The following is a 72,089-nucleotide window of genomic DNA, read 5'->3' on the forward strand; positions in this document are numbered from 1 at the left end:
AGCTAGATGCTGTCATGTGTACACTTATCTACATGTTTCTATTTACACGATCTATGCATTGTTTTCCATCAGTATCCTATACAATATGTACATTACATGTCTAATTTACATTTCCCAGTTCATGAAATCTTTTACAGTATTGTATATTGCTTGCAGATGGTAGCCATATTAATACACCTCAAACTTCACATGGCTAATAGGACCAACTAGTAGGACTAGATAATAATTGGGCTTTTGGGAATTGAATAAAACGTTATCCCCTATAGACTTTAAATGTGACTTACTATCGGTATATGTTAATACCTTAGTATTGAGAGCAACCGGCTTCCGCTTGGTATGTGTAGTTTTACTTTTGTGCGAAGGCCGAGGATCCTGGTCTGTGTGTCTAAATGGAACCGAGATAGTCTTTTTAATTTGCCATTTTAAGCGCTATATGGTAATACTTATTTTGCGCTAATAAATTACCTTATCTGGTGTTTATATAATGTTGGATATCTCCGTCTACCACTCTTGTATGCAGTGCTGCAGGGTGAATTCCATAATATTTGCTGGGTTAAGCGGGGGTGGTTAAAATCACCTACTGTGTGAGATACAAAGAGATGGATTTTAATTTATGTTCTGCTCGTAGCTTCGTGCTGTGTGATTCATGCGCAAGCGAGGTGTAATGTACCTTCACGATGTTCGGGGACTTCACCATAATTATTGCCTCATTCTGTTTCAAGGACTTGCTATCCGGTTCTGGCTATTTTCGGACCTATATTGGGAAAAGGGGGGGGACACTTATAGTTTCTATTTCTGTCATTAAAGTGAGAATAGGCTTCTTCACGCTTCCTTAAGGCGCTTACCTAAAGCTGGTCTACCGGTTCTTCCGTGCTCTGCCGCGTAATTTACTTGGTGTGTTTAACTTTTCAGGGTGCTCTGGCTCTGGATACTGCACGTTAAATGTTCTACTTTAGACAGCAAGCAGAGAGGCAAAAAGGGTGATTTTTTAGTGGGCCGGCATTATATAAGTAATAGGTAAAGAAAGGTAGCGAGTATATTTCTATCTAAACCAGATTCCGTGACGTACCTGATATGCGAGCGTGTCGCTCTCAAAATATGCCGTCCTCCTTGTGTCTCGATTGTCCCGCTGGCAGCTATCTTTCTGTCGGGGCATTTAAATAACTAAGAGTTTGGCGCCATGGATCTGAGGGTGGAGCGTAATCTCGCGAGATTACCGGTAGCTGAGATGGAACACTTCCTGTTTGAGTGTGAAGTGTTTGTGAATGGCGTCGCCATCTTGTCCTAGTTCCTGTGGCCTGGGGACTCTTTGTTGATAATTATAACAAGTTTACCTAACTAGACTGATTTAGGGACCTGGAGGTGGACGTAGTGGGTGGAATAGTTGAGTTCTTAGGTTAATTAATTTGGAATATAAACCCCTTCATATTGTTATTCGGACGATAAACGGTAAACAATATGATGTACTTTGAGTTCACCTGCTGCCATCTGCATACAATGTTGACAAATAAACAGGTATATACAACAACTTATAGGTAGTTTTATAGGTCTAAATACAACAATGGCATAGATTATAAACAGTTTAAAAATAGTTGCTGTTCGCTCCCCTTCTCCTTGTCACAACCTTTTATTGTCTTTCATATAGTTCACAATTATTATAGGATAGCTTGATCCCATGGGATTTCTGCATTGAGTCCTGTGGTGGCTGTCCCCAAGATATATATCCAATATACTTCCCTCATTTTTCGTATTTTCTCTTGGTCATATCCTGCCCTAGGATGTATTTTCTCTAGGATGTACCAAGTTATATCCTCAGATGTGTGTCCTTCTTCCAAAAAATGGCTAACCATAGGTGCAGTCTCTTTCCTCGTTCTTATGGCTGACCTGTGCTCAGTCAGTCTGACATTGAATGCTCTTCCTGTTTGTCCTACGTAGCCCTTGCCACAAGGGCAAATGATAAGATAGACTACGTTAGCGCTTCTACAATTATTGAGATTTTTTGGTTCAATTGTTTGTTTGTTGTAGGTCAGACTAGTACCCTCTATGGCTGTTGCACAGGATTTACAAGTGGAGCATTTGTAATTACCTACTACAGGGCTCAGGTTTGTGATTGATTGCTGTCTGGGTTCACCTTTGTTTGCCATTCTCGATCTTACTATGTGGTCCTTTAAGGTCTTGTTTCTTTTATACGCAAAGATGGGCTTGGGTAGTCTGTCTTCTTTGGGGATGTTTACATTTAGTATGTGCCAATTGGCACTTACTGTTTGCCTAATCCTTTCGTTGATGCTGGAGTGCTTGGTGACAAACACCAGCTGGGGGCTATTTTTCTCAGTTTTTGGTTGTAACAGTACTTGTCTATCAAAGAAACGTGCTCTCTTGAAAGAGTCTCTTATTAACTTTCTGGGATACCCTCTGGCTAGAAATTTTTCTTTCATAGATATGGCTCTGGTGTCATAGTCCTGTATTTGTGTGCAGTTGCGCCTTAACCTTAGGAACTCCCCAAATGGTACGCTATTCTTTTGGATTGTCGGATGAAAGCTATCATAGTGAAGCAACGTGTTTTTAGAGGTGGGCTTAACAAACAGGTCTACTATTAGTGCCTGATCTTGATGTTTTATCTCCACATCTAGATAGGTTACTTTTTCTCTGCTAGAGTGGCTCTTGAATTTGATATTTTCATCACATAAATTTATCCATTGTAAATATTCTTCTAGCGTATCTTCATTGTCAAGCCAAATGAAGAACACGTCGTCTATATATCTAGCCCAATTACATACAGACTCGAAAAAGGGTGTTACCTCATTGAAAACAAATTGTGCCTCAAAATGGGCCATATAAATGTTGGCAATTGTAGGGGCGCAAGACGCCCCCATACTGACTCCTTGTTGCTGTTTGAATAGCTTACCATTGAATTCGAACACATTATCATTAAGTACAATATTCAGGAACTCTAATATGAAGACACTGGGGCACTGTATTTGATACTTTTGTATGAACCAATGTGTGGCTGTTAACGCTCCCGCTATAGGTATGTTACTGTATAGAGCTACAATGTCCATTGTTACCAGAATGTTAGCCGTATTACAAAATGGTACGTGTTCTACAAGATTAATGATTTGTTTCGTGTCTTTCACATGTCCTGGAATGTTTGCTACATGTGGGCACAGAATGGTATCTATATATTTTGCCAGGGGTTCGGTTGCTGAGCCTATCGTAGTTACAATAGGTCTTAGGGGCGGGTCTCGTATGTCTTTGTGCACCTTGGGGATGCCGTAGATGCTAGCTAGTCTTGGTTTATCAACATTAAGGTATTGACGTTCTTTGTCACATATTTCACCATTCCTTAGAGCCTGTTGAGTTACTCTTTTGATTTTTTTCTTAGTCTCACTCGTGGGATCTCTAGTGATAGGTGTATAGTATTGTTGATCGCTCAACATCTGCTCCATTTTTGCTATGTATCTTGGTGTTTCATAGACAACAATTCCTCCCCCTTTATCACAAGCTTTCACAGTAATATTTTGGTCTTTTTTAATCATATTCATAGCTTCATATTGGGTTTTGGTAAGATTAAATAGTGGTCTTGGGGCATAATTGGCGATATCTGTGAACTTTTCGTTCATGATCTGCTCAAAAATTGCTACCTGTGGAGGCACTTGTTCCAAGGTTGGGGTGAAGATGGACTTAGGTTTAAGACCTGACAAATTGGATGGTTCTATGTCTAGGTCTTTGTTTAAGAAAAAGAATTTTAATCTTATTTTTCTCAGAAATGTTTGTAGGTCTCTGAATAAATCAAATGTATTCAGTCCTGAATGAGGCGCAAAGGAGAGACCTTTAGAGAGTACTGCGATGACATTAGAAGGGAGAGCTTGGGATGTGAGATTGAAGATGGGTAATTGATCTAATTTCTCCAATATCTGTTGTTCCTTGTTTCCAAGTATTGGTCGTATTCCATCTCCTGATGTGCTGGGTATTGATATTGTTGTGGTGGGGGATTCTGAAATGTCTGACGATATTGTGGTCTCCAGTTCGAGCGCCTCGATGGGCGCTGTCCTAAAAAAGGTCGTCTACCTTGGGATCTGGAATTTGATCTACCCCTTTGGAATCCTCCTTCATATGAAGCTCCATCACTATCTGTGCCAGAGGACTCAGAAAATGTGTTCACTCTTTTTCCATATCTGTTTTGTCTATAACCCCAATTCTCAGCTTCATTATCTTTGTTGGAGTAGAAGCCATCTGATAAATAGGGATACACTGTTTCTTTCTTAAAGGTACATCCTAGAGAAAATACATCCTAGAGAAAATACATCCTAGGGCAGGATATGACCAAGAGAAAATACGAAAAATGAGGGAAGTATATTGGATATATATCTTGGGGACAGCCACCACAGGACTCAATGCAGAAATCCCATGGGATCAAGCTATCCTATAATAATTGTGAACTATATGAAAGACAATAAAAGGTTGTGACAAGGAGAAGGGGAGCGAACAGCAACTATTTTTAAACTGTTTATAATCTATGCCATTGTTGTATTTAGACCTATAAAACTACCTATAAGTTGTTGTATATACCTGTTTATTTGTCAACATTGTATGCAGATGGCAGCAGGTGAACTCAAAGTACATCATATTGTTTACCGTTTATCGTCCGAATAACAATATGAAGGGGTTTATATTCCAAATTAATTAACCTAAGAACTCAACTATTCCACCCACTACGTCCACCTCCAGGTCCCTAAATCAGTCTAGTTAGGTAAACTTGTTATAATTATCAACAAAGAGTCCCCGGGCCACAGGAACTAGGACAAGATGGCGACGCCATTCACAAACACTTCACACTCAAACAGGAAGTGTTCCATCTCAGCTACCGGTAATCTCGCGAGATTACGCTCCACCCTCTGATCCATGGAGCCAAACTCTTAGTTATTTAAATGCCCCGACAGAAAGATAGCTGCCAGCGGGACAATCGAGACACAAGGAGGACGGCATATTTTGAGAGCGACACGCTCGCATATCAGGTACGTCACGGAATCTGGTTTAGATAGAAATATACTCGCTACCTTTCTTTACCTATTACTTATATAATGCCGGCCCACTAAAAATTCACCCTTTTTGCCTCTCTGCTTGCTGTCTAAAGTAAAACATTTAACGTGCAGTATCCAGAGCCAGAGCACCCTGAAAAGTTAAACACACCAAGTAAATTACGCGGCAGAGCACGGAAGAACCGGTAGACCAGCTTTAGGTAAGCGCCTTAAGGAAGCGTGAAGAAGCCTATTCTCACTTTAATGACAGAAATAGAAACTATAAGTGTCCCCCCCCTTTTCCCAATATAGGTCCGAAAATAGCCAGAACCGGATAGCAAGTCCTTGAAACAGAATGAGGCAATAATTATGGTGAAGTCCCCGAACATCGTGAAGGTACATTACACCTCGCTTGCGCATGAATCACACAGCATGAGGCTACGAGCAGAACATAAATTAAAATCCATCTCTTTGTATCTCACACAGTAGGTGATTTTAACCACCCTTGCTTAACCCAGCAAATATTATGGAATTCACCCTGCAGCACTGCATACAAGAGTGGTAGACGGAGATATCCAACATTATATAAACACCAGATAAGGTAATTTATTAGCGCAAAATAAGTATTACCATATAGCGCTTAAAATGGCAAATTAAAAAGACTATCTCGGTTCCATTTAGACACACAGACCAGGATCCTCGGCCTTCGCACAAAAGTAAAACTACACATACCAAGCGGAAGCCGGTTGCTCTCAATACTAAGGTATTAACATATACCGATAGTAAGTCACATTTAAAGTCTATAGGGGATAACGTTTTAGTCAATTCCCAAAAGCCCAATTATTATCTAGTCCTAATAGTTGGTCCTATTAGCCATGTGAAGTTTGAGGTGTATTAATATGGCTACCATCTGCAAGCAATATAAAATACTGTAAAAGATTTCATGAACTGGGAAATGTAAATTAGACATGTAATGTACATATTGTATAGGATACTGATGGAAAACAATGCATAGATCGTGTAAATAGAAACATGTAGATAAGTGTACACATGACAGCATCTAGCTTTAGATGGCCTACAGCGAACTTGGGGGTTTGCGTAATTGAAATAGATAGAAAAAACACAACAGCGTGTAAAGTTAAAACAAGATGAAGTAAGCATTTAGACATGTGTATATATATCTGTATATAAAAGAGATACTAAAGTATATTTTCTTCATCATTTTTTTAGCCACGCTAACCATAGTACAGAACAAGGCAGATTTCCTGAGGAAGGCGACAGCCGAAACGCGTTGAAGGAATTATATCTGCACTTACATTAAGTTTCTTACGATGATCATGTGGTTATTTTAAAATAAGCAACTATTTATATAAAAAAAATTTTTGTATGTTTTGTATATGATAATGTTTTGGACAAACAAAAAAAGTATATAGATGAGCAAAGGTATAACAATTTTAAAAAAAAGATAGAAAAATAGAAACCTAAAATACTTTAAAATCAAAAAAATAAATAACATCAACCACAACTATATGGGTGAAGAATTATTTGTTGCTAACACACATGTCTAAATCACTCTCAGAATTCAATTGTTCATCCTGGTGGAATGAACCATCAATCAGGTTTGTAGACTGCGGCTAATCACACGTGAGGGGCTGCTGATCCGTCTGGGTGTGGAGAACCAGACGAAGAGTCGGGTCTTAAGGTACATCCTGAACTGTGTCAATGACGTGTATTGCCTGAGGTGGAGGGGCAGGTTGATCCAGGTCTTGCGGTGAAGTAGGAGAAGGATCTACCTTCGGATTTGGTCTTGTGGATCTGTGGGACGGAGGCCAGTGTGAGTTGGGCAGAGTGGAGTTTTCTGGCGGGTGTGTGGAAGGCGAGGCGGTGGTTTGGATATTCTGGCCCTGCGTCATGGTGAGCTTTGTAGGCATATGTAAGGAACTTGAAAGTGAATTATTTATGTAACTTTTGGCTCCGGTGCCACCATAAGTACCCCTACGCCTGGCAAGGTAACAAATGGTTGGGCAACCTTCAAACATGACAACTCTGACCCCCAAAAATTCATGGTAACCGATCTAGAACGCTTTCGCTTAGTCACCCCTGCTCTCAGAGAGATATACAAGGAATACACAAAGGTGTGTTTTCAATAATTATTGAACCATTGCTATTTTTGTATAAAATATATGTGCTGCAATGATTAATAGAAGTAGACAGATGTGATTACCAATATTAGGACAGTGAAAAGAATGAATGATTCCACCATTGTGCTAAATTAGTGTTTTAAAGCTGGCATATAAGTGCTGTGTATAGTGTATTCCCCCAAAAATAAAAAGTAAATCCGTATTTGTAAAGTGCTAACTACTCACCCTTATGGGTCTCAAGGCGCTGGGGGCCATCATGGAAAGTAAGTGAGCTAATGCCAGAGACACATGGTGCTGAGCTGAGCTGCTGCCGGAGCTGGGGTTCGAACCGTGTACCTTGCGTACCGAAGTCAGCTGCCCTGGCCGCTGCACCACACCTCTCCATTCCTACTTCTGTATTCCCTAGCCTGGGTACCCAGGATGGGTGTTCTGACATTAATCTCTTACTGGATGGTCTAAATCCCCATTACCTGAAGGCAAGGTATGTAGGTCCCTGTTGTGGTCATTGGACGCGGTGTGTAAACAGTAATCAGCTGTGCTCAAAAGCTGACGATAGCGATGACCTCGCAATGACAGAAGAGTCCTCCTCTAATTAGAGTACAGAAATACATGTGTATTTTTAACAACAGTATTCATGCTTCCGTGTCATGGCTTCAGCCAAGTTGGCACTGTTAATTGTCTTTGTGTTAGTGCCATTGCCTTAAGGACTAATCAAAAAATAACAACATTTGCACAATGTATGCTATGGCTTTGTACCAAATGTCCAAGGTTTCGTTATCGTGTACTCACGAAGTGGAATTGTAAGCAATGTGGATTTTAGAGAAACGAATCCTGCACTGTCATGCAAGCAAATTTATTTCAAAAGTCAACGTCTGGAAAAACTTTAGAAACGCGTACATGTAAAATGGCAGTGTTTAATCCTGGGCCTAACCTAGCCACGTGTCACCCACTCGGCGGACAGAAGTCGACAAAAATCTATCTCATTATTAGAAAGCTATCCATAGCACTGATACAGTATGTTAAAAAAATAAGTGCTCAAAGTCTTAAATATATTTGAAAAAAGCAATCATGCAAATTGAAAAACAAAGCATACAGAAAGTCAGTGTTCAAACTATAAAATTGTATATAAAGGACCCAATTTTTCTTTAAAAGGAGTTTAATATGTAAAAAAAAAACAGGCCGAATCAAAATGCTGCCACCAAACTGGAGAAGCCAATTATTTTTGTTTCGAGTGTTAGACAACATTTCTTCCCAGCAGCTGCCGATGATGATACCAGAGTCACACCTCTGAGCAGATTTATGGAGGAAAAGTGTTCCCATCCAACCCCAAGGCATCCACTGATAGAATGACCACAGCCAGTGAAAAGTCCACAGAGCCAAGATCCAATTCACCCGGAGCAGAAGCATCCCAGGAAGGCTCATAAAATGTGTTCAGAAGCAATGGAATATGCAGAGAACAGTGATACAAAATGGGCCTTTAAGGGCCCCCCCAGTATGTTTATTTCCAGAGACTGAACTGACTGTGTTCCTAGGTACAAATCCATGGCACACTCGAAAATGCACAGCAGAATCAATCAAACAATCATTTGCAAAGCGCACTACATACCAGCGAGGGTCTCAAGGCGCTGGGGGGGGGAGGGGTGTTGTACTGAAGGTCAGCAGGTCTTGGGTCTGTCGTAGGCTCAGTGGGAGGGTGTTCCATATTTTGGTGGCGAGGTGGGAGAAGGATCTCCCACTGGTGGTTGTTCTTCGGATGCGCAGGACGGTGGCGAGTGAGAGGTCAGCGTAGCGTAGCTGGCGGTTGGGGATGTAGAAGGAGAGCTGTCTGTTGAGGTAGGCTGGGTCGGTCTTGTGGGGTGCACAGCAGAATATGGGCTGCACGCAGTAAAGCGACACAGGCCGAAACTATAAGAACCAATGCTCACTCAATTCCTGATGCAAGGGTGCGCTGAAACTATGTAACATGCGTTCATAGCACAGGAGCATATGTGGTGGTGCCAGCTCCCCTTGGGGCGTCCATTGCGGAGAAAGAAAATTAAATCATGATCTTGATAATCAGGAACGGGAACAGCGGAAGACCTCCAAAAATGCTTCCAAGCATGGAGTGAATAGATGTGCGAATGACTCCGGAAACTGCCTGGAAAGTGCAGAGCCTAAACTCTTAAAGTGCTCTGCCCCGCGTTATTAATCCGGTTAAAAATGCGGTGGGAAATTGGTGTGGAGTAGTGGCTGTATCTCAGAAGGCGATCAAAAGTCTCCTTTGCAGATGCATCGTTCTGAAACAATAATGATTTCAGTTTGTTCAAGGCATAAATAATGGGCATTTGAAAGCTTAATCGAATGCCACAGTGGCATATCCCTAACTGTATGGGTAGGTGGATACAGTACTTGTGTACAAGTGATCACGGAAGAAACCGTGACAAGATAGGCAATGCTTGGTCGCATCCCACAGCAACCTTGAACGTTCATCAAATAACTCCCATTCAAGAGTAATCAGAAAGCTGGACGCATCATGGCTGCTTGGGAATCTTTCATGTAGCAAGCATTGCAAGCCCTGTGGAGCGTAACCCCCTTGCACACTAAAGAACCACTACAATCATTCTTGCAGCCGTAACCACTGAGAAAGACTTAGGTTTCCTCATTCCAACACCAGTATCTGAAAGGTAACTCCCAATACTCATGTACATACCCCTCCCCTAATGCTTCATATCTTCTCATTTGATGGTGTTCTAAGCAGTGTTGAAATAAAAGGTCGAAATCAACAGAGTAATAAACCAGTGTATTATCCAATCCGTCTAAGGTGTTTCAGCAATGGTGAACGGTAGCTTCTCTAACTTTTCTATGCGTAACATAGTGTCTTGCATCTTTGCGTGCCATGGGTATTTGCTGTTTCGTCAGATGGGAAGGTGAAAACAGGCTGTGGCATTGATATGTCGCCATGGTACGCGACCAGAGTCTGAAGCATCCAACTCAAAAGCATTATGGTTCCAAGTTGCTATTGCCCATGTTGTAATGTGGACATCAATCAATCAACGGTTGATAATGATGCTACTTCCATCGTGGGCGTGCTTGTGTGCGTTGGGTTTTGTGAAGGAGTAGCGGATGCAGTGGTGATCCTTCTAGAGGAGTTCCATGGTGTGGCTGTAGGAGATGCTGTTTCCTCCGGTGACGAGAGGGTCGAGTGTGTGTGTGTGGGGGCGGTGACTAGTTGTTTCAATCCTATGTTGGCCTGGTTCTCTAGGAGGGAGGCGGTGTTTGAGCTGCCGTGGTTGTCCAGGTAGAGGTTTAGGTCTCAAAGTAGGATGTAGTCTGTGAATACGAGGGCATAGGGATCGATGAGGTCGGTGATGGCATCTGTAAAGGGAGCTTGGGGCTGGGCATCCTGTAGTTGAGGGTTCAGCAGAGAGTTGTTTTGGTGTTGGTCTGGATCTGGAAGTGGAGGTGCTCTATGAGGGTCATTGTATCATCTGGGTGGGTGGTCATGTGGAAGGTGTTTTTGCCGAAGTTACGATGCCTCCTCCTGGCCTGATGGAGCTGTCCTTGAGCAAGATCTTGTATCCATCAGGAATGGCGGTGGCAAAGCCGGATGCAGAGTTGGCGTTGGAACAGGTTTCCCCCAGGACGGTAACGTCGGGTGAGTCGGTATTGAGGGGATTTCAGATTTCCATGGCATGTTTGTGTAGGGTAAGTACGTTGAGGGAGATGCTGCTGGGGTAAGGAGGTGGGTGATGGTGCGGTGGCAGTGTGTACAGAAGAGGGGGCCATGGGTGTCGAGAGCTGGCAGTTGTTGCATCTGGGGTTGAGATTGTGGAGGGTGCTGGAGTTGTAGTGAGTCAGAGGGCCAGGGTCTCTGGCGCTGATCATGGTCGGGTCGCGGGCGGGTGCAGATGGGTTTGGCTTTGGTTCACCGGCAGCACACGTTCTGCGTGCAGCTGCTGCCATTAAGTAGGGTTCAAGGGGAGGGTGGGTCAGCAGGGAGGCGGGAGAGGGAAGGACACACTGGAGTGTGGCGGGGTAGCGGTGGGGAAAAAACGAGGGAAAAACAAAAGAAAAATTGAGAAGAGTGAAAAACGAAAAAGAGAAAAGTGACAGAAGAGCAACAAAGTAAGGAGAAAGAAAGGAAAGGAAAGAGAAAAAGAGGGCACAAAAGGAAAGAGGCAGAGTCAGAGCAGCAGAAGAGCAGAGTGCTCTCCCACTGGACCACCAGGGAGGAGGCACTGGCAGGAGCCTGCAGGTGGAGGATGGCCTTCCCTAAGTATAATTCTACTATAAGTTGCTTGAGCCCACCAGCACATTACAGTTCATTCCCCTTTACACGGCCCAACCGCACACCGCTGTTACCTGCAGCTGTTATTGGGTAACTGAAAATAATAGTGTGTTGTTTTAGGCTAATAAAAAACTAAACAAGAACATATGAGATTTAACCTAACAAATGCAAAGATAGACCAGAATAGTTGATATCTGTTATTATGTAATACATGTTGACGTTAGCATGTGCTGAGGAAACCAATTTTTTGCATCCACAAAATTCACAGTTTGGTGTGGGTGCATTAGTTAAATCAATAAGGAGCTTAGTGAAGTTTTCTCAAGCTAACCTGGGGTACCGTTCTGGCATTTATTATTACCAAAGTATTGGGATTCTTTATATGCCCGGGCGTGGGCATTTTATGAGCACCCTCAGCGATCAGGCTGCGCCATCTACACGCGCTGAACTGATCTATATATCATGTTTAACATGTCAGAGTGCAGAGAAGCTGCAGGAGGAATGTTCAAAAATAAAAACCCTGCTGTCTCCCAACCACCTCCGAAAACCACCAAGGAGGTTGGTAATACACTAATGAATCAATACCTGAAATTAGAGAAACTCTATGAAAGAGAATTACGGAAATGGCGGGAGGGTACCTCTTTACAGGGATATATTGAAGTCCAAAGAGTCCCTGCGGGACTACGCATTTTTACAATTCCAGCATACGAGAATCCAGATCCCTTACCGCTGGAAGCATGGGCCGCACATATAGCCTAGTCATGTAAAGGAATGCTAGAAATCCTTGTGCAGTTTGCATGGAGTGACCGGGACAAGGCGGTGAAAGAGATTGAAGCCATGGAAGAGGAATTATTAAAAAACTCAGATAAAGACCAGCAAGAGGCTCTACGTACAGCAATGAAAAAGAGGCTTGAGAAGTACGAGATGAAAATCAAAATGAGAAAACAAGAAAAGTTTGACCGCGATGAAAAGGACTATGCTATGGGCCGAGTACTAACCTTTGCCAAAAGATACGATCAAACACGCAAAGAATTGGCCAAAAGAAGCCTGACCCCCATACCTACAACGCAGTCCAGAGTGGAAACCTTGGAGTCAGAGGTAAGCGAGGGAGAGATCTCAGGGGACGAGGTGGCAGGACCATCAGGTGTACCAATTAAAACCCCTTTTCAGCAGGAGTTCAACCTCATAAGACAAAACTGGTTGAGGGGTGGAAAAAACAAACCCCCGAGGGAAACGAAAAACCAGAAGAGGCGGCTGGAAGGGGAAGGGGAAGAGCAAAACCAAATGCAGCCACAAGAACAACGAGGAGCAAAAGAGGAGCCAGGTGGTAGGACAACGAGACTCTTTGACGATCGTAAATTTGTCTCACAGAACCCTAACATCCTGTGACGAGTCCGTTCTAAAACTGGGACTGACTTTCTGCCCAAATGTCTGTATGGAATATACACAGACACGAATAGACCTTTTCAAATTTATCAGAAAAATCAAACTACACAAATACTATAATGTCAAACCAACACCTAAAGAAATAAAACTTCTCAGAATGTGCCAAAGGGAGACTGATTTACTCAGTGTCAATGATTTGACAGCATGTGAACTCTTGGAGAATCTCCGACAAGAGAATCCCATGGATAACAGTGAGACAATTACACTAACTCAGAGACTAGACAATGTTGGGATAGAGCAAGATGCACCGAGTAGTGGTTTAAAATTTACTTCTAAATTTTTACCACCAAGCGCAGCTGATGCAATTGATACTTTCTCGGATGCTGTCATCAGGGACCTGATGGCGATGCGGGTGGAACAAAACCCCCAAAAACAGTTCTATAATATCACTAAATCCCAACGACAAGCCGTGAAAGCCCTGGCTGAGAACACATCCATTGTGTGTAGGCCCTCGGACAAAGGATGCAACATTGTTATACAGTCTCAGGAAAACTATATAGACGAAGCAATGCGCCAACTTGGGGATAAGAACTGTTATGAACTAACAACTAAGAAAGTGTATCAAGAGAGTATTGATAAATTACATAATCTGCTGAAAAAATGGCATGATAAACAAATGCTGGACTTGGAGGAATATTTGTTTTTGAAAACTACTAATCCAATACTGCCAACGTTCTATCACTTACCCAAAGTGCACAAGGACATGGAACATCCACCGGGGAGACCAATTATCTCTTCGATTGGGGGGCTCACTGAAAATCTTTCTAAATTTTTGGACTACTTTTTGTTCGAGTTTGTTCTCTCATTGAAATCGTATATTAGGAACTCCACGGACTTCATTGAAAAAATTGAGAACATACACTGGCTACCAACATACAGCCTTATAACACTTGATATTACCAGCCTTTATACATGCATTGAGCATGCAGAAGGTTTGCATGCTGTTGAATATTTCCTGAATAAGAGGCCATTACAAATGGCAATGCATAACAGAATGTTGCTGGAGTTTATTGACTTCTGTTTAGGGAATAACATATCTCTCTTTCAGGATAACATCTTCAGACAGGTGTCTGGTACGGCGATGGGCTCTTGCTTCGCCCCCAGCTACGCGAATCTTTTAGTTGGCTGGTGGGAGGAGCAGGTAGCCTGGGCCCCAGGGAACGTACTATGGACGAATAAGGTTGTAGCCTGGTTTAGGTACAAAAACGACCTGTTTCTGGTTTGGGATGGTGCCATAGAAGAGGCTGAAAGCTATATCAAGTTGCTTGATACTAACAACTGTAATTTACGGTTCACTGGCCAGGCGAGCAAAGAAACAGTCAACTACCTAGATCTGAAAGTTGAGGTTAGTGGAGGGAAACTAAAAACTTCACTTTATCGGAAAGCAACCGCAGGCAACAGTGTCTTGCATGCGTCCAGTAGTCACCCACGTAGGTTGATCAATAGCATTCCTTACGGGGAGTTTTTAAGGCTGAGACGTAACTGTTTGCTTGACAGTGATTTTGAAAAGGCAGCCAATGAGAGTGTGGGGAGATTCCTAGAAAGAGGATATAAAGATAATCTTCTGCAAGAAGCATTGAATCGAGTGAAAAAACAATCTGGACTGTCACTTTTTGCCAAGAAAAATCGATCCAGTGAGGGGGAGGGGGGAAAATTCAGATTGATCACCCCTTACTCCACGAACTCGAACAGACTGAGGGCCATTTTGAAGAAACACTGGCATGTCTTGAAGACAGATAACATCATTGGTCCAGACATGCCAGTTGCTCCACTGATATCCTATAAAAAGGCAAGATCATTACGAGACCAATTAGTCAACAGCCATCTTGACCAACTGGTCAAGAAGACTAGGACTTTAAAAGATGCAAAAGGTGTCTTCCCGTGCGGGCGGTGCAAAGCTTGCGCCTCCAGCAAACGCACCCTGACATATGAGGTTAAAGGTTGCAGAAGAGGTTGGAGGATTGACAAGTTTATGTCCTGCCACACTAGTCATGCCGTATATTGCCTACGCTGTCCGTGCAATTTGAAATATATTGGAAGCACTATCAACCCAGTCAAGCTTAGAATCCTTGAACACATGAGAGCTATTGTGAACAAGGACTTCTCCTACCCTGTCGCCCGACACTTCGCTATTAAGCATAATAGCGATAGGAACCTTCTACAATATTTTGCTTGGATTATGTGCCAGACAATATAAGGGGAGGTAACAAATTACAAAAACTAAGGAGACTAGAGTCACGCTACATAGTGGACCTAGAAACGAAGGCGCCAGTGGGTCTGAATATCAGAGAAGAAATGTCAGCTCATTTGGGCTGAAGATATATTGAAACTGAATAGAAACTTTTTATGTACAGACAGTAGACCTATATGAATTATTGATATCCGAGGTGTGGCTGGCAACTTTCAAGTATTGTTGATTATTTCCTGAATGAGGTGTCTTATCGCCAAATATGTGATTTTCTAGGTATTGATGAAAAGTTAGTAATCTTGAATATTGTAATGCCAAGCACAGAGATTGGGAGAGAGGTGGTGGTGTGATTTAATTCATCTTCATAACAGAACCGGAAGTTGATTGTTGGGATCACTGTTTGCCTTTTTAAACCCAATGAAATGTGTTCACTAAAACTGAATGAGAGAGTGAGGAGCCATATTTAGGCTGCAATTGCCGATCCGCGGCTTAGATTGAGAAAAGTAGCATATGATATGCTTTAGGAAATGAATTTAGATTATAATTCTATATACGTGACCAAAAGCAGGAAACGTTTAGCCCTCATTAATGTGGACACGTGGGCATGGGTAGACGAATCCAATAGCACATCATTCTGCGTGGTGATATTTTGTAAATAAGAGGGGGTGCAATCCTCGTTGGGGATTGCAAGTGCCGATACAAGGCAAGATTATGATGTACACATGTAAATTAAGTGTAAGACAATGTTGCTTTGATAACAATATGCTAGCATTGTGCGCAAAGACAGATTTAAAGATGGCGCTTATGGTAATACGCGCAGCATAGTCCCTCGCCTATGTTTATCACGCAACACAGGTTCCTTTAAAAATGGTGCCGCGCGGCGCGTTCTTTAGACACCGAGGAAGGGACGCTTCCCGAAACGCGTCTGTCTTGATATTAAAATCCGTTTAAGCTGAAGATCCCGTGAGTACTGTATTTCTTCTCTTTGAAAGAACCTTGGGGGAGAATTTTGGAGCATTGATATTTACGCAGTACACCACCGCGTCACAGCACCCGCCACAAGAGTGACTCGCAGGATGGTGTTTTTGGAGCAGTGATATATATCTATATATATATATATATATATATATATATATATATATATATATATATATATATATATATATATATATATATATATATATATTCCAGTGCTCTATCTCACGGAATCCAATCACCAGCAAGGACTCGGATAGACAAACGCGGAACCCATTTTTTCATGCTTCATTGTTTATTCAAAATTGTTTCGCCACGCATCCGTATGCCGCCATGACGCGTTTCGGTCCGACCTGGACCTTGATCACATGACGCGTTACAACGGACCCAAGCCAAATTTAAAGTGCCCAGTAACCAATAATTGTAAACAGCTGCAACATTACAAATGAAACTAAAAGACAGACTATGCAATGGACACAATGTGAATGGACCAAACTGCCGATAAAGAAAATAATAACGGTCAGTGATATGTACAGTTAAAACCCCACGTATTTACAAGTAATTTTATAAATGTACATTTTAGTTGATAAAAAAATATATAAATGTGTTATATACATAGATCAAAATAGAAAAATATATATATATATACATCCATTAATAGATTTAGGACATCCTGAGTACTCAGCTCCCTAAGAAGCATTCCTCACATAATCCTCAATATACAATCAACTCATAGGTCCTATATTGTACAGGGTCCATGCACAGTCTGCAATATGCTGTTTACATTAATATAGCCCAAGTGGGCAAACACTTTCACAAAATTATGGCAAAAGGATCCTGTATTGGATAGATCGATTTATCAGCTGCCTAAAAATAAGTAGGCGAAAAATTATGTGATAACAAAACCTGTGATTCAGTGAAAAATTACAAATGAAGTTATAACCCAAGGTACTCCATTTGATCACTAAAAAAGCAAAAACCCCTTAGTGTGTTACGTGAATTTAAAAAAAGACAATGCTAGAGATCATCTTATAGCGCTGATATACATGAGAGAGACATATATCTAGGCCTTATTTGTTACGCTAGATGGAGATTCTTGATAGTGCCTAAAGGTAATTCAATGCATCAGTAATTAAAATCTATTACTTCTCGTAAGGCCTGTCATAGCATAATGTAATTTATACAATTTTTAACCCAAATCTAGAGACATCATTCATATGCAGGTGTATAAATCCTCTGTGGTGTTGAGACCGTTTGGGACCTTAGAATTTAATTCCAGAATGTATTTTGTCTCTAACACTCTCAGGGCACTGTCTCTATTGCCGCCCTTGCGAGTTGGAGGTATGCAGTCAATGGCAAAGTACTGTAGCAGAGTATTATCGCTGTTGTGCTTGGCTTCAAAATGCCGGGCTACCGGATAGGTTTGATCCTTATTGTTGATGGCCCTGAGATGTTGCAGGATCCTCATATGTACCGGTAGTTTAGTACTGCCAATATAACGCAAAGCGCAAGGGCACTCCAACACATAAACGACGTATTCTGTTTTACACGTAATACGTCGCTTGATTTTTGCTGGTTGGGGCAAAAACGGAGTACTATATTCCTTCACATTTTTGGCATTTTTGCAGGCCTTACAGTGGGAGCACTTGAAAAAACCTTTTTGCTTAGAGAGCCAGTTGGACGGGGGTCTGATTTCCGGATTACATCTATCCAAGCTGTTACCCATGGTTCTGGCTTTTCGAAAAGTTATAAGAGGGGTAGGGTTGTCTTTAAGCAAATCATTGCCTATGACAGGGTCTTTCAACAGTAAATCCCAATGCCGTCTAAAGATCTTTCTAATGGCCGCCTGTTGTTTGTTATAAGTTACAATGCAACGTACCTTTTTGTTTTCATCGCTGGCCATGGCAGGGGTTTTAGGGGATAATATGTTCTCCCGGCTTAAAGATTCGGTTTTCTTAATCGCTTTATCAATGATCGCCGGTTTGTATCCCCTAAGGAGAAACCTCTCTTTACAACTTTTCTGTGACAGTTTGCATTCCTCATTGTCACTGCAAATGCGTTTGATCCGCAGCATCTCCCCATAGGGGATGCTGTTGATCAAATGCTGGGGATGATGGCTAGAGGCATGAAGAATAGAGTTTCCAGCCGTTGGCTTACGGTGGAGGCGGGAACATATTTTGTTATTGTTTACATATACCTCCACATCTAGGAAGATTACAGAATCTTTACTCATATGGGCAGTAAACTGTAAATTCAGCAAGTTATCATTCAGCCTTTCAATAAACTTCCTAGCTCCTTCTTCTGACCCTCTCCATAAAATGAAGAGGTCGTCAATATACCTCAGCCATAAGGGAACATGAGTTGTCAAAGTAATTTCATGCTCCCTCTTTAGGACCTGCTCCTCCCACCAGCCCATATGGAGGCAGGCGTAGCTGGGGGAGAAGCAGGCCCCCATAGCTACCCCCCTTATTTGTTGGAAAATGGTGTTGTCGAATGAAAAATAATTATGCTCTAAACATATTTTCACCATATCTACCAACATTTTGTTGTGGAGAGAAAAGCATGCAGGTCTACGATTAAGATAATATTCAATCGCCCTGATCCCATCCTTGTGACTAATGGAAGTGTAAAGGGATTTAACATCCATGGTTATCAGAATAAGATCATCAGACCAATGGATGTCACCAATTTTCCTCAAGAAATCCGAGGTGTCCCTAACATACGATGGAAGTTTGAGCACCCATTCTTGTAGGAAGTAGTCCACGTACTTGGAGGTGTTCTCAGTTAGACTACCTATGCCCGATATTATGGGCCTACCAGGCGGCTTTACCATATCCTTATGCACCTTGGGAAGGAAATATATAGAAGGTACCGCAGGGTAATCATTATGCAAAAACAAATATTCATCATTGCTGATTAAACCACTACTTTTCCATGCTAATAGTTTGCCATAATAGTCCAACCAAGATGACTTCATAATTTGAAAATTGCTGCGCTTGTAACATGCAACGTCATTAAGTTGGCTGTAAGCCTCTTCCATGTACATAAGTCTAGGCCAAAGGACAATGTTGCCCCCCTTGTCAGAATGTTTTATAACAAGTTCTTCCTTGGCTTGTAATTTTTTCATTAATTCAATGTAGCACCTTTGCTTGCAATTCATTTTGGCGCTACATTGGTTGGTGACTCTGTACAAATCCTTTAAGTCTGAGGCCACAAGTTCATGAAACCTGTCTAAGTTATCATGCATCATAATAGGCAAAAAAATCGATTTCGGTTTGAATGGAGTTTTAACAGTACAACCAAAATCCATACCTTCTAACCCCAAAACATCAATGGGTTCAGTTTGTTCTTCCTGGAGCTGCTGTAAATCAAAGAATAGGTTCACATCACCAGCTGAAATCAATGGTGGACTAGTAGCATATTGAGGAGTTTTATCACCTTCCTTGTTGCCCTTAGTTTTGTGGAATTTTTTCAATTTTTAATTTAAATTATATATATATATATATATATATATATATATATATATATATATATATATATAGATATATTCATGCCATGTAGAGCATAGAAGAAAAAAAATCACCAGCACGAAATTGGTGTCCGTGTCCCACTGTCGGCTATACGCGCTGTGGTAAAGTTTGTGAAGATATATATTTCTTCTTTGATATAAAAATGTAGCACCAAAGCATATAAGCGTATACATTATTTTTGTGGGAAAAGCTCCCTGTCCTTCCCTCTTAACCTCCAAATATAGAGCAAAATATGTCTTGCTTTTCTATATTCAGGGTTAGTGTTAAATGCTGTTTTGGCTTCCTAGTAAAACCCTATCTGTCTTTGCTTTCTCTGATTGGCTTTCTGTGTGTAGGTCTGCCTTCCATGTATGTGATCTATGAATGTATGGTGCAGTGAATGATTGCAGCATGTGTGCAGTTGGAAAGCCCCGAACATACACAACAGTGGTGTGCCTGGGACTTGTCTGGTATGAGTGACAGTAACTGCAGTAATCTGATTGTTGCATTTCTGAAGTGTGCTTGTTGAGGGAATATATGGTCTGAAAGTTTCCATAGACATAGAATTTCTCAGACAACTAATGGAGCTGCTGCTGGGCATCCCCCTTAGGCAGTGGCATTACCAAGCTGAGAATGGTGACAGGGAATAAAAAAGGTGTGCCTTCGGAGGACAATGACAGTGATGGGGTTCTTCCAGGGTCCTGGACTGGACCCGAGAGCTGAGCAGTCTGACACTAAGCCAAAGTGAAGAGATTGACAGGGAGTCACTAGAGCCCAGACCTCTGATTCCTGTCTAGACAACAAGCAAGTGACGCCTTACAGGTCACCACTTTCAGGCCTGTCAGGTGGGTGAGCTAAAAGCTCTGGGTGGAATCCTGGGGTAGGACCCGTACACAGCACTGGCTAACAGACACTGCTGCTTGTCAATTTCGGAATGGAAACCAGGGTTACCAAGTTGCACCTGTAGCACTCTTTTAACTCATTGTTAACTGAGAACACCTGTGCTTTTAAGAATAAGGGTTACTGGTGGTATGCATTGGTCCCTCATTTAGAAGAAAGCCCAACGAGGAATTTATCAAATATTAGAAGATATAAATGAAATCCAGTTTTCTTGAAGGTAAACCCTTGCAGTGGACTTTAAGTCAGCAGGAATGGCATCAGAGGGGCTGTCACGTTAACCATAGCCATAGCGCCTGAAAAGGTCAAGGAACGTTTCCCATGGTCTAAGAGACAACTCACAGCACCTGGATGAAATTAGTTAAGTTCTTCCATGGTTTGTGGATCTTGTAGCGTCCTCTCCTACCCAGGAGCATGTAATAGCCACACCACACCACACACAGAGCTCTGGTTTGCACATCTTTATTCTTCAGCATTCAACCATTAACTGAACGCACTGCATCACAAACTTTATTATCCACACCCAATCACACCCACCAGATGACGTAATACTTGTAAGGAGTCTGCCGAGGGCCACTAGATGCCTCATACACACAAATACAGACCATGACATGTTCCCCTTTGTTAAATAAAAAATATGAATACCTGGAAGGTCAAGGGGAGCGACCCTTGACCTTCCAGGTAGGTCGCTCCCCCACCCCGCTGCAGCTCCACCTGCGCTTGTGCCCGCATCTTGGTCTGTTTTCTGCCCATTCCTGGGTGCTGCTCTTTCCCTTGCCCCCCAGGCCCACTGCTCATTTCCCGCCGCTGCTGCCCCAGCGGCCCACCTCCCCGCCCCCATTCGCAGTCCGCTGCCTCCCGCCTCCCAGCTGCTCCTCCCTCCCAGCTCCCCTTCAAAAGGCGGCAGCTGCGCGGTGAGGAGAGCAACCCTTGACCTTCCAGGTAGGTCGCTCCCCCGCTGCAGCTCTACCTGCGCTTGTGCCCGCATTTTGGTCTGTTTTCTGCCCATTCCTGGGCGCTGCTCTTTCTCTCGCCACCCTCCCGTGCCCACTGCTCATTTCCAGCCGCTGCTGCCCCTGCAGCCCCTCCCCCCATGCCCATTCGCAGTCCCCCGCCTCCCACCTCCCAGTTGCTCCTCCCTCCCAGCTCCCCTTCAAATGGCGGCAGCTGCGTGGCCATGCAGCGGACGCGCCTAAGGCATGCCCGTCTGCGCCTGGACCGCGCCCAGCGCCAGAACCCCTGGACCCCGCGAACGCCATGACACCACACTCCACTATAACGCCAGCAGCCTCCACGCACTCAACGCCGACCGAAATCACACCTGCTTCCAGGCCACCCCAAAACGGACCCACTGACCCTTCTGCTGCCGCACCTTCAGCTTCACCTGCGACAGAACATCCAAACCTCCAAGGACTGGACCCAACCACCTCCGCTGCATACTCCTCAACACCCGCTCCGCTTGCAAACCTGCCATCGAGCTCTGGGTTCTGCTCGACACCTCTGCCCCGACGTGGCCTTCCTGACCGAGACCTGGTGGAATGACTCCTCGGTACCCGATATCGCCATAGCCATCCCAGACGTCTACCAGATCACCTGCAGGGATCATGCCAACGGAACCGGAGGAGGAATAGCCATTGTCCACAAGTCCACCCTCAAGGTCGCCACCCACGCAGACGACACCCTCCACACTGCCGAACACCTGCACTTACGGATCCACACCGACCCCAACACCACCCTCAGAGGAACTCTAATCTACAGACCCCCCGGACCCCGGGCTCAGTTCAGCGATGCCATCGCCGACCTCGCCAGCACCCACGCACTCGCCTCCATGGACTACATCCCCCTCAGGGACCTGAACTTCAACCTCGAGAACAACAGCAACGCCAACTGCACCACCCTGATCGACAACCTCGCCAAATTCGGCCTCAAACAACTCGTCATCGTAACCACCCACGCCGCCAGGCACACGCTGGACCCCTTCTTCTCCACAGGCATCCACGTCACCTTCAACTACACCACCAAACTCCACTGGACCGACCACCGCTGCATTCATTTCACCTTCACGAAACCAACCACGCACCACCGCACCCAACAGCTGCCTCGCCGCTGCTGGAGCAAAGTCACCGAAGAGCGGCTGATCACCACCCTCGCCCACAACCCATCTACGACCCCACCAACCCAGACGCCGCAGCCCGCAACCTCAGACAGTGGATCGAAGACTGCAACAACACCCTCGCCCCACTCAAGAAACCCTCCAACAGCCACACCAGCAAGAGGCCGCCTGGTTCACCGACAAGCTCTAGACCTCCAAATGCACATGCCGGAAACTGGAGAAAATATGGCTCCACGAACGCACAATCACGCAGCCCACAAGGACACCACCCGCACACATCACCACCTCATCAGATTAGCCAAGAGATCCTCTTTCAAAACCGCTTGGACAACAACGCACACGACAGCAAAGAGCTCTTCAGCATCGTAAAGGAACTCTCCAACCCCATCCCCAACGACATCCCGCCCTCACAAGAACTGTGCGGCTCACTAGCCATCTTATTCCACCGCAAGATCGCTGACATTCATGACAGCTTCAACACCACAACCGCCCCAAATACGCGGGACTCCACCTCTCCTGCGATCGCCACCAGCGCCATCCACCTGACCTCCTGGTCCAACATCAACAATTACGAGACACGCAAGGTCATGAACTCCATCCACTCAGGATCTCCGTCAGACCCATGCCCACACCACATATTCAACAAAGCAGATGCAGCCATCGCACCCAAACTAAGGAAGGTCATCAACATCTCCTTCGAAACAGCGACATTCCCGGAAAGCTGGAAGTACGCCAAAATCAACGCCCTCCTTGAGAAGCCCAAGGCGGACCCCAAGGACCTCAAGAACTTCAGGCCCATCTCCCTGCTCCCGGTCCCGGCAAAGGTCATCGAGAAAATTGTCAACAGGCAATTGGTCCACCACCTGGAAGACAACAACATCTTGGACCCGTCCCAGTCCGGATTCAGATGAAACCACAGCACCTGGACAGTCCTCATCGCTGCCATAGACTACATCAGGCGCCAACTAGACAACGGCAAAACATCAGCCCTCATCCTCCTGGACCTGTCACCCGCCTTCAACATGGTCTGCCTTCACACTCTAAAGACACGCCTTCTAGAAGGCGGAATCCAGGAGAAGGCCCTTGACTGGACCACGTCCTTCCTCTCCGGCAGAACCCAGAGCGTCCGCCTCCCACATTTCCAATCTGAAGCCACTGACATCATCTGCGGCGTCCCCCAGGGCTCATCCCTCAGCCCGACGCTGTTCAACATCTACATGGCCCCCCTCACACAAGTGGCCCGCCAGCATGACCTCAACATCATCTCCTACGCCCACGACACCCAGCTCATCCTCTCCCTCACCAAGGACTCACACACCGCCAAAACCAACCTCCACGAGGGAATAAAGGCCGTCGCCAACTGGATGAGGAGCAACCGTCTGAAGCTGAACTGCGACAAGATGGAGGTACTCATCCTCGGACCCACCCCCTCAGCCTGGGATGACTCCTGGTGGCCGACCACACTGGGAACAGCACCAACACCCACTAACCATGCACGCAACCTAGGATTCATCCTCGACTCCTCCCTCTCCATGGCTAAGCAGGTCAATGCCGTCTCCTTCTCCTACTACAACACCCTCCTCATGCTCCGCAGGATCTACAAGTGAATCCCGACCGAAAAAGAACGGTGACACAGGCCCTCGTCAGAAGCAGACTGGATTACGGCAACACACTCTACGCAGGAATCCCAGCCAAACACCTACAACGACTACAACGCATCCAAAATGCCTCCGCCCGACTGATCGTCAACGTCCCCTGCCGCAGCCACATCACCCTCCACCTGAGAGGACCTACACTGGCTTCCCGTCGACAAGAGGATCACCTTCAAGCTCCTCACCCACGCACACAAAGCACTCCACAACGCCGGACCAGCCTACCTTAACAGCTTCTACACCTCCATCCGCCAGCTCCGCTCTGCCAGCCTCGCCCTTGCCGCTGTCTCCCGCTTCCAACGAACGACCTCCGGTGGCAGATCCTTATCCTACCTCGCCGCCAAGACCTGGATCACCCTCTTTACCCACATACGGAAGACCCAAGACCTGCTCGCCTTCAGAAGACTCCTCAAGACCTGGCTCTTCAAGCAGTAGCAGCATCCCCTGCCCTCAGCGCCTTGAGACCCTCACGGGTAAGTAGCGCGCTCTACAAGTACTATGAGTGATTTATTGATTGAATGTATAACATATACACATTAGAACTCCTTGATGAGTCATTGAGGTGCTCGCACCAGTCTTCCAGACTTAGTCGAATGAGATAGAGAAGGGCTGCGTACATTTTGCATCTGAAGGAAAATAGGATGCCTAGACTTGGCACTCAGTTGGACTTGCCTCACTCATAAGGTCTGGAGCTGGCAAGCATCGAGGCAAAGGATGAAAGTGTGATGAGTCTCTGGTTCAGCATCAAATGGAGAATTAGTTTTGCATGTCCGCATTTGTTTGACAGGAACTCAGTCTGATTTCTTGAAAAACAGTGTTTCAAGTGCATCAGCACTTATCAGCATATGCCTTCATTTTGCATTTGCGAGAGTGTTAGTGATGCGAATCTCGTCAGCGTCTATTGACCGACTGGTGGTCCATTGTGGTATCTTCGTTCCAAAGATCTCCTGAACAGCAAGGTGGGAGGAGTTTATCCTGTCGTAGAATGAGGAGTGGGACAGTAGGTACAGAGGGCTGGGCATAAAGCTGATTTGAGGTCAATTCCTTTCAGCGCAGCATGCTAAACCACCCTTTTCAAAGTACTCCTAAATCATTCAAGAACATCATTTGCCTGTAGCCAGAGAGGTGTACTTTTCTGATGTTTGATGTTCAAAAGATTAAGAAAGTCTATGAACTGTCTGCTATTGAAGGGTGGACTGTTGCCAGATTTGAGAATAGAAGTGACACCCCATGTTGCGAAAAATTAATCCAGCCTCTCACTGAGTCTGTCAGGTGTAGTTGATGATAAATCTTCCACTAGCGGAAAATGTGAGTACTCATTGACAACTACCATAAGATGATGTCCATTATTGAGGGGTTCGTAGAAGTCAACTGCAATTCTCTCCAATGCTTGCTTAGGAAAATTAGACATGTTCAGAGGGTGCTTAGTCTTGGAGACAGAACGTTGCACTGATGACAACTTTCAGTTCCCTTTATACTTGTTTCTCAAAGTACAGGAACCACACTCAATCCCCGAGGGCTCTATTTGTTGTGGCAATGCCACAATTTCCTTCATGTGCCAGTTCAATAACTTGTTGCCATGTGCCAGTTCAATAACTTGTTGCCTCAGGCTTTCAGGGATAACTATTCTTGCCCCTCTTAGCATGACAACATCATGTGTAACAGAAAGATGTTCTCAAACATTCATGAATTTCTGGTACTCAACATCATCTGTAAGAGGTCGCATATGATTCCTCCGTGATTGTGTTATAATGATTTATTTGCGCTTAAGCATTTCTTTATCAGTATTTGTAGCTGCCATAATCTGTTCAATAGAGAGAGCTGCAGTGCACTTGTCTTTACTATGAAATTGATGTAGGCCTCAGCCGCTTTCGACATTGTACTATGATACTGTAGCAGCACTCGTGAAAAGTACTCTGTTGGATTTTGATCTCTCCCTGGTTTGTGCACAATAGTGTAGTCATACTCCTGTAGATGCAACCCCAACCTCTCAATGCGAGGGAGCATCTTGGCATCTTGGCTTTCGGATTACCAAAAATGGAGAGCAACGCCTGATGATTGGTGACAAGGGTAAATGTTTTCAGTATATAAACTTATGGAAGTGCTTACTACAGCTAAACTTTCTTTCTCAGGTTGAGAATAAGCACGCATGTTCTGGGATAGACTCCAGCTAGCATAGGCCACAATGTGTCTCTGAGCATTGGACTGTCCATTGTGTTTGACAAGGATCGCGCCCAACCCTACAAGGCTTGCATCTACCACAATCTCTATATTCAATTTCGGATCAAGGTAAGCCTGTACAGCTGCATTCTCAATTGCGTGTTTTCTTTTCTAGAAATTTCGGTCACATTAAGATGACTATTCAAACGGAACATCTCACTTTGTTATTTCTTCTAGAGGGGCACTCAAAGTGGCAAAATCACAAACATAGCTGAAGCAGTAGCTGGCCATGCGCAAGAAGGATCGGAGCATGGTCACATCTTTTGGAAGGCATGTATGCGACAATGCTTGTACCTTTTTGGGGCCAGGAGTCATTCCCTTTTCAGAGAAAATATGCCCAAAGAATGTGTCTGTTTTTGTGAAACTCAAACATCTCTGTATTTATTGTGAGTCCTGCATCAGCAAGCAGATAGCATACTTGTGGGAGTGCTTTATCATGTTCCTTTAATGTAGCTCCAAACACCAATATATCATCACTGTAATTAAAAACATGTGTGACAGGCAGAATTATTCGATGAATTACATCTTGGAAGATTTCTGCAGTAGACAACACACCAAAACCTAGTCTTTTATAGCTGAACAAACCAGCAGGAGTTTAAAAAGTAGTAATGTACGTACAGTTTTCTTCCAGTTCAAGTTGATAGTAGCTTTTGTTCAAATCAAGGCAGGAGAAAACGGTAGCACCATTCAGCTGCGTGATCATGTCCACAATGTGTGGCCCTGGATGTCTTTCTCTTTCGATTGCTTTGTTGGCCTTTTGCATATCAACACAAATGCTCACTGAACCTCCGCTTTTTTGGCCCCACCACAATGGGTGAAACCCACTGTGTTGTACCAGTAAAGCACTCGATGATGTCATGCTTTAACAGTGTTTCTAGTTCTTTTTCAACTGCTTACTGTTAGTGAAAAGCAAATTGACAGTGTCACTGTGCAACAGGGCAAATATCTTCATTAATGTGAAGCTGCACCTTCATTGTTTTAAGTTTCCCAAGTCCATGAAACAAAGTCAGGGATTGACTCTCTATTTCAGAATGGGCATTCAAGTTGTAATTAATAGAGCTCAGTCCCATGTCAGCAGCAGTATCGAAACTTAATAAGCATGCACTCAACAACACACCTGGGATGACATGAATTGGCACTTGCACTGTTGTTTTCTTGTGTCCCATGGTCAGTACAATGGATCCTGCAAGGGTGTAGAAGCAGCCCAGGTGAACACCCTTGTTTTTGACAGTGTGAGACGTGGTATTGGAGATAGTTCTTTGTACTTTTCTGCCGGCATGATGTTTATTGATACACCACTGTCTCTAATGAAAGTTGTAGGACAACCATTCACCATGAGCATGATTTAGGACAATGTCCAAATGAACTTTGTTGCTTTGTATGGTGATTCTCTTTCGATTTGTGTTTTTCTTTGCAAGCGGCCAATCTTACATGCGCATGTCGGTCTGTGACTGACATCAGGCATCAATCTTCCTCATTGTCACTCAATGATAACGTCAACGAACATTTGAAAGATGAATTTGATAACTATCTACTTTGTTTTGTTTCCACTTGCCTTAATCGATGTTTCCGTTTGGCCATGTAGGAGTGGCTAGAGTGCTTCTCGAACTTTCTGGTGTCCATATTCTCATCTCTCCGTGATGCACTTAGTTTCTCTTTCACTTTTCAAAAATTATGAAATGGTTTTCTTTCCCCCAGCCTCTGAATATCTGTCCGATGGAGGGACTTTACATTCATGTGGAAAGGAGAATCCATAGTGGAAACACAATTTCTTTTTCTTATGAGTCATCACTCTGTGGGCCTCTACCTTGTGTTTCTGTTTACTTTTCATGCTCAATGCTGATTTATTGTGGGTTGTACCAGCATCCATATTGGCACCCTGTAGGTCAGCACCTTCCTCTGCTCATGCAGCCATAAGCACTTTTTCCAAACTGAGCGTTTCTCTCAGCATGCGTTGTAGGACTAATTCAGAGAGGCAACCATCGATGACTCTAAGACGCATGGCTTCTTCCTCATTGAATTAATTGAACTTGCACTGCTTTGTACGAGTATCAAGGCTCTCAACACACTCATCCATCGTCTCACCAGGTTGCTGTCTTGCTTGGTTGAAAATGTACCTATCATACTCGACATTCAACATTGGATTGAACCTGGCCTCCAACTTCTTCTTGATTTAAAAATATGATACTACATCAGCTTGTGATAACTTCTTTATCTCTTCTTTTACTTCATCACCTGCAAGGTTGTTTAAGAACTTGATGTTCTTTTCGTCATCTGCTTCTTCTATAGCATCTAAGTAGTCATCAAACCTTTCAATCCAGGCAGTTCATCTGGCACCAATATTCAGCTTTTCGGCGATATCAAATGGAGGTGGTAATTTCAGGAACACGGCGGCGCCATTTTTGGCGCTCTTTTCAACAGTGCTCTTTTCAAGCTTGATGACCTTTTCAGTTATCCCGGGCGCCCCCAGCCACCTCTGTCGTTGCTTCTGCGGGGACCAACAAATTCATTAGTACAACCCCCGTGCTTACGCTTGGGTAGCTGGTGATTCTGCATGCTACTTTGAGCTCACCGGCCCCCGGACAAGTCTCAATTGGAGGTCGAGTGGCACCTTTCTCGATCACTCCAATGAATACAGTTGTACTTTCTGTACCTGGTTGTCTCTGCTTTTAGCGTTTTCGTGTATGTGGCTGGCGCTGCCTTTAGAGTTTCTATGTGCCTTATCGTCTTTGCCTTTAGCGCTTCCTTGTACCTGATTGTCACTGTCTTTAGCGTTTCTGCTTTGTATCTGTGCTGGCTCTGTGTTATGCTGTAGCACAATATCTCTTCTTTCGGCCTTACCGTTAGACTAAATAGACTATTCTTTACTCTCTACTACTTCCGCTCTCTACTGATGAAAGGCTGAATCCAGAAAAACGTTTCTAGAGATAACAGTACTATCTTCACCAACTTTGGTGAAAAACGACAGCAACTTTGAAGTAAACATACTGCATTTACCAGACTGCAATGGGGTGAACTGTGCTGAGATGAGAGGCAGTGTACTCCCTCTGCCCAATAGTTGTTTTGTCAGGCTTACTGACTGTGCTACTTTGTAGGACCTTCACCTTCTTCGAGGGCATAAGCACTGATAGATCTACATGGTGAACCTGCTCCCACTGTGCTTTTCTCCATGAAGTGGATCTCACTGTTGACCTGTAAACCGCTTCAAGGGCAAAATATCTCTGAAAGGGCAAAGAACTCTAGGTTTGGCTGCCCAGTCACTGGTGGGTGGAAGAGGCCTATGTATCCACCACACCAGCCATACAGCAGTCTTCCGTACTGAACCACAAATATAGCACATTTGTTCTCTTTCCTTTGCAAGTTGTCTAAGTTTCATTTATTGTGGGCCTGCGAGCAATGAGGCAGTGACACCATTCATTACGAGGGACAGACTGGCCACTGTTGCTGTCTGGTATTTCTCCTGGTGAGCAGCAGCCTAAGGGGATGCTTTCAGAGCAGGATGAGCTGCAATGAGAGTACCATGTCTCCATGGCCCATTTTTGTCTTGGCCTCTGGTACTGGGTGGAATATTTTTGCCAAGGCTGATTTTGGTTTTGGTTAGACCCTGCTAATCATGCATGACAACAAACGTTCTACTTCAGCCATGCTCATAACCCGACAGAACGCTCTTCTAACTCGATAGAACAATAAATTCATGCAAAGCACAGGCATTCTATCCCTCACTCCTCCTAGTACACTGAATGCTTAGGCACAGCAACCAATGTCAGGTTAAGAGCACCACCCAAAAATGCTTTCCACACGTCACCCTGAATTTCTACATTGTTGCAAACGAGCCCCTCCACTACCGAGTCGTATGCTACATCTCCACTAATGCCCTTCAGGGAATGAAGTTCTATATGACTGTAGCTACAGTACGGTATGAGAAAGAACCTGAGATCACCAAGAAGCCAAAAGTGCGGGAGTTGTATATTGGTTATAATTTGTTCCAAGCTTTTGTTGCCAACTAACACATAGCATGCAAGTGGGAAGGGGCACATGGTGGAAGAGTTAGAGAAAAAAAAGAGTAAAAGTTAAAGATCTTAAAGGAGAGAAGACAGAAATACAGGAACAAAGTTAAGGGTAGGCAATGGAGTGGATGCATTTAAATCCAAAAAGAGTAACATATAATGAAAGGGAAACAGGAGAGGTAGCCGGTGAAACGGTTATAAGTGTGATGAGCTATTAGAACAAGACCATCTCTATATCAAACATTCACAAATACTGAATCATTTGAAGAGGAACAATTAGAAAAAGTCAGGGACCCACATGAATACAGGCAGGTGGAAAGTAGTACAAGCAGGAAAGTACCAGAGTTTGAAGACATATATATGTTTTAAAACAACTCTTTGATGTTCCTCTGTTTAGCAGTAACTTCACATTTCACCATCACAGGGATTTCAAATTTCTAAGCAGGCTATAAATTATAATCCTTATACCTAGGACTCTTCCTTTGTGAGTATATGTCCCCTCAAACATTTGTTTGTGTTTCATCCTACAGACATTTTCCTGCGTCTTCCCTCTCATCTATTCTTCAACCTTCAGTTCAACCCAATGAGTTTTTTCCATTGACTATTTTGTGGGCTTCCAGTGCATCGTCTTCCTTCATAAATTGTTTTCTGAAACTTCCATGCAGATATCCAAGTCACAGCTCCAGGGTGGCTGCCACAATGTCCCGTAATGTCTAATTTGGCCACCTTGACCCCAAGAAACAGAGTTTTTAATATCCTGTAACGTATCTTCTCCCAGGATCCATAATATGACTTGTTTTCATGTGAGTTTAATTTCTTCCTCTACCACATCTGATATGTCCTCTGGTATACTTCCCCATGAACCAAGTGGCCTGCACTCCCACAGTCCATGCATAAGTATAGCCTCATGGGTTTTGCAGTTGTGGCAAATACTTATGGAAAACAGACATATCACATGGAGCTGGCATCTGTGATAATATGCTCTTTGCAGCACTTTTGGCTGGACGAGTCAGATATCCAATCTCATTACAATTCCATCTCTGTCTTCATTCTCTAGCTCACCTAAACAAACAATTTTCGTGGAAAGGATATTTCAGCATTTTGTAATTTCTCCAAAATCAAGGTAGATCAGATTGATTTCGTCAGGCTGACTTTATTCATTTTGGAAATTCCATACAGGTTCAATCGTGCTATCCCGTGGCTCTTCCCATCCCACAGTAAATGCCTCAGTCCCCTCCAGTGTCCGCTAGTGTCTTGCTTCCTCTCTGAATTTAGTTAGGGGAGTCTCACATTTCTCATTAGAAATGCCTTTTTGTTTCTTGTGACCTCTATTTCCAGGTGTCTGCAGCCATCTTCTCTGACTCTCAGACAGGCTCTGGTTGACCATTCATGTTACCACTCTTGAGTCCTAAACATAATGGATTTTCGCCAAATAATTTTGTATCCCAGGCACTCTTGGAATTATTCAAAAATATGTATTAAGGTTAGTATATTTAGAATCAGTTGTATTATATAGAAGAGAATGTTGGCCACACATAAAAACATTTTTCCCTCTTACTTCTGAGCTTTCTCTAATTCAGCATGCTAGGGGTTCTACCACTAGAGCAAAGAGGAAGGGTGAAAAGGGGCAGCCATGTTTGTTGCCCCTACTCAGTTTAAAAGTGTGTGATGTCCTCCCATTCACTATCAACTAAGCAATTGGGTCTTTATGTGACTGTTGTGACCCACGTTTGGAACTCCAAGCCATTGTCCAATCTTTCTAGCTCCTCCAAGAGAAACTACCATCTAACTGAGTCAAATGTCTTCTCCGCATTGAGGAACAGGATTACTTTAGTTTACTTTTCCTATTCCCACCTAGATATCTAGGTTTTTTACTTTCCAGAAATTTAGTGTCATAGACCGACTGCTGAAAAATCCTATTGGGTTTGGGTGTATCAGATTTGGCAGCACTGTGGTGTGCATGTTTGTTGACATTTTGGCTAAAATGTTTTTTCTCAACATTAACAGACATATCATTAAATAGGAGAAGCACTTGTTTCTCAGTGTGAGCTTCCTTGCATATCAGCATGATCGTTGCTCTACTGAGGTCTTCGTTGAGCCTTCTGGTTGGTTGCGCTTCTGTCATCATACCTAAAGACCGCTCCCTAGTATGGAGAAGAATCTCTTGAACATTTTTCATTTCAGACCATTTGGGCCTAGGGATTTTCCTATTCTAAGTTGCTTAAAGGCATCTTTCACCTCTTCTTGGGTTATCAGAATGTCTAAGTCTGCTGCAAGACCTTCTAGTAGTCTTGCGTTTTTTGGACCACAAGAAGATTCCAGAAATCCAGTGCAAGGCCTCTGACTCGCCTCGATGTCATCACCAGTCTTCATAGTATTCAGTAAACGTCTTGGTGGTTGCTTCTACCCATCTCAGCCCTTCCACCTTTCTACTTAACCAGACCAGTAGCTTACCAGACTTGTTGCCTGTCACCTTTACCTTTCTTTGAATGGCCATGTACTGAGCTCTTGCTTCATCGATTGCCATGAGTATGGAGTCTGTTCTCATGCAGGCCAGCTGTATCTGGGCTACAGTGTCTATCAGGGGAGGAGGCATTTTTCTCTCTCTGCTCATTAATTCCAGGGCTCCCACTTTCTTATTTTAGTGTGTAGTATATTTGTGCTATGGCCTGGCCTTTAACACTGCTTTGTACCTTTCCAATAGGATATACGATTTTTTTATTATCCCCTTATTTTTTACAAGGTATTTTTTATGGATTTAGTGTTTCAGTCACTTTCTCATCCTGGAGGTCTCAAGCTATGAGGCTTCATTTTTAACAGAGTTTTATATAGCGCAAACTTGACCCGGATCGGATATCAGGCGCTTTACATAGCACCAGTTTCATTACATGAGGACACATTAATTTTTGTTAGGCATGGGGAGATTAGGTGCTTTACATAGCACCAGTTGCATTACATGAGGACACATTATTTTTGTTAGGCCCGGGGAGATTAGGCGATTTGCCCAGAATCACAGGATGTTCAACACCGAGAATCAAACCCAGTTCCCCAGATTCGAGGTCGACCGTCCTAGCCGTTAGGCCATCTCCTCTCCCCAATTGGCTCTCCGTTTCAAACAAGTAAAAAATGAATGATCTGAGAATCTTCTTGCTTTGTGATCTGCCCCAACAAATCTCAGCAACGTCATCCCAGGGGTAAATATACAGTCTTTCAATAACTCGAGAGTGATGTGCTTCCAAGAAATATGAGTATGGTCTCTCCGCAGTTGATCCTTCTCCAAATGTCTATTAATCCAAAGCATTTATGAATTTCGCCAGTCTTGTGCTGTTACCTTCACCACATTTCTTTGATCTATCGTGCGTAGGGTCCATTACATCACTGAAGTGACCTGCTATGATGAGTAGTGAGTCTGGAGTCCCCAATAATTTCTATTGTATTTCCCTCAGCACTTTGCCTTCTACCTCCAAGGGTGGGGGATACTTAACAAATGTAAATGTTTGTCTCCTCTATATACCTTAACGGATGTATGATGTTACAACGCATACTTTTACCACGCATGCCTTTACAACTCGGTTTTTACATCGCAAACCTTTACAACGCATAGCGCTTTGGGGCGCTGGATAGTGAAAAGTTTAATTTACTATTCCAACTCCAGTCCTCGTGGACACTAGGGAAGGTGTTGGATAGTAAATTAAACGTATTCCCTATCCTAGAGCGCCCCCCAGAGCAATGCGTTGTAATGGTTTGCGTTGTAATGGTCGCGTTGTAATGGTAGTGCGTTGTAAAAGTTTAGTTGTAAAGGTTGTTCACCCCACTACTTCTCTCAAATCCTCCTGTAAGTCCTGCAGTTGCTATATGTCTTCTTCTCCCTACCATGTGTGTCTCTTGCAATAGCCCTACCTCAGTTTGAAGTCTTTTCAAGTATTGCCCCACTACCCTGCACTTGCTCTGGTCTCCCTACCAGTTTCTATTGCACGTTATTATGTTGCGACTGATTCTCTATGTCATAGGTATTTCTTTTTTGGTTTTTGCGCTTGTTTGCCAGAGACACTTTTTAACCTGGATCACAAAATTACTTTTCATATCATAGCTATCCCAACTATCCCCTGCCATTCCAATTGGTGGGTTCCTGACTTTTCTCCCTTTTTACCCTGAAAGTGTCTTCATTACATGCCCCCGCTTTCAACTCAACTTTATTTTTTAGTTGTTGCAGTTCTTCATGGTTACCCCATCTTCCCGTTATTTTACCTGTATCCAGAGCTGCTTTTGTTGTATTTGGTTCTGGTCTAGCCATTGCCCAACCCAGCTCTCCTTCACTAATCAAATGCTCTCCTTTCCTGCATTACTTCCCCCATGGTCTCTCAGCATCCTTTTCCAACTTGTTAAGCCTGGCGCATTGTCTTTTTGGTTCGGTATATTACAGGAAGTTCTTCTTTACTTCCTCCATTTTGTGGTGGCTCCTGGGTAACGGGGTCATCTTGGGGGAACTTTTGGGGTTTTAGCTGGGGAATTGGTTCTTCCAGAAAAGAGAAGTATCTCATGTGTAAGGATAGCATCCAGGAAGACGGATGAGGAGGTAATGCATCTGTATTCTACATCTCTTGTATAAGAGAAGTGATTGACCATTGTTAGGTCTCTGGGTCCATTCAACTGGAATGTTGCAAGATAATCATTTCACGCATTCCACCGCCATAGAGTGATCTCCTGTGTAGTGTTACACCTGAGAATGGTAAACAGACATAATATTGAATCCAAAATATAGACTGGACATAATATCGAGGAAAAAATATAGACTAGACAAAATATCGACCAGACATAATATAGACTACAAAAATATCGAGTTATATCGATATTAATAGCCAAAATATCGAATCAAAAATATAGACTAGACATAATATCGACAAGATAGAATATAGACCAAAAAAAATGAAAACTAAGGTAAGTTTTTACTAATTTTTAATAATTGGTAATATAAATCTGTAGCGGGTAGTGGGTTTATAGGGGAATTGGGTGGGAAGTAATTTAAATATAATTAATTAATTATGTAAATTAATAATAATTGTAAAATAATTAATAATTGGTGATTAAATAAAAAATAATTGGTAATTAATAAAAATTGATTAATTGATAAATAATTAATTTATAGTAAATTAATTTCAGTAGCGGGTTGTGGGTTTATAGGGGAATAGGGTGGGAAGTAATTTAAATATAATTAATTAATTATGTAAATTAATAATAATTGTAAAATAATTAATAATTGGTAATTAAATAAAAAATAATTGGTAATTAATAATAATTGATTAATTGATAAATAATTAATATTTAGTCAATTATTTTCAGTAGTGGGTTATGGGTTTATAGGAGGATAGGGTGGGAAGTAATTTAATAATTAATTAATTAATTAAGTAAATTAATTTAATTTTTTAATTAATTAATAATTGTCCATGAAATAAAAATTAATTGGTAAACAAAAGTTATTAGTATAGGAAATTAAATTTACTTGGTACTAATATTTCTATAAATTATCATTCATTATAAAGTTTTTCCTTTTTATACTGTTGCACTCACTGGATTGGGAATAGTAATTTTAACCCCTACGCTAGCCAACGCTTTCCCTACAGTTGCACCCACTGGAGTGGGAATAGTAATTTTAACCCTTACGCTATCCAACGCTTTCCCTACTGTTGCATCCACTGGAGTGGGAATAGTAATTTTAACCCCTACGCTATCCAACGCTTTCCCTACTGTTGCACCCACTGGAGTGGGAATAGTAATTTTAACCCCTACGCTATCCAACACTTTCCCTACTGTTGCACCCACTGTAGTGGGAATAGTAATCTTTACCCCTACGCTATCCAGCGCTTTCCCTACTGTTGCACCCACTGGAGTGGGAATATTAATTGTAACCTCTACGCTATCCAGCGCTTTCCCTACTGTTGCACCCACTGGAGTGGGAATAGTAATTTTAACCCCTACGCTATCCAACGCTTTTCCTACTGTAGCACCCACTGGAGTGGGAATAGTAATTTTAACCCCTACGCTATCCAACGCTTTCCCTACTGTAGCACCCACTGGAGTGGGAATAGTAATTTTAACCCCTACGCTATCCAACGCTTTCCCTACTGTTGCACCCACTGGAGTGGGAATAGTAATCTTTGCCCCTACGCAATCCAGCGCTTTCCCTACTGTTGCACCCATTGGAGTGGGAATAGTAATTTTTACCCCTACGCTATCCAACGCTTTCCCTACTGTTGCACCCACTGGAGTGGGAATAGTACATTTTACCCCTACGCTATCCAACGCTTTAGCTACTGTAGAATTCACTACAGTTGTTACAATAAATGTTAACCATTTTGCTATGCTACGGTAAAAATATTATATATGTATATTTAATAATAATTTATTTTAAATAAATATATATGTATTATTTTTGTTATATATTTTTTTAATTTACAATAAATATTCATTAATATAACATTAATTTAATAATTTTAAGTAAGTTTATAATAAATATATTTATGATTACATTAGTTTTAACTTAATTTAAAGTCATTTAAAAAAAAACGATATTTTTACAGTTTAGTAACTTGATATTTTAGAGTCAATATTTTAGTTCTTACCTGTTTAAAGATAGCCAGTCGATATTTTGTCCAACGATATTTTATCAACGATATTATGGTAACTCGATATTTTTGAGGTCGATATAATTTCAGTGATCCCCTGAGAATATGAGGCTTGGCAGTGAGAGCAGTGATTTTCAACAATTTTCAATCCACGGTCACCTTTGATTTTGTGCTTCTTTTATAGTTGTTAGTTCAAACATGCACTGGCGTGGAGGGAATGTGCCAGAGCCTGAGCATTAATTGATGTTAGGAATTCTCTTCAAGAACTGCATAGGAAACCAAACTGGGAGCCATTATCAGTCAGGCAGAGCGGTGCCCTCAGGGGATAGCGCCACACCTGAGTACAGGTTTTACCAGGTGTAGGAATCCAACCAGAAAACCGATTGTGATCAAAGCAGGAAGTGAATGTACCTGCAAATGGGCTCGGAATGAAGAGCGGCATACGGCAAACGACTATGAGCCAGATGTAGGTGGGAGATTTTGGCCATTTACCGGCCGGTAACGGCCGAATTCGGCCGTTACCGACCGGTAAATGGCCATGGAGATGTAGGGGGATAAAAAACATGCATTTTCGGTAATTTTACCGAATCGGTAATCTTACCGATTCGGTAACATTACAGAATCGGTAAAATTACCGATTCTGTATATTTTACCGAATCGGTAAATATACCGGTCGGTAAAATTACTGAAAATGCATGTTTGGTATGTAGGAGCCAATTTTGACATTGACACAGGGCTTTGAAAATCTGTATTTTACAATGCAATACAATTGCATGGTAAAATACCGATTCAGGTGTACATGCACATCTGTGCATGTACATCTGTGCCATGTGGCACACATACATGCCCTTAGGGCATGTATGTGTGCCGCATGGCACACAAGCCTAAAACAGGGGTGCCAGAGGGTGTCAAAGTGACACCCCCTGCACCCTTGCAAAATTCGGTATTTACTGATTCGGTAAATACCGAATTGGTATTTGATATTGAATCCTATGGGCTTCAAGGCCCATAGGATTCAATAGCAAATACCGAATCGGTATTTACCGAATCAGTAAATACCGATTTTTACCGATTCGGTCAAATTTACCGAATTGGTACCTACATTAGAAATACCTACTCTTAATTACCGAATCGGTCAAATTCGGTAATTAAGAGTCGGTATTTCTGATTTTGCTACATCTGGCCCCTAGTCATTCCTAGTAAAGCAGGATTTTCTCAAGCCCGGTACCTCGCAATGCCCTGTTATTGAGTGGGAGATGCTGACCTCTCTGTAAGTATTCACCTGTCACATGGCAGCCTGATGGATCTGTGAAGTTAATTATAGTAAACCTATATATACTTTTATATGCTTACCATGCCTGTATTTTGGATGGTCATATTTCTGCTACAATATTATGTAGCACAATTTTAAAGAATCAGTAATGTTCTGGTGCTATACACTTCTGAAAGTTTGGACTCACCCATCCACTGGCTTTAGCACACACAACACCCCTGCAGATTTGTTAAAGCATCCCAGCTGCAAGTGTTTCCCAGTTTGCCAAGTTTTGCTGCCACAGCCACTCAGTCCTTTGCAATGGCTCCAGCCCTTCAGAGTCCAGGCTTACATGACCCCTGACCTTTAGTAGAGCAGGGCGTTTGACCAGTGATTATTATAAAGCGGCAGTGAGCACCACAAGCCGCCTGAGGGGCGTCCTGCCATCACCCAGATAGACTGGTCCCCTGTGTCGCCTGGCTGCCTCTTCTCGCTCGTTCATGGTTTCCATCAGCAGAATGGGATGAAGCGCTGGAGGGGAGTGGCGACCGTCAGCCTCGCTGCTAATGGAAATGTCTGCCTGGATAGCTCGAGGAGCTCTCTGGCTCTTAATGGAGAAGAGGGGAGGCCTTCCCGGGCCCACCGACTCCCCCGGCCACGGTAAAGAGGACGGTCGTTTGTTGGCTCGACAGATGCCATCGAGGTAGTAATCACGTCAGCGCAAGTTGTGTTTTTAGGGCTGCGGAGGCCAGTAATTACCGAGGCACTTGTCATTGCTGTCGTGAAGGGTCAGGTCTAGCGGGCTTTCTCCTGTGACTCGCGCGGCAGCCTCGCGCGCGCGATGGATGACCCTACGCAGAATTACAGCTCTATGATTGGAAGGTGCCGGGGGGGCGGGGGGTCGCGAGCGGGAAGCGCCAGATCTATTTATGGGCTCCTAAGGCAGCAACAACAATAAATGCTCTTCCACTTCCGCCGCTGTTACATTCCGATCTCCCAGAGCTCTAACGTGTATTCATGGTTTTCCTAATATAAAATTCTATTCTTCCAATGCTTTCCCCGAATAAATTAACTTCTCCCTAGCTAATGTTTATTGCTCCCCTCACAGCAAATTTGTCATTACACACCCCTCAGGCTTCTTACAACATCATACTCATGAGCACTAGACATCCAAATGGTTCTGTGATTTGTGAACATTTTAGTGTGCTTTTGACCAAGTTACATTTAAAGAGACAAAGAGCCTGACCTAGGACACTAGAGGGGGGCGAACCAACAGCTGAGCCAGAGCCGAGTTTAATATTATCATCTGGCTCGACTCTAAGGGGTCTATTACTATAGCGGGCGGATCGCGACCGCCCGTATGGCGGTGGCGATCCGCCCGCCATTCCTCTCCGCCCGCCTACCATTTCCCCTGCCATATTACGATGGCGGAGGGGACCCCGACGGACGGAAAGACCGTCTGCCGGTTTTCCGCCCGTCGACGAGTTGACTGGGCGGAAAAGGGGTATAATATGGAGGTGGTGTCTTGCAGACACCGCCATCCATATTATAATGCAGGCGGGGGATGTGCCTTTTAATGGAGTGTCTGCATGTGGGGGCCCATTGCAGGCCCCCAGGGTGTTGGGGGGTGCACACATTTGCATGCACAACGTGGCAGGTACCGCGCGGTGCCTACCACGTTGTGCATGCAAATGCACCATATGCCTTTTTTACATTGCGGCGGGTGCTGCTGAAAGCACAGCCCGCCGCAATGTAAAACATACTGGATGCGCCCGCCTGTGTGGCAGGCGCATCCTCATCTGCATCATAGGACCGCCGTACATATGGCGGGCGGTCCCTTTGCTGGTACGGTGGCGGGCGGACTTTGTCTGTCCGCCATCGTAATAGACCCCAGACTAGGTGCTGGAAATTAATCATATACAACTTACTATTCCCACTCCAGTTACTATTAAGTCAGGGAAGGTGCTGGCCACTAAAGAGATATGATTTACTATTCCCACTTCATTTATTATTAATTCAGGGAAGGTTCTGGACACCGTCCGCCGCTTTGGGTTTAATGTGGTGGCGTGTCTGTTAGACACCGCCATCCATATTACTATACAGGTGAGGACATGAAGGCATGTGGTGTTTGACATTGGGGGTCCGTTGCGTGCCCCCAAGGACTCTGGGGGGTGGAGGGTGCACATGGGGGGTACCTATGCTACCCCCCAGCAGTTCCATGCACAACATGGCAGGCACCGCGCAGTGCCTGCCATGTTGTGCATGGAAGTGCACAACATGCCTTCCTGACATTGTGGCGGGTGGTGATGAGTGCACCGCCCGCCACAATGACAGGAATGCAGGATGCGCCCGCCACTGTGGCGGACGCATCCTAATTGCCCCCACGGGACCCCCGCCCTTATGGCGGGCGGTCCCGTTTCACAATAGTTGTCCGCCTGCCATCCTAATGACCCCCTAAACCTCTATAATTTACTATTCCCACTCCAGTTAGTATTAAATCAGAGAAGGTGCTGGCCAATAAAGAGATATAATTTACTATTCCCACTCCAATCAATATATACTCAGGGAAGGGGCTGGACATTAAAAATATATAACTTGCTATTCCCACTCCAGTTAGTATTCATTCAGGGAAGGTGCAAGCCACTAAATCTATATCATTTACTATTCCCACTCTACTTGGTATTAATTCATGGAAGGTGTTGGACACTAAACCGATATCATTTACTATTCCCACTCCAATCAATATTGATTCTGGGAAGGTGCTGGACATAAAGATATATAATTTACTATTCCCACTACAGTTAGTATTAATTTTGGGAAGGTGCTGGACACTAGACCTATATAATTTACTATTCCCACTACAAATAGTATTAATTCAGGGAATCTGCTGGACACTGTCACGCCTGCCTAGCCTCCGTGGAACTGAATGACGAACTGACGAGACCAATCCAAGATGGCCTCGCTGTAATGCGCATGCGCGAGGGGTCCGAGCCGGAACCTAAGCTCGATTTCCCCGGCTCTCAGCGCTTTGCGCTCTAGTTTCTATCTCTACCGGCTAGTTACTTGTTATGTTATGTTATGTTATGTTATTTATTATTTAGTATAGCGCAACGGTTACTCAAAAAGAGAATCCCGGCGCTTTAGGTAAGGTGAAACTGGTTTCAGAATAACACAACACAGATAAAAACAGTTCAAAAGTCCACAAAAGAAACCGGGCAACAGGCAAGCCTATTGAGAGAACAGCCAGGTTTTGAGGCCTTTCCTAAATTCAAGAAGACTAGACGCCCCCCGCAAAGGGAACGGTAAGGAATTCCACATCTGTGGGGCCAGAAGACTGAAGGAGCGGCCACCTAGGCGAGCCCTCTTCACACGCGGAACAGCCGCAAGGAGTAAAGATTCCGACCTCAACGCGCGAGTAGGGTGGTAGAAAGTGAGTCTCTTTCGAAGATGTTTGGCTCCCACCGCATGGAGAGCCTTATAGGCCAAGGTCAGCGCCTTAAAGGCAATCCGTTTGCGGATGGGTAGCCAATGTAGCTTCACCAACAACCCAGAGGCGCTGGTGCGTCTACTTAGGCCAAAAATGGCCCTGGCCGCCGCGTTCTGTGCCACTTGAAGCCTCTGCAGCAGATACTCTGGCAGGCCCAGGTACAGACTGTTGGCATAATCCAACCTGGAGCCTATCAGGGCCTGCACCGTCAGCCTCTTGTGATCCTCGGACAAGAGAGGCAGAAACTTCCGCAACATTTTTAGCAGGCCAAAACAAGTGCCGGTTACCCCCAGAATCTGGGCTTTCATCGTCAGCCCCTTGTCCATCTTAACCCCCAGGTTTTTAGCCATGGGAGAAGAGCCGGACGGAGGGAACATGTCGATGGGCCACCAGGCCTGCCAGCTGGGCTCCGCATCGCACCCGAAGAAGAGAACCTCCGATTTATCGGAATTGCACTTGAGGCTGTGCAGTTGGAACCATGCGAACACAGCCCCAAGGCAATTCTGGATCCTCTCCCCGTCAAAGTCAGCCCCCCTCTCACATGAGAAGAGGAGCTGAGTGTCGTCGGCATACGACACGATCCGGGCACCAAAAGACTCCGCCACCGCCGCCAAAGGGGTCATATAGATATTAAAGAGGGTCGGGCTCAAAATAGAGCCCTGAGGGACCCCGACTCCCAAAGGCGGCATTACAGCGGTGTCAGATGATGTCCAGATCGTTTGCCGGCGGCCGGCCAGGAAGGAAGAAAACCATTTGAGCACCGTCCCCCGCAGGCCGATCTCATAGAGTCTTGCGAGCAGGCCCTCATGGGGGACGGTGTCAAAGGCCGCCGACAGGTCCAACAACACCAGCATGACTTTGCCCCCGGAATCCAGCACCCCCTTGATGGTTTCCGAAACCTCAAGGAGCGCGGTCTCGGTGCTGCGGTTTGAGCGGAAGCCTGACTGGGAGTCGTGCAAGATCTCATGAGACTCCAAAAAGTTGGTGAGCTCCGACTGAACGTGCTTTTCCAAGATTTTTACAAAAGCCGGCAGCAGCGAGATAGGCCTGTAATTAGCAGGGGCTTTCGGGTCAAGTCCCGGCTTTTTAAGCAGCGGGACCACCATTGCCTGCTTCCATGATGGCGGCACCTCTCCCGAGCTCAACGAGAGGTTGAGAAGAGGGTGAGTCAACGGATTAACCACCTCCGCCAATTTACCCAGAAGCTTAGCTGGGCAGGGGTCAAGCGGAGACCCAGATTTTAAATTGCCCATGAGCGCAAGGGAGGCGGAGGCTGGCAAAGATGGAAACTCAGCCAATGTGGCACCCTGCACGACTGGGGGGGGCATGCCCGCCTCTGGCACCGGCAGCGTAACCGGTCCACTCGAAGGAAAGGAGTCCTGGATGAGTTTGATCTTGCCTGTAAAAAAGCACGCCAGATCTGCTGCCCAGGATTCTACAGGGCCCACTTCCAGAGCGGTGGTCCGGGGTGAGATAAATTCTCGAACGATAGTAAAAATCTCCTTACTGGAGTTCGAAGCTGCTTCGATTCTCCCCGCGAAGTAGGCTTTCTTTTCGAGGCGGATGTCGCGGTGGTAAGCTTTAACCGCAGCCTTGTAGGCAGACCTGTCCTTGCTGTCATAATGTGCCCGCCAGGCCCTTTCGGCTACCTTGCACTGCTGCCGCGTAGCCCACAGAGCCGAGGTAAACCAAGGGGCTGAAACCCGCTTAGATGTCGGGCGGGGGGGCAGAACAGGGGCCAGGTCGTTCAGCCTCTCCGTCAGCCACTTTTGCAGGGCCTCCAGGTCGCTTTCTAGCTCGCCAGACCGAGGGCAAGGGTGAGTCACAGCAGCCTGGGCTAGCATCTCAGGGGTCACCCTGCTAAATGCTCTACAGACTCGTCCCCTCAGCTGTGGGACAGGATTCAACGCCCTAACCTTGCCACTAATTACAAATTTGGCAAGCCAATGATCTGACCACAGGACCGGGAGAATCTCTTTCACTACCAGCGGGGAGGTCGAGAAAACCTGGTCTAGGGTATGCCCCTTCTCGTGGGTCGGACCCTGTAGGTGTGGGGTCAGGCCCAGCGGCGTCATGGCCTCCAAGAGCTTAATAGCGGCGGGGTCCGATGGATCATCCATCCGGATGTTAAAGTCCCCAGCCACTAAGCAATGTTCTGCTCTCAGGGCTAGACCCGCCATCACCAAATCAAGGTCAGCAAAGAACGTCCCAAGCGGACCGGGGGGGCGGTAAACTAGCAGACCCTTCACTGATTGGTGCGGCGCTAGTGCGATAGAGAAAGCCAGCGATTCAGAGCCGCGGATGTCCTCGGTGGGCAGGATGGTACAAGGTGTGCCCTTCTTTACCACCAGTGCAACCCCGCCGCCCCTGCCCTTTGCTCTGTCCTTCCTGAAGATGTCATAATCGGGCGGAATGGCCATGGCCACATCGGGATTAGACGCTTCGCCCCACCAAGTCTCCGTCAACATAAGGCAGAGTGGTCTCTCAGTCTCGAGGAGCTCAAAGATGTGTTGCGCATGGCAACTAGCCGACCTGGTGTTTAACAACATACAGGCGTACTCCGCGCCCGCGATGTCAATAGGCGGAGTAGATGACAAAACCCGGGTAGGATGCCAACCACAACCCGGACATCGCAGCTTGCCCCTATGGCGGGCCGGAAAAACAGTGCGGCAGCAGCTCTCCCTGACATGCAAGGAGCGCAGCTCCATGGAGGAGTACCGCATCGAAAGGGCGCCCCGAGAACTCCGTCTCGGTAACCAGGGCCCCACCCGCCGCCAAAACGCCTCCGGAACGCGGACGGGCGCAGACGGGCAGGACTCTGGCTTGAGTCAGGCGCTACCGCTGCGCGTCACCGCTGCGCGAGTTAGGTGAGCTTTAAATAGGAGCTCACCTGAACTCCTGCCGAGCGCTAGAACGCTCAGGCAAGTGGCGCGTGATGGAGAAGTCCCCCCCCAAGATGGCGACCGGCGCCACAGGCAGGCAACCAGAAGGTGAAATAATCCGTCCAAAACGCGGTGGGGGCACAATTATGGTGCAAGTATAGGGCCAGAGCACAATGGAGGTTAAAAGCAAGGTAAGACAAAATAATTCGAACCAAAATACAAAAACGGGAAATTTTTAAAATAATGCTAGCGCAGCGCGCTGTATTACCAGCAGCCACAATGCAGCCAAAGGCACCTTACAGAAGGCAGAGCAGCGGAAATGCTCGCCTTAAATAGGAGCTCACCTGAACTCCTGCCGAGCGCTAGAACGCTCAGGCAAGTGGCGCGTGATGGAGAAGTCCCCCCCCAAGATGGCGACCGGCGCCACAGGCAGGCAACCAGAAGGTGAAATAATCCGTCCAAAACGCGGTGGGGGCACAATTATGGTGCAAGTATAGGGCCAGAGCACAATGGAGGTTAAAAGCAAGGTAAGACAAAATAATTCGAACCAAAATACAAAAACGGGAAATTTTTAAAATAATGCTAGCGCAGCGCGCTGTATTACCAGCAGCCACAATGCAGCCAAAGGCACCTTACCGAAGGCAGAGCAGCGGAAATGCTCGCCTTAAATAGGAGCTCACCTGAACTCCTGCCGAGCGCTAGAACGCTCAGGCAAGTGGCGCGTGATGGAGAAGTCCCCCCCCAAGATGGCGACCGGCGCCACAGGCAGGCAACCAGAAGGTGAAATAATCCGTCCAAAACGCGGTGGGGGCACAATTATGGTGCAAGTATAGGGCCAGAGCACAATGGAGGTTAAAAGCAAGGTAAGACAAAATAATTCAAACCAAAATACAAAAACGGGAAATTTTTAAAATAATGCTAGCGCAGCGCGCTGTATTACCAGCAGCCACAATGCAGCCAAAGGCACCTTACCGAAGGCAGAGCAGCGGAAATGCTCGCCTTAAATAGGAGCTCACCTGAACTCCTGCCGAGCGCTAGAACGCTCAGGCAAGTGGCGCGTGATGGAGAAGTCCCCCCCCAAGATGGCGACCGGCGCCACAGGCAGGCAACCAGAAGGTGAAATAATCCGTCCAAAACGCGGTGGGGGCACAATTATGGTGCAAGTATAGGGCCAGAGCACAATGGAGGTTAAAAGCAAGGTAAGACAAAATAATTCGAACCAAAATACAAAAACGGGAAATTTTTAAAATAATGCTAGCGCAGCGCGCTGTATTACCAGCAGCCACAATGCAGCCAAAGGCACCTTACCGAAGGCAGAGCAGCGGAAATGCTCGCCTTAAATAGGAGCTCACCTGAACTCCTGCCGAGCGCTAGAACGCTCAGGCAAGTGGCGCGCGATGGAGAAGTCCCCCCCCAAGATGGCGACCGGCGCCACAGGCAGGCAACCAGAAGGTGAAATAATCCGTCCAAAACGCGGTGGGGGCACAATTATGGTGCAAGTATAGGGCCAGAGCACAATGGAGGTTAAAAGCAAGGTAAGACAAAATAATTCGAACCAAAATACAAAAACGGGAAATTTTTAAAATAATGCTAGCGCAGCGCGCTGTATTACCAGCAGCCACAATGCAGCCAAAGGCACCTTACCGAAGGCAGAGCAGCGGAAATGCTCGCCTTAAATAGGAGCTCACCTGAACTCCTGCCGAGCGCTAGAACGCTCAGGCAAGTGGCGCGTGATGGAGAAGTCCCCCCCCAAGATGGCGACCGGCGCCACAGGCAGGCAACCAGAAGGTGAAATAATCCGTCCAAAACGCGGTGGGGGCACAATTATGGTGCAAGTATAGGGCCAGAGCACAATGGAGGTTAAAAGCAAGGTAAGACAAAATAATTCGAACCAAAATACAAAAACGGGAAATTTTTAAAATAATGCTAGCGCAGCGCGCTGTATTACCAGCAGCCACAATGCAGCCAAAGGCACCTTACCGAAGGCAGAGCAGCGGAAATGCTCGCCTTAAATAGGAGCTCACCTGAACTCCTGCCGAGCGCTAGAACGCTCAGGCAAGTGGCGCGTGATGGAGAAGTCCCCCCCCAAGATGGCGACCGGCGCCACAGGCAGGCAACCAGAAGGTGAAATAATCCGTCCAAAACGCGGTGGGGGCACAATTATGGTGCAAGTATAGGGCCAGAGCACAATGGAGGTTAAAAGCAAGGTAAGACAAAATAATTCGAACCAAAATACAAAAACGGGAAATTTTTAAAATAATGCTAGTGCAGCGCGCTGTATTACCAGCAGCCACAATGCAGCCAAAGGCACCTTACCGAAGGCAGAGCAGCGGAAATGCTCGCCTTAAATAGGAGCTCACCTGAACTCCTGCCGAGCGCTAGAACGCTCAGGCAAGTGGCGCGTGATGGAGAAGTCCCCCCCCAAGATGGCGACCGGCGCCACAGGCAGGCAACCAGAAGGTGAAATAATCCGTCCAAAACGCGGTGGGGGCACAATTATGGTGCAAGTATAGGGCCAGAGCACAATGGAGGTTAAAAGCAAGGTAAGACAAAATAATTCGAACCAAAATACAAAAACGGGAAATTTTTTAAATAATGCTAGCGCAGCGCGCTGTATTACCAGCAGCCACAATGCAGCCAAAGGCACCTTACCTTTTCCTGTTACACGCCCATGTTTGTTATAGGAAAACCTTCCTTGATCTGAGTTACGGCAATCTATCACCAAGTGCCGTTCACTTTTTCTTGTTTGTTAGTTTCTGCCTTGGTGTAAAGGTTTTGTAGACCTTACCTCTCGCCTGGATACCAGAGCGGTCCTTCCTGTATCTGAAGCCGCTTTCCTGATTCCTTTCCGAGGCTCTTCCTTACTGATTACCTCGCACCGAGTCATTTTTTCTGCGGTGATTCTCAGGGGTATTACAGAAGAGTTCTGCCTCATCCCGGTAGACCCACAGATCCTCTTAACGTGGGTGCTAATTTCCCTACCTTCTCTCGCTTAGTGCCGGCTGTCTTACCCCTGTGTCATAGTGACTTACTGCGCCCTGCTTCTAGCGGACCCGTCATTGGGCCGGGCTACGGTCCCGTCGAACGGCCGGTATTTGCTGGGGCAGTGGTGCGAGTGGTTTACGTGGCATTGTGGGATTTGTAGTCCGCCTGGCGAGTTTCCTCCTTCCCTTTATTTCCTTATTTTTGTGTTCGTTCTCTGGACTTCCTGGATGCTGGCATTCATCACAGTACAGGGACACGAAGAACCGGTAAAGCGCTTGTAGTGCACTACATTTACTTTGCGTTCTTGTTACAGTTTCTTTTGGTGTTTATATATGCATTTATTGCCCTCCAGGCAGCTACTTCTGTGATCCAGACCTTTTACTATACAAGACACCTTAGCGGGGATGTGGTTCTGGTTGGGCAAGAAGTATAGATATACCCTTACTTAAGTACATACTTGTGACATACTCAGAGGTAATATTTCATACCCCTCAAACTAGGTCATACTGGATATCAATAAGTTCCATGATCACATGTCTATTTCCAGAGGATATCCTAGTTGCTTTCATTGTCACACCATTGTGTTCTCAGGTAAAGGTGGTTTATGTAAGAACATTGGGGGGCTTGTGGGTTGACTGTTGTTGTATTAACCCATTATTCCTTTTAGCTTCATCTTCCACTTGAAGAAGAGAAGTATCCGAAGAGTCCAGTGTTTTGTCTCCCCCTACTTTCCTTGTTTTGTTCCCTCCTTTCCCTCCATATCACCCTTGTGTCCTAGTGTTTGATAGGCACAGGCGGTGTAGGGGGGAAGGGTTGGGTTCACGTCGGCTCCTGGCACTCCTGCGGAAACTGCTACCGGATCCTTACAGAGCGCAAAGCCCACGTTGCTTTTCTGCCCGAGTGCCATGACCCAAGTTACTATGGAGGATCTGGCCCACATGCTGGGAAATCTCCAGTTAGAAACTCAAGCATTGTCCCAGAGGGTTGATACCTTACAAAGAGTGTGACAGTCCAATGTAGAGGCAGGAGGGGGAACTGGACCCAGCACTTCGGCCCAAGTCGTACACATAACTACGCCTCAGCCAGTCCCGTTAGCTCCTCCTGAACGGTTTTCAGGTGATACAGCTAAATTCTCTACTTTCATAAGCCAGTGTCAGTTACACTCTATGTGTAAAGCTAGCTGCGTCCCAACGGACCAGTCTAAAGTAGCCTTTGTTATCTCCTATTTGGGGGGTTCGGCAGCTAACTGGGCTATCCCGCTAATAGAGAGGAACGATCCCATGTTACATGATTATAGGTTGTTCAAACGGGAATTACAGAAAATATTCGACAAGCATACATTTACTCATTCCGCAGATACCGAACTGTTGTCACTAAAACAAGGCACCAAGGAGCTATCGGCTTACAGTACCACGTTTCAGAGATTAGTGGCAGAGGCAGATGGGCCTGAGAGAAAACGCAGTGCTCTGTTTTATCGGGGACTGCGAGACGAACTCAAGGACGCATTATCACAAGTAGTGGATCCTCCTGATAGCTGTCCTGAACTTATTGACCTAGTAGTCAAATTAGACCACAGATTACAAGAGCGTAGAAGGGATAAAGGGCGTACGGATGTTAAGATTTATGTATATCACAGAAAGACAGAAGCCGAGAAGACGGCTGATGAGGTTGAACCTATGCAAATCTGGTCAATAAGAGGATCTTTGAGTCAGGAAGAAAGGCAACGGAGGAGGGACAACAAGTTATGTCTATATTGTGGTAAAGCAGGGCATTTTCTGAGGAATTGCCCTGTTAAGCCCTCCCAAAACAAGAAGTCGGAAAACTAATAAGCCCGACACCTGGTGAGGCTAAGGTGTTGGGTAATTCAGGTCTGATAGTCTCATCTGTAGACACACCGTCTGTCATACCGAGTCACTTCTATGTTCCTGCTAGTTTGTTTTATGACGGAAGGTCAATTGAAGTGCTTATCATGTTGGATTCCGGGGCGACTGGAAATTTCATGGACACTGATTGAGATAGACACCACACTATAGTCAACAGCTAAAGAGGTGTGGGAAGACGTCACCACTATTGATGGTAGTGTGCTGAAATCCGGGCCTATCACCCATCAGACAATACCCTTACATCTGACACTAGTACAAGGACACCAAGAGAATCTGTCTTTCGATTTAATCAAATCCCCACAGTTTCCTGTGTTATAGGAGTTACCGTGGCTCCGTACCCATAACCCAAGGGTTGACTGGGGTACTGGTACATTGGAATTGTGTGGTGAAACATGTAAGGAACACATGGGTGTGAGAATGACTGGTAACACACTTGCTTCTACCAATCCCTCTGACTTACCCTTAGATTATGCGGATTTACGCATTGTTTTTGATGAGGTACAAGCAACTAGTCTTCCCACCCATAGGCAGCATGACTGCCGCATTGATCTCCAGGCAGGGGCTAAAATACTGTGTAGCAGGGTGTATTCCCTCACTGAAAAAGAGAATGTATATCTTCGGGATTACCTAGATAACATGCTTAAGATAGGGTTCATACGACCCTCTCGTTCTCCCTCCTCATCCCTTTTCTTCATTCCGAAGCGAGAGGGTGGCTTAAGATGTTGTATTGATTATAGGTCCCTAAACGACATCACTATTAAAAACAGATACCCACTCCCCTTGATTTCAGCCCTCCTTGACAGAATAAAGAACGCCACCGTTTTCACCAAGTTAGATCTTCGCGGTGCATATCATCTGGTGAGAGTCAAGGAGGGGGATGAGTGGAAGACGGCCTTCTGTACGAAGTTTGGTCTATATGAGTATTTAGTGATGCCGTTTGGACTCTGTAACGCCCCTGCAGCTTTTCAATACTTCATAAACGAGGTGTTATTAGATGAGTATGTGATCGCCTATATTGACGATTTTCTCATCTTTTCTTCCTCAATGACTGAACACAAGGGTCATGTAAGAAAAGTACTGGAGAGACTGCAGGAAAACAGTCTGTTTTGTAAACTTGAGAAATGCTTTTTTCATGTTCCTGAGGTGGCCTTTTTAGGATTTATTGTGTCTTCCTCTGGCCTCCGTATGGATCCCCAGAAAGTGGAAGCCATTCACCAATGGCCCACTCCTCGTTGCATTAAAGAAGTTCAGAGCCTATTAGGCTTTGCCAACTTTTATCGTCGTTTTATCGACGGTTTTTCGAAGTTGGTAGTGCCTATTACCACTTTGCTGAAGAAAGGAATCCCTTTCCAATGGACTCCTGCCGCTGCCGCTGCTTTTGCCACCTTAAAAAGGGCATTCACCCAAGCCCCCATACTAAGACATCCTGATCCTGCTAACCCATTCTTGGTGGAGGCGGACGCCTCCGAAAAGGCAGTAGGGGGTGTTCTTTCCCAGACAGACCCTGAAACAGGAACAAGTCACCCAGTGGCATTTTTCTCACGCAAACCTAATCCTGCTGAGTGGAATTACTGTACAGGAGACAATGAATTTGTTGTACATAAAGAAGTTCTTGAGTCAGGTATAAGACAAGCTGGATTTAATAAAAGTTAGTTCCAAGTTCCAGTTTCAAGTAAAAGAGTTAAGAAGACAATAACCCCACCAGGAGTGGCCTCCCTGCCACTCAGCCTGCCTGCCATCAACTGCCCTTACACACACCAGCCAGGCACCCAACGTTCTATGATGACATCAGGCATTCCAAGACCCACACCAGCTGGGCAGCAGGGAAGTCACCAAAGGTAAATATAACAGAATTGTTGGCTATCAAGAAGGCTTTTGAAGAGTGGAGGCAGTACTTATTAGGGGCAAACCACACGGTGACAGTGTTAATGGATCACCGTAATCTACAGTTTCTTAAGTCTGCCAGGGCTTTATCTATGCGTCAGCTTAGATGGACTCAATTCTTTAGCGAATTTGATTTCGTGATTATGTACTGCGCAGGACACAAGAATGGGAAGGCAGATGCCTTATCCCGTTTAGGGTATGTTACCATTGAGGAACCTAAAGAGACACCACCCATCATATCCCCAGACAAATTCATAGGAGGGGTCAGTTCAGAAGAAGACTTCCTTGACAAGGTGGGGCAAGAACAAAGGTCGAATAGGATTGAACTTATCACACAGACATATGAAACAGTCCGGGTGGGAGATTTCTACTATGTGGATTGTGGGTTAGTTCTCCCCTCTACAGAATTGCAAGACCAAGCCCTCACATGGTGTCATTCTCATCCTTTGGCAGGACATCCAGGTTACAAAAAGACCTTAGAATCCTTGAGGAGGTATTTCTGGTGGCCAGGAATGGGAAAGGACACGAAGAGGTACATACAGACCTGTCACATCTGTGCTCAGAGTAAGGCATCACATCAAAACCCTGTGGGATTATTGCGGCCTTTACCAACACCCCCAGGACCCTGGCATACAGTGTCCCTGGACTTTATTGTTGAATTGCCTGTCACGACAAAGGGACACAACACGTTGCTGGTTGTGGTGGATACCTTTACTAAATTAGCTCACTTCATACCTTTGACAGGGCTACCTACAGCTAAGACCTTGGCCTCTGTGTTTTTGAGGCAGGTGGTTAGATTGCATGGTCTCCCTTCAGTATTGATCTCGGACAGAGGGTCCCAGTTTGTGTCCCGGTTTTGAAAGGGTTTATGTGCTCTTTTGTCTGTTGATGTACGTCTCTCGTCTAGACACCACCCACAGACAGATGGACAGACGGGGAGTGTAAATCAATGTTTTGAGCAGTATATCAGGTGTCAAGCTCTGCAGTCTTTAGCGGAATGGGATGAGTTGGTTTGGTTGGCCGAAATGGCATATAACAACAGTCATCACACATCCAATGATTTCACACCTTTCTTTTGTACTTTGGCTACCACCCACGAATCATCTCTGGTTCTCCCTGACTATGCACAACCCCGCAGCTAGTGATTTAGTACAAGAGATTCAACGAAACCATAAGCTTGCACAAGATAGTTTGGAACAGGCCAAGAAAAGGTACAAGAAGGGAGCAGGTTCACAAAGACGACAGGAACCCAGTTACAAAGAAGGGGATGAGGTTTGGTTATCCTCAAAACACATCAGTTTAAAAGGGGCTTGTAAATTTAAGCCTAGGTATATTGGACCTTACAAGATCATAAAGGTCATAAATCCGGTGGCCATGAAACTTGACCTCCCCCTAACGATGAAGATTCATCCTGTATTCCATGTTTCCTTACTGATGCTTGTTGAACCGGGGACGGTTTTACCATCCACTCCTCTGCCCCTAGAAGTGGATGATGGGTTGGAATATGAGGTTGAGGCCATCATAGACTCTAGGCGAGTCAGGAAGAGATTGCAGTATCTCATTCATTGGAAAGGGTATGGTGTGGAAGACAGGACCTGGGAACCAGCTAGTCAAGTACACTCACCCAGATTAGTGAAACTGTTTCACAGACAACATCCCAATAAGCCTAAACCTGTGGGGGGATCTGTAGGGGGGATGTACTGTCACCCCTGCCTAGCCTCCGTGGAACTGAACGACGAACTGACGAGACCAATCCAAGATGGCCTCGCCGTAAAGCGCATGCGCGAGGGGTCCGAGCCGGAACATAAGCTCGATTTCCCCGGCTCTCAGCGCTTTGCGCTCTAGTTTCTATCTCTACCGGCTAGTTACTTCCGCTTGGCCTTTTCCTGTTACACGCCCATGTTTGTTATAGGAAAACCTTCCTTGATCTGAGTTACGGCAATCTATTACCAAGTGCTGTTCACTTTTGCTTGTTTGTTAGTTCCTGCCTTGGTGTAAAGGTTTTGTAGACCTTACCTCTCACCTGGATACCAGAGCGGTCCTTCCTGTATCTGAAGCCGCTTTCCTGATTCCTTTCCGAGGCTCTTCCTTACTGATTACCTCGCACTGAGTCATAGTTTCTCCGGTGATTCTCAGGGGTATAACAGAAGAGTTCTGCCTTATCCCGGTAGACCCACAGATCCTCTTAACCTGAGTGCTAATTTCCCTACCTTCTCTCGCTTAGTGCCGGCTGTCTTACCCCTGTGTCATTGTGACTTACTGCGCCCTGCTTCTAGCGGACCCGTCATTGGGCGTCGAACGGCCGGTATTTGCTGGGGCAGTGGTGCGAGTGGTTTACGTGGCATTGTGGGATTTGTATTCCGCCTGGCGAGTTTCCTCCTTCCCTTTATTTCCTTATTTTTGTGTTCGTTCTCTGGACTTCCTGGATGCTGGCATTCATCACAGTACAGGGACACGAAGAACCGGTAAAGCGCTTGTAGCGCACTACATTTACATTGCGTTCTTGTTACAGTTTCTTTTGGTGTTTATATATGCATTTATTGCCCTCCAGGCAGCTACTTCTGTGATCCAGACCTTTTACTATACAAGACACCTTAGCGGGCTGTGGTTCTGGTTGGGTAAGAAGTATAGATATACCCTTACTTAAGTACATACTTGTGACATACTCAGAGGTAATATTTCATACCCCTCAAACTAGGTCATACTGGATATCAATAAGTTCCATGATCACATGTCTATTTCCAGAGGATATCCTAGTTGCTTTCATTGTCACACCATTGTGCTCTCAGGTAAAGGTGGTTTATGTATGAACATTGGGGGGCTTGTGGGTTGACTGTTGTTGTATTAACCCATTATTCCTTTTAGCTTCATCTTCCACTTGAAGAAGAGAAGTGTCCGAAGGGTCCAGTGTTTTGTCTCCACCTACTTTCCTTGTTTTGTTCCCTCCTTTCCCTCCATATCACCCTTGTGTCCTAGTGTTTGATAGGCACAGGCGGTGTAGGGGGGAAGGGTTGGGGTTCACGTCGGCTCCTGGCACTCCTGCGGAAACTGCTACTGAATCCTTACAGACACTAAACCTATATTATTTACTATTCCAACTCCAGTGAAGGTGCTAGACTGTAAACATATATAAATTACTATACCCACTCCAGTTAATATTAACTAAAGGAAGAAGCTGGACATGAAACTTTATATTATTTCGATTTGCTAAAAATTATTTTATTTATATATTATTAAACTCAAAATCATATACTTACTATAACACAGTATTCCACATGTAAAATAATTGTTTTCACTAATAGTTACATTGTTATTACTTAACAATTTTAAAATATTGACATTTAAAAAAAGATGTTACATTTTTTACAAACTACACTTATTAATTATTAATTTGAAATAAATAATTATTTTTATTTTTGAAAATTATTACAAATTTTAAAATAAAATATTACATTATATTTCAAAACACTCTTTATCACTCATCCCTATAAACACAAATTTTCAATTATAAATTTAATAAAAAATGTTTTTAATTACAATTTAAAATTTTAATTTTATATTACATTTTCATTTCACAACAGCATACACTGTAATCTAAACATCCCATTGCAAAGAACTCTATATTTTATTTTTTCATATTTAAATTAAAATTATGGGGCCTATTAGGATGACGGGCGGACTTTGTCCGCCCGTCACCCTAGCGAGGATTGGGACCGCCTGCCATAAGGGCGGGGGTCCCGTGGGGGGTATTAGGATGTGCCCGCCACAGTGGCGGGCACATCCTGCATTTTTAGCATTGTGGCGGGCGGTGCTCTCAGCACCGCCCACCACAATGCTAAAAATGCATTAATGCATTTGTATAAACAAAGCGGCAGGCACCGCTTTGTTTATGCAAATGAAGGGGGGTACCACAGGTACCCCCCCACCTCTCCTTCACTCTGGGGGGCCCGCAGGGGGCCCCCAGAGTGAAGACAGCATGTCTTTCCGTGGCGGCATCGCCGCCGCGGAAAGGCATCACCAGAAGCCCATTGTAATATGGCTGGCGGTGTCTGAAAGACACCGCCACCATATTAATCCTTTTCCGCCCCGGCCACAAGGCGACCGGGGCGGAAAAGCAGCGGACGGTCTTTCCGTCCGCCGAGGTCCCCCCGCCATACTAATATGGCAGGGGGGAATTCCAATGCAGATGTCGGGGGGATTGCCCCCGGCAGGCTGGCGGTAGCCACCACCAGCCTGGCGGGAGCAATCCGCCCGACATCCTAATGGACCCCTATGTATTTAACATTTTTTTTTTAAATACAATCCCCTCTATTAACCCCTAAAAACACAAAATTCCTATTCCAAAATAGTATATATTTTTTTCCAATAAATATTTTTCGTTTTTCAAATTTTAAATTCAAAATTCTTAAAAAACACTGCCCACCCTTATCCCCTACAAACACATCACACTAAAAAAATGTATAATTTGAAATTTCAAATTTTTAATTGTAAAATATTTTTTATACATCTATTTTAAAACACTCCCACTCTTATCCCCTAAAAAGTCAACATCTCACTCCTAAAACAACATTTCATTATTGAAATGATAAAATGTAACATTTGTTTACAAAATGTAAAAATATTTTAAAACGTTCCCCACCCTTATCCCCTAAAAACCCAATATCCCGCTCCTAAAACAACATTTTATAATTTAAATTTTAAAATTGTGAATTATTTTTTTAAATTTCAAAAATATTTTAAAACACTCCCACCCTTATCCCCTAATAACCCAATATCCCACTCCTAAAACAACATTTCATAATTGAAATACTAAAATATAAATATATTTTTTTTAACAATTATTTTAAAACACTCCCCGCCCTTATCCCCTGAAAACCCCAAATCCTGCTCCTAAAATGTATTGCATTTATGTTTTTAAACAATATACTACAACTATTAACAAATTAAAAACAATATTTTAATATAAAATAATACTATGGCGTTATTTTAAAAAAAACTATTTTTTACATTCTATATTCTTGATTTCGATATTTTTAACTGCACTAACAAACATTATTTTTTAAAGGCGATATTTTTGATTCAATATTTTATACTTCGATATTTTACACAGAAAAAAAGAAGGATATTTTTAACATCAATATATATAACATCGATATTTTAGTATGGTCGATATACTAAACTCGATATTATAGTATATAGATGTAAAGAATTCGATATTGTGACTAGTTACCCAACAAGTGGGTCAGCAGTTCCCATTTCTATACAGATAAAGGGTGCTGGGAGGCTGTCTGCTCTTTTAGAACTAGTTTGGTTTAGTTCTCTTTTTGTGTGTCCTTTCCAGGTTATCTTCCAGACGCAGCCTTTGTGTAGACTGATGCTCTTCACAGCAGGTTCTTTACCAGGTTGGAGCATCCACAACAGAGGTACAAAGTGTTGGGAGTTTTCTGAACCTGGCTATCAACAGCCGCACTTAACAGTGATCTGGAAGAGAGACAAAAGGAAGGCCGCACCTAAAGGAACCTTAACTCTCTAAACAACAGAGACTGTAGGCCCAAACTCACCCCCTACATCTTCTAATTAGCAGTGTACAGAAATATTATTCAGCAGCTGCTTGCAGTAAACAAAGCGATATATGTATGAGGAACCCTGTCTCCTCTTTCCCTATGTTAGTGCCTATAATTCCTCCCACCAGCATCACGGATGCCAGGAATACACTTCCACTGTCTGGGAAGACAACCTTGCCTCCTTCTTGCACAGATGAACAGTTCAGAGGCTTCCAAATGGAACTCGCAGGAGGCCTATATTACTCGGGTTCACTTATAGGGGCTGATTCTGATGGGGGTTGGAAATGCTTCCCGACTGAATCGGTTTGGAAATGGTTTCCAACCCACTCGAATCGGGACAGTCCAACCGATGGAGTACAATGCATTTGGATGCTTACTGATACGATCTGGTTGGACTGCCATTAACTTCAATGGGAGCATATTGAGGTGCCGGGTTTTTAGAGACCCGGTGGTGCCAGGGGACCACACCCGAAGATCTCTAGGTTCTCCCTGTTCTAGACTTACAGAAACACGGAGTCTTCTAGATGAAGTCAAAGATCGAGTTTATTGGCTGCAACCAAGTAACATGCGTCCTAGAAGTACGACAACACGGGCCGTAAGTTCTCAGGAGACTGTTCATTTTTACAGAACCAGACTTCTCCTTATATACATAAATAACAGCTGCAGGCAAGAATTCTTAAGTTTACGATATGGCAATACAAATATTTCCACAATAATACAAAGAGCGAAGTCATGCTGGTCAGCACATATTCTAGATGTCCAGTTTGTGATGGATTACCTCGCCAGATCCAGAACTCCCATCAGATATCGATGAAATGCCAATAAGGTCGAGCCCCCTCCCACCATAAAACGGGTCATAAACAAGAATCATGGACAGGTGTGTGTGTGTATGGAAAACAGGGTTTGTATGCTGTGAAGGGTTTATGACATGTTGTGCTTTGATGATATCGGGCTCGGCCACTGGGCGAGGAGCTGCCCAAACAGGCTTGGCTGGAGGCAGTGGAGTCAGCTCGGCCAGGTCATGGGGGAGTCAGCTACAAAGGACATGTCCTTTTAGATCAAGCTCGGCTTTAATCAATTGACTTATATGAGGGCAAGCCATAAGATGGATGCCGTTTACAAAATGGAGTCTGCGGGTTCGAGACGCAAATCAAGATTTGAGGTTGTTAGCATCGCTCAATCATGACGCAAATGCATGGGGATGATGTCCCAATCATTACCGGTTCGTAGATACCAAATTCGTCATGATACGACGGTATTTTATAACACGAGTGTTGGACCCCGAGGCTGGTGAAACGGAGGGGTCCAAAATTGCAGTACCACAGACCCTCCTTTTGCCCTTATATAAGGCAATAACTCACGCTAGTCAGAGTCTAAATCGGTATTGATGAATTCACGGAGATGCTGCTGTAGCATCATTCTGTTGCTCAGTTCGTCCCTTGACACAGGCTTCCTTACACACGAAGTGGCGCAGAGGCCACATATTGCAGGAGCGCACTGTACAAACAGGCAGAACATAAACAGAACGGCTAAGATCATCCCAATGAAGATCAGAGTTTTCCATCCCCAGGCAGAGATCAGTTCCCAGAACCACCCTAGCAGAGACCAATCCCCTTTCTCTGTGTGAAGGGAATCGGAGATTTTGTGTAATTTGGAGATGGCCTGGTACACTGTCGGAGCATTATCGGGGATGAAAATGCAGCAACTAGATTGGATCACTCTACATACACCACCACGGTCTGCAAGTATGACATCTAGGGCAACCCGGTTTTGAAGGGTCATAAGTCGATCCGACTGAAGCTCAGCTGTCAGGTTGCTAAGGGCACCAGCCGTTTCAGTCACGGCGGACTCAACTATCCTCGTTAATTGTCGAATGTTCCTGCTGTTCACCATAGGCCCCCAAAATGGCAGAAAACCCTTTGCGAAGTCTCCAAATTCTTGACCCGCAGTGTCGTCTTGACTCACGACACCCCTAACTGTCCTTGTCCGATGGTAATCTGCCCCGGCCGTGTAGGTGGGTGGCAGCAGAAACGAGATGAAGCATGTGCCCGAGAAGTCGGCAGGCAACCAAGTGTATGCCTTGTCGTGGCAGATGAAGTATGTACCCTTAGCCACCAAGAATGGAGGGGAAGTTCGGGAGGCAAACACGTATGTTTCCGTGCATATGCTCTTCCCCAATTGTGCTTCGGGATCCCTGCCAATGCCTTGCAGACATAAGTGACCACGGTGGGGTACTACCTAGACTGAGGATGATTTCTTTGATTTCTGGCTCTCACTTAATGAAATCCCATACTTGGTGATGTTCCACCTACTGTATGGGGTAAACTCATCTTTGGGAGTGGCTCTGATCGTGTCAATATCTCTACTCATGTTCTTGATTCCTGCTATTAATGCCTTGTTGTTTGAGTTCTCTCCCCGAACGTATGGTTCAAGGGAAAACAGGAACATGGTCTGGAAAGCCCACAAAGAACCGTAATAACTGAAGGGCAGGACGAAGTAAGGGATACCCTTATCGGTTGTGTGCGGCATGAGTCCACATATCCAACAGTTCGTGTTGTTCATAACAAATTGGTGCTGGTGTAGGAGTAAGACAAATGAATTATTTACAAATTCGAGTCTTCTGGCAGACTCGTGTTCAGGTAGGGGATGGAAGGAGTGTGTCGGATCAGTGGGAGAAGGTGCGAGTTGTGTGTTGTGTATGAATGGAATTCGAAAAATGGACAGAGCAAAGCTAGTCAAAAACATTATTATACTACACAACATTAGGATGCTTAACACTAGAAAACTTCTTTTTGCCATTATAGTACATATTTTCTTTTCAAAAGTCATGTGTCTAGCAGGTCTCTCAACCCCTGGAAACTCCATCCTCTGGTTGCTGCCCACGGTGGGTGGTTGCTCCTGCCAAGATGTGCGCTCCGTCCAGTCCGGGGTGATTCCCTCAGACTGACCAGAACCGTTGACCTAGGCGTCCCCGGCTGCACTCCTCAGACTTCAACCGCGGCCTTAGCAGCAGAACCGGATGGCGGTTCGAAAATCAAAAATGAGCTAGTTCCCTGGGAGAGAGAGCTGTGGAATCAAAAATAGTTCATGGAAAAAGGGAAGATCACACTAGTTCGAGTATGTCAGTTCTTTGGTCTTGACCTTAGATTATATCGTTCCTTTTCAGGCACGGTGTGATCTTCAAACAGTGTTTCAGGTTTTGTAGTGTCCAACTGCAGCGACGGTGGCACAGATCCTTGCAGAATACAATCACTCTCTTTGTCGGTATTAGTTCCTTTTAATCGTGCATCGCTGAAGGGGACAAAACGTGGTACAGATTCGGTCTCGGAGTCAGCGACTCCTTGCTGGACCCATCGGTCGTATGGAAGGGGCACCGGGACCCTTTTGCAATGGGCGCCGTGCACCCAATGTTTCTTTCCGTGGACACGTACTGCAGAGCGGGTCGATAGTAAAACCTGGAAAGGTCCGGTCCAGCGAGGCTCCTCGTTCTTGGCACGTCTGAAATTACGAATCAGGATCCAGGAGCCGGGTTCGATAGTGTGGCCTGGATCGTCAGACGCAGGTGGAGAGGAGCTGTGGACCTGTTGATGTAAAGCATGCAGTTTAGTTGTCAATTCGTGCAAATAGTCAAACAGTACAGGGTGCTCGATCTCATTTATCCTCTTAGGCCTTGGAACACCCCAGACGTTAGCTGGGCGGCCAAACACTATCTCGTAAGGGCTAAGTCCTAATCTAGAATGGACAATCATCCTGGTAGACAGGAGTGGTAAAGGCAGGGCGTCGGGCCACTTGAGGCCTGTGCTGGCTTGGATCTTGGCCAGTTTCAATTTTAACGTGCCATTATAGCACTCTACTAATCCTGCCGATTGGGGGTGGTTTGCAGCGTGGAACTTCTGGCGGATGCCTAGACACTCACACACTCTCTTCATCACCCGTCCCACAAATTCACTTCCGTTATCACTCCAGACAATCCTAGGCATGCCGAATCTAGGGAAAAATTCCTTGACAAGGGCTTTGGCAGTTGACAATGCAGTGTTGTCCTTAAGGGGGTATGCTTCTATCCACCTGGAGAAGGCGCAAACGACAACAAGGACGTATTTCAGGTTATTGCACCTCTCCATGTGAATGAAGTCGAGTTGCAAGACCTCGAACGGATACGTTGGAGGTGCAAAATGACCAGCTGGGGTTGGGGTTCCCCTACTGGGATTGTGCTTCAAACACACCATACAGTTTCTGACCAGATTCTCTGCACATCTTGGGATACCACTATTCTGCCATACTGGGGCCAACAGCTTACATATTCCTTTCACACTGATGTGTGCCATTTCATGGGCCATCGTCACCACTGCGAGCACATAGGCGTTAGGTAACAACCATCGCTGATGTTCTGACAGTTCGACCCAACAACCATTCGCGTCTAACCTACCCTTGCTTTCTCTCCATTCATTCACCTCTTTCTCAGTCACGTCAGATTGTATAGATTTCATGCTTTCGATGGTGTCCTCACACATACCCACATCAGGGGTCCATCTAGCAGGACCTACAACATACATCCGACTCATTGTGTTCCTTGCAGTCTCTTTCGCGACCTCATCGGCAAATGCATTCCCTCGACCAACATCATCTCGGATCTTCCTATGCGCGCTACACTTCACAATCGCAACCTGTAGGGGCAAGGTCAGTGACTCGAGAAGGTCGTGTACTAGCTGGCCATGTTGTATTTTTGCACCATGTGACGTCAAGAACCCACGTTCACGCCACAATCTTCCAAAACTGTGGGCGACGCCAAAGGCGTACTGACTATCAGTGTACACATTCACTCGTTTTCCTTTCGCCAACACGCACGCTCTTGGGAGTGCGATTAGTTCTGCCGCTTGTGCAGAATTCTGGGGGATGTGAGCTGTCTCTACAATCGTATGTAATGTTGTCACGGCATATGCTACAGTCGTGTCACCATTCGGCAACTTGAAACATGAACCATCAACCCATAAATTATCATTACATTCAGGGAAAGGAGTATCCTGCAAGTCTACTCTCCCTTTTGTCTCTTCCTCTGTCCTAAAGCAGCAGTCATGTTTGTCGATTTTATCTGTCTCTGCTGGTGGAATGGGTAGTAACGTAGCAGGGTTGAGTGTATCACACCTCTTTATTTGAATGTGGCTTGTCAACAGGGTCAATTCATAGCTGGACAGTCGAGCACTAGTTAGGTGCTGTGTTTTCGTCCTGTTTAGTAAAATATCCACTGCATGTGGGACCATAACGGTCAGAGTATTATTCATGACTAACCCAGCCGACTGTTGAATACAGACAGCCGCTGCGGCAGTGGCCCTCAAACAACTCGGTAATGCCTTAGCTACGGGATCTAGAGTCGCGGAGAAGTATGCACATGGGCGTTGTTTGTCCCCAAAGTGCTGTGTCAGGACTGATAATGCGCAACCTTCCTTCTCATGGACGTATAATGTAAACGGCTTGCTGTAGTCGGGATTGCCTAACACAGGAGCCGAACATAATGCTTCACGCAGCTCATGGAAACTCGCCTGACAATCTTCAGACCAAGGCAAAGGATTGGGTGTATCTTTACGCATTAATGCCAGCAAGGGTTTGGCCAACAGTGAGAAGTTCGGTATCCATTGTCTACAGTATGATGTAATGCCCAAGAAGGCACGTACTTCTCTTTGTGTCCTTGGGACACTCAGTTCTGCAATCGCCTGTATTCTTTCTGGGGTCAGTCTCCTTCCCTCCTTCGATAAGATGTGACCTAAGTAGGTTACTTCTTGTCGGCAAAATTGTAGTTTGGAAAGCGAGACTTTGTGCTTCATGGCACATAAATGACGCAACAATGACAACGTGGCTTGTTTGCAAACTTCTTCAGTATCTGCAGCGATCAGTAAGTCGTCTACATACTGTATCAGAGTCGCGCCACCAGGTAGAACAATCATATCGAGTTGCGTTTTCAGAGCCTGACTGAATATTGATGGACTCTCGCAGTAGCCCTGAGGAGCGCGTCTGAAGCGGAAACTTCGTCCTCCTAGATTGAAGCCGAAGATATCTCTGCTCTCCTCGGCAATCGGGATGCTGAAGAAAGCATTCTTCAGGTCAATCACCGAAAACCAATTGGCTGAGGCTGGAACCATTGTCAATAAGGCAGTAATGTCGGGGACAACTGGAAACTGCGGTACAACGATCTTATTCACTTCCCTTAGGTCGATCACGAATCGGTACACAGGGGGCTGTGAAGGATCGGTACGCTTTAAGACAGGCAAAACAGGACTGTTGCAAATGTTGCCTGTGGTTTCTTCAATGACGTCTTTCTCAATCAGATCGTATATTATTTCTAGCAAAGCCTTTTCACATTCTTTTGACATTTTATATTGGGGAATACGTGGCAACCTGACATCATTTTTCAATGTTATGACATACGGTGCTATCTCCAAATGACCCACATCATTAGAACCATTCGCCCAAAGTTCATCTGGAAGAGATGATAACTCAGTCGGAATTCTTTCTTTTGACACATACATCGGGGAAATCACTCTTTCACCAAGCGTAAGCTGTACTCCTGAAGGAGAACAGTACAAGGTCGCATATAGTCTCTTCAGTAAATCCAAACCTAACAAATTTTCGCCACAACCTGTGGTAAGAATGAGGGGTGCTTCTAATTCGCATGGGCCAACAGAAAGGGGCATGGGACTGGAGATCGGGTTTCTAACAGGGGCGCCAGAAAAACCTACTGAAACATTCATTTCGCCAGACAAAGGTGCGCCAGGAAGTTTTGAGTGCATAATCGAACTTTTTGTAGCACCAGTATCCAGCAGAAATGGCTCCGACACTCCGGATGTAATTACCTCTACATAAGGTCCATTCTAATCTACTGGAACTGAAACAACTCCCTCTCTTTGTCCATGGCTGTCCTAGCAATTATTACCCTCATTCTCGTTTTCGGCGTAATAGTCATCAGTATAGTACTGAGCTGACCTAGAAGATGTATTATTCTGTTGGTCAAAGCTATTCATAGAATTCTGAGGCGGAAAAGAAGTGGTGTTCTGGGAGAAATTTCCACGGCCCCTACCTCTAGGAACCTGTTGAACACCTCTACCTCTTGCGCCGGAAATACCGCTTAAACGTCGTGCAAGAGCTTGGCAATTACTTTTGTAATGACCTTCTTCTTTGCAATATGCACATTGATTCGGGCCATATGGAGAACGCTGGTGGAAAAACTCGTTTCCTTGCGCGTTTCTCGAATACTGCTGTGGTTGCTGATAATTTGGCTGACTAGGGGTGCGAGGCGGGTATGCTTGCTGGAGAAGAACTTTAGTCTTTAGTTCCTTAGTCTTCTTCTCTGTCTTATCTAGCTCGTCTTTGCGCCTATTTTCATAGTACTGGGCTGTGGCTAAAATCTGTGCTGACGTGGAAACAGCCCAAGCACTCTCTGAATCTTTCAATTTATTGCATAATTCAGGAAGCAAATTATGTACAAATTTGTCTACAAACAATCTTTGGCCACCCTCGGTAGCCATATCCTGACCCCTATGATCAGTGAAAGTCTCCTCAAATCTCGTGAAAAAGTCGGACACATTCTCATCTTTCTTTTGCTTGCACGCAGATAGCTTGTCCCAATTTACACGCAATTCAGGCATTAACGTTTTCATGTACGCAATAATCCTACCTGGAAGATCTGCTATTAAAGGCTCGGGTTTAGAACCACCAACTTGTCTGGCATCAGTAGAAGTGATATTAGCCCATGAGTCACCTAGTTCCTGATCGTGATCTGCATGACGAATTTTACTCCATAAGGGATGCGGAACCACGTTCCCAAACAATATGTCTATATCTGCTAAATTCATTATACATGAGCTGGCAGTCTGTGATAATTCCTTGTAATACCCTGCGGGATTTTTACGTGGATCAGGTAGTGTTTGTTTGAGTGCTAGAACTTCGGATCTTTTCCAGGGGACATGTACCCATACACGCTGGAAATGCGGTGGAACAGGCGGTTGCGCGTTCGCATCGCCTTCCCTCCATACCGGAGGAACCTCTCTCATGGGGTACTGTCGCCCCTTTTTCCTACCAGACACATCGTCCTCATCAAACGATCTAGAGCTGTTTCCTGTGCTCCTATAAGATAACAACAAATCCATTGCTTTCTCAACATCTGTGCCTATAATCATGCCTTCGTAAAATTTGAATCGCATGCAGGCTAGTTCCTGCATTCTGCGTTTTGGGTCATTGTCTCGTACATCTTCCCAGAGGTACACACACATCTCCTCAAATACGTATCTTTGAGTGGATGGGTCCCACTGACGGAAAACTTCCATAACAGACTGAAGATCATATCTTACAGTATCAGTAACTCATTTGCGTGCTAACTCATTCAGTACTTCTCTTTCCTCGTAGTCGGGTAGTTGACTGCGCAACTGTCTACGTTCTGGTTTAGGGGTCGTTTTAGGCGACCCATAGAAGGGCGAGAATAGACCAGTGACAGTTCTTGCCACTCTCTGCCTGACAGAAGGAGAAGCTTGCGGCGAAACAGATGCGCCAGAGAAGACATGCTGATGTAAAGAGGAAGTCGAAGCGACAGCGGAGGAAGTTGAGGCAGTAGCAGACGTAGTATCGTAGTGAATAGTTGGAGCAGTAGGCAAGGTTGTAGAAGTAGAAGGAGTATGTAGCAAAGGCGGCGGCCCTTGAGAAGGCTGCGCCAGAGAAGTAGGAACCAGCTGAAGAGGAGCTGGTGTTTGTGCAAGAGCTGCATTTCGCGCACCTGGGCGCGGTATAACAAAGCACTTCGGGGGTGCAGTAGCATCTAGCGCATATGGCGGTGGTGAATTCAATAAGTGCGACATTAAAGGATCGTTCTCTGATTTCCCTTTTGAACTTTGTCCTTCATGTGGCAACATCGGGTAGCATTTATCTACTGCTAACTTCTTGCTTCTGAGCATTTGTTCACTTTCTTGCTCTTCCTCATTATCTCTGTATGCAATGGCGGCTTGCACCATTGACGTACCTCTTCTATTTTTCTTAGCTAGTTTCATTTCTTTCTGTTTGGCTTCTTTGCGCCATAAGCGAAAAGAGTCAAACATCGCCGGCCGGGCTTACTTCTTGAACAATCTGACCTCGAGGTTGTCTAATATTTCTGAGTCAAAACTACCATATTGGGGCCATTTTAAAACACCATCCTTGCGGGTGTATTTTATCCATACCTCGTTATACGTAATAGGACCTACTCCATGCTTTATATATAACTCATATGTTGGAGTACCAATCGGAGGAACCGGACACGAATCCTCTAATCGGGAGTCCTTACTACAACCAAGACAAAACAAGTTTCCAAGTCTGCTGAGACCAGGCATCTTTGCTCACTAGTCTAGCTTCAAACTTCAAGGGATTATCTAATTATGATATTATCGTGAATACACGAACCCCTCGGTTTTGGTGCTTGCAAGTACCAATAATACAAACCGTATCTCTGGGATACCAAAACTAAGAACCAAACTAAGAACTGGGAGACGCTCCACTTATACTTAACTGAATATTGAAGATCGGTGACGTCACTAGAAGACTCGTCTATCGTTTCGCTCTACCAAGGATCACTGGGTCCAAAACAGGGCGATAGTCAGGGCAGCAGTCCTTCGTAGCCGTCGGGACGCGGGGAACCTCGCAGCAAAGACCTTCGGAACCACGTCGACATGCAGGGGTCGCTGAAGTGGCTGGCCGTCCTCCGGAATTTTCACACGAAGCTCCTCACGAACATCTGGCTTGGACCGTCACCGCTTGATATCGCCTCGAGTTGGGCGCCAACTGAGGTGCCGGGTTTTTAGAGACCCGGTGGTGCCAGGGGACCACAACCGAAGACCTCTAGGTTCTCCCTGTTCTGGACTTACAGAAACACGGAGTCTTCTAGATGAAGTCAAAGATCGAGTTTATTGGCTGCAACCAAGTAACATGCGTCCTAGAAGTACGACAACACGGGCCGTAAGTTCTCAGGAGACTGTTCGTTTTTACAGAACCAGACTTCTCCTTATATACATAAATAACAGCTGCAGGCAAGAATTCTTAAGTTTACGATATGGCAATACAAATATTTCCACAATAATACAAAGAGCGAAGTCATGCTGGTCAGCACATATTCTAGATGTCCAGTTTGTGATGGATTACCTCGCCAGATCCAGAACTCCCATCAGATATCGATGAAATGCCAATAAGGTCGAGCCCCCTCCCACCATAAAACGGGTCATAAACAAGAATCATGGACAGGTGTGTGTGTGTATGGAAAACAGGGTTTGTATGCTTTGAAGGGTTTATGACATGTTGTGCTTTGATGATATCGGGCTCGGCCACTGGGCGAGGAGCTGCCCAAACAGGCTTGGCTGGAGGCAGTGGAGTCAGCTCGGCCAGGTCATGGGGGAGTCAGCTACAAAGGACGTGTCCTTTTAGATCAAGCTCGGCTTTAATCAATTGACTTATATGAGGGCAAGCCATAAGATGGATGCCGTTTACAAAATGGAGTCTGCGGGTTCGAGACGCAAATCAAGATTTGAGGGTGTTAGCATCGCTTAATCATGACGCAAATGGATGGGGATGATGTCCTAATCATTACCGGTTCGTAGATACCAAATTCGTCATGATACGACGGTATTTTATAACACGAGTGTTGGACCCCGAGGCTGGTGAAACGGAGGGGTCCAAAATTGCAGTACCACAATATGTTACTAACTGCATCATAATTGGGCCCTGGGTCGTTCACGATCTGATTTGGAAGGAACAAATGCCATTAGGAGACCTTCCTAACCGCATCAGAATCAGGCCCTAGAGTTTGAGTTTGAGTTTAAAAATATTTGTATAGCGCACTTTCACCAGCGGTTTCATGGCGCTGCGACAGACCCCTTGGTTGGGAATAGCAGAAATTAAATAAAAAGGAAGGCAAAAACAGCAAGTGATCTACTTAAAAGATTTAGCAAATAAATAGGCTTTGAGCTTTTTTCGGAATTGAGAGTAAAGAGGTAAGGCTCTAAGCTCTAAAGGCAGGGAATTCCATAGGACTGGTGCGAGGGTCGCGAACTTCAATCCTCCCCATTTCTTCCTCCGAAAACGAGAGACTGTTAGGAGGGATTGAGTAGATGAGCGTAGTTCCCTAGTAGGAACATAGGGAACGATCTCTGATGTAATGAAAGCCGTAGCCGTGCCCAGTCGTGCTTGAAAGATGATGAAAGCAAGCTTAAACTGGACACGTTCACGAACAGGGAGCCAATGTAGGAACTTGAGAAGGGGAGTTACGTGGTGGGATTTTGGAAGATTGAACACCAGGCGTGCCGCCTGGTTCTGAATCAACTGCAGACGCCTTAAGCTATATGCCGGTATACCTGCATATAGAGCGTTGCCATAATCTAGGCGGGAGATAACCATCGCCAAGGGGACCGCTCTATTTATTACCCCATACTAGGTGACAGAAGTACCGGACCTCAGAACAAGATATTGAATAAAATATATGCAAAGTGGAAATTTGGTTAATACCAACTCTCTCACCACCGGGCCGCCCGTGGGGGCACCGGTTGGACTCTCCTTCTTCACCACAGACAGTGGTAAGTCACAAGTCGTCCTCACCTATAGGTTACTGAGTCTAATAACTAGGGTGAGGGTTTGACCAATTGTCCATTCCCCACAGGTCACTCCACATAAAGATCAAGTTGACCAATCTAGTGACTCCAAACCAGATCACTTAGAGATCACAAGGTGAGTCTAGATCCATGCTGATCAGTGTACTGGTAACAATCAGTTGCCCCTGGGAGACGGGCACTGACTATGTTCTGGTTCTGTACATTACAGGTGACCTACCCCCTGGAAGCCGGGACGGAACCCCCTTTTCCCTGACAAGCTTCATTGGTAATGTGCCAAGTACCCGTATGAATGAGACTCTTGTAAATACTTAATATCAGATAATTTCGAATACCCACTTCATTTTTAACTTCAGGTGTTCCCCACCAGACTACGTGCCCGAACACGGCCAAGCTTCCCCCCAATCCCATTCCTGCCCCCTGTCCTGAAGAAGACCCGCAGCCGAGGCCCCAAATATCCCTAGAGCACCAGGGTCGAAACGTCGACGCCTTTCAACTTGCGTGCCGGTACCTATACTGTCCCACCCACCCCCTTTAATTTTGTGTGGACAGGCCGACCCAAAAGCGGAAGATTCCCCGCTTTTGTTTGTTGTAAATATTGGAATTGTACAGTATAATACGCTTTTCTTTCTTTCTCTCTAAACACTTGAGCACCCCTTTCTTTTTCTCACTGTGCTTGCGCCGTCTACAATTACTATTGTTTTATGAAACTGTAAATAAATATGTAAATTTGGTTAGTGCAAACTTACGAAGTGTGGTCACAATCCTTTTTCTTTAATCTTGGGTACTGCTTTCTTTTCTTGCATTTAATGTGTATAAAACCAGTGTGAAATTGAATATATCTCCCCCACCAGCTTAAGTCAAAGCATGCAGGTTTAATTGCATTTCCTAAACTAGAAAAGATTTCCGGATAGATCTTCTTTTGATCAATAGTCAAGGACCATTGTCTCATTACAATGATACAGACCTGCTTGTTGCTTGTGTAAATCAATCAACCACGTAAAATGAAGTCTATCTCAGGGATGACAAATCACTAAAAACAAGCATTGGAATATCCACTAGTTTTTTTTGGCTTTGATTATGTTTATTTTGTTTGCGAATGGCTTTTGTATAAAGGCACACATTGTACGAACAACTGCATTGTTTAAAACCTAAAATATAATGATAGATTTTATGTAAAAGCACACATTGCACCAGTAGTCCTTGGTCGGGCCAGCCCTGTGTCCCAATACTTAATTTGCGGCCCTTGTGCTAAAATCAGTCTCTCCAAACTCAAGCCTACTTTTGACTTCCTTATGGTGCTTGTGTTGTGTGCTTGATACATTTAGGGTGACCAGGGGCCCGATGTAGGTAAATCTCAATTACTGACTCTAGAATACCGAATTTTATTGATTCGGTATTCTAGATTCGATAAATGAGATGTAGGTAATAATTCGGTAATTTTTACTGAATCGGTATTTACCAATTCGGTAATTGCTATTGATTCCTATGGGCCTTGAGGCCCATAGGAATCAATGTCAATTACCGAATCGGTGAATACAGATTCGGTAAAATTACCGAATTGTCAAGGGGGACATGGTGCCACTTTGACACCCTCTTGCACCCCTGATTCTGGCTTGTGTGCCATGTGACACACATACATGCCCTTAGGGCATGTATGAGTCCCATATGGCACAGGTGTACATGCACAGATGTGCATGTATACAGGAAATCGTTATTTACCATGAAATAGTATTTCATGGTAAATAACGAATTCTTAAGGGCCTGTGGCACTGTTTTCAGTGCCACCTACATCTAGATTTACCAATTCGGTAAATTTACCGATTCGGTATTTTACCGAATCGGTAACTTTACTGAATCGTTAAATTTACCGAATCGGTAAATGTTAAGCCCCCTACATCTCAATCTCCAAATACCGGTCGGTAACGGCCGAAATCGGCCGTTACCGGACGGTATTTGGCGACCTACATCTGGCCCCAGATCTTGAGAACAAAAAAACGGGATATTTCGCAAAAATAGAAGAAGAACTACAACTTTACAACAACGGGGCTGGGCAGTATGACTACTACTAACAACATAGGAAAACAGAAGAAGCGCTAAGAAAATAAATACAATGTAATTTCTTAAACCAACATTATATCTGTTAATTAAACAGCTTACTTATAACAGCTGCCAACAAGCATAACATTAGAACACAAAATAAGTGCTTCTCACTGTTTTCAGTCCACGCCCTCTAAAAACCGGGACATGAGCCAAAATTGCCAAAATCTGCCAGGACAGCTGATGAAAACCCGGGACTGTCCGGGCAAATCCGGGACGCCTGGTCCCCCTAGGTATATTGGTATGACTGGTGTCCTGTTAGTAGTGTATTTTATGCTAGATGTATTGTCATAGAACTTTTACACCATCTGTGTGGCAACGAGGCACTACGTTTTTGGTGACTATGATCAAAAATAGAGGTCCCACTGAAATGAGCAAAGAGCATGTACCTTTTTTGGCAGTGACCTCATCTGCACCCTCACACACCCAGTTTTCACTCCCTGGATTGTTTTTTGTGTGATTAGCTTTAGGTTCTTATAATGCGCAACTCAAAGCCTGCCCACCAGCAGCACAACCCCTTCTAGGGGCGAGTCCCCCTCCCCCAACTTTCACTGCGTCCATTTACCTTAAATTACACCGCTCAACAACATGCTATGGTGCCTTAAAAGGTCACAGTTTATTCAAACATAACATGGTTATACGTTTTGCAATTCCTTGGTTATTCACAACATCCATGTTAACGCATACTTTCATTGTCTTTGCAATTATGAATGTTCACTCCTTGTCGATGTGCTCTCCCAGACAGTTTGTTGGCTGGAGGGCCTAAGCGTCCGGGCCTCTGTGTTTGCAGTTCTAGGCTTCAACTTGCTACCGCAATGGGTGGGTGTCCGTCAGGACCTGCTTGGGCTGCAATTGCTGTTCTGCTTGCCTTGGACCCTTTCCTGGCCCCTCCCTGCTCCTCTGGGGCCCCTGCCGTGTGGCATACCATGGACCCTGTGTGAGCCTTTCATATATTCTGCCTGAGGTTGCGCCCTGACATTCTACTCCCTCAGTACCCCTGACTTGAGGTATCCCAAGGACCCTGTGGGAGCATCACAACTACTCTGTCATTGGCTTTGTGCCGTCTTTAGCTCCCTCAGTGCCCTTGCCATGAGGCATCTCAATTCCAAGAGACAACGGTCCTGAGCTTATTTAAGGATTGTAAACAAATGTAATATAGAACACAATAGTACCTATATATTTCTCCTGTCCAGCCGGACCAGGGATTTATTTAGATTGATGAATAACATTGAGTACAAACATTGGAAGTAAGGGACAATCCTGTACCGCAGTGTTTCCCAAACTGTGGTCCGCGGACCCCCAGGGGTCCGTGAAACATTTCCAAGGGGTCCGCAGGCAGCAGTTTTAAAAGCACAGAAACGTTTCTTGTATAATTAGCAGCTTTCCAGCA

The sequence above is a fragment of the Lissotriton vulgaris genome, chromosome 2_2, assembly GCF_964263255.1.
Source record: "Lissotriton vulgaris chromosome 2_2, aLisVul1.2, whole genome shotgun sequence".
Classification (NCBI taxonomy): Eukaryota; Metazoa; Chordata; class Amphibia; order Caudata; family Salamandridae; genus Lissotriton; species Lissotriton vulgaris.